A 71,221-nucleotide genomic window follows, 5' to 3' on the forward strand; every position below is an offset into this window, starting at 1 on the left:
GAGCGCCAGTTCCATCCCCGGCCACCAGGAGAGGGTCCCACATGGTGCACAGACCTCTCCTGACGGGCCCACTGCTCCCCTGAGCAGTGTACGTCGTCACTCTGCCTGTTCTACTCTCGGCTCTGGCCCTGGTGAATTCTCTCACCCTCCTGAGCCTCTGACTGTACCCAGTGCTTGTATAAATAAATAAATAAATAAATATCTTTAAAAAATAAATAAATCTTAAAGAAAACCAAAACAACTTGTCATTTGGTAAGGTTAAAGTAAATAATTCTAAATCTTTTAGTTACAGCAATATTTGTACAATACATAGAAAAACTATCAAATAGCTTCCGAGAATTATGTGCAAGTGGTTTATAAAATGTAAGGAACTCTACAAATTTAGACTGATCTAGTTTCTTAAAATCTATGTTTTGAATTACCCTATAGTAATTTTCATTTCCCCAACTACAGACTAGTTTGAAATTTAGTTGGATAGTGGGAAGAAACAGAATAAGTTTCCTTCATTTATAGCATCCATATATTTTTTTCATTTCATATACAATATCTTTCCCTAATAAATATAATCATGTACAAATACAATACAAGAAAGTCTCCCTCTCCCTCTCAAAAAAGTTTGTTTTCATTGATGATTTACTTATATTTATGAGAAAGTCAGTTAGGGAAGTTACCTGGGAAGCCATAGCAGACACAGATATGTTCTGCTTTCTCCAATAAGAATTTAGGAATAAGGAGATTTCCTAACACATGCCCTCATAGAGGTTTACATGTAAATATCTTTTTCAAAGGTAACCTCCATTCAGCCTTCAGAGTTCCTATTATGAAATCAACCTTTTGCAAAGAAAGACATATATTGGCATGGCAGATTTTTGCTCCTACAGCTCCAATAATAAACATTCCTTTCATAAAAATTCTGTTTGTGGAACTCTATCCTGAATAGCCCTAAATGAGGTAAAATACATAAAGCCTATTACAGAATTCCTTTTAATAGAGAAAAAATAGAAAAAGTCTAACAATCAGAAAACAAGGTATGTACACTCTGGGGGACAATAGTTAATATGCTGTCATTAAAATTGTGATTACAAAAATTATGATTATAAAGACTGTCATTTCAGAGGAAAATACTAACATCAAGTTTGAAAAAATACACACGAAATGTTCAAATGAACAAAGAATATGGTCATACATTATGGGAAGGGGGAGCATGGAAGAGAAATCTCTGTTAAAAATTTGTCTGCAGGTGCGAACACTTTCTTTTCTCTTTATCCTTCCGTGTATCTTTCACAATTACTTCTCTCACTCGCCAAATATTGATTGACAGCCCTCTATGAATTCTACATACTGGGGCATACAGAAGTGCATAAAACACACACCCATAGGAAATTTTTGGTAGGTAGTAGGAGGCAGCCCATCAAGATAAATCAATAGGGCCTCCCTGGTAGCTCAAGGTGTTAAGACGCTATGAAGCTACCCGCAGCCACTGCAGCACAAGTTCCATCCCCGGCCAGGGAGCTACCCACATGGCACAGCCGACCTCTCCTGACTCACCCGCTGCTCCCCTCAGCAGTGTATTTCAGTAGATCTGCCTGTTCTGTTCCCCACTCTGTGGTGAATCCTCCCACATCCCCCCCGCCCCCCACCTCTGGCCTGTACTCCAGTTCTTGTATGCATAAGTAAAAATTACAATATATACTTTAAAAATTACAATATATACTTTAAAAAAAAGATAAATCAATGATATGGCATAGTAAATAATTTGTACTGGGCGACACACAAGGCATGGAAAGGGTCTAAAATTGGTACTACATTTATTGATACTTTTTGATTTACAGGGGAAAGGTGTTCTTCCTGGTAAAGGGCCGAATTCGCGGCTTGTCCCTCGGGTGAGGACGCCACAGCGCCGGGCCTGCAGGTGACACAGCAGCGGCGCGGGCGGGCAGGTTGCGGCCGCGCGCGGAAGGACTGGGCGAGGCGCATCACGTGACCCGAGGGGCGCGGGGGCGGGGGGCGAGGACTGAGAAAATACCGAATTTAGCTCCGCACTTTCTCCTCCGAAAGGCGGGCGGAGCCGAAAACCAAACAAACGTCTTCCGACCGACTGGGGGCGGGGCAGCCAGGAGCTGATTAATCCTCCGGAGCGGAGGCCTTGGGCCTAGTTGGTTTTTCGGTTCTCGGCGCGTTCGCCGCGCAGTCTGCGGTCGGGCCGAGGCGTGGCGCGCAATGGCGACCTTTGTGAGCGAGCTGGAGGCGGCGAAGAAGAACTTGAGCGAGGCCCTGGGGGACAACGTGAAACAGTAAGAGCGGTCTGGGCGCAGCCTTCGGGCCTCCGCGCGGGTACTCTCCGGCCCCGGGCTGCCGACCCGCCTCCGAGACGCCTCTTTCGCCCCGGGGCCTGCGCAGCCTCAAGTCCGGGCCTCGGGGTTTTCGGTCCCGGGCCTGGCGGGCAGCCTCGACTTCCCACGCCGGGGTGGGGGCCGGAGTTCCCTGGACCAGGACGGGACAGGTGCCCGGGACGCTGCCTACTGCGCGCCCTAAGGCCTGTTGAGGGGCGCAGGCCCCGGCGCGGGAGTCGGGAGGTGTTAGGCCGATCCCGGGTCGTATGAACCCGGAGCCCTAGTCGTTGGTCGGAGCCGGCACCACACAGGGCGATGCGCCCCAGGAGGGCTTCCTGGAGGCGGAGGCTTCTTGGCTTGGTGTAGTAAAGGCACTGTGGTTGAGCGTGGACACCAATTTCGGAACGCAGACCGGACACTGCTAAGGTTATAGTGATGTACCAGTAGCTGTTTATTTATGGAACATCTTTTAAGCAGTCTGTATGTACTGTCTCATCTAATACTCACAACAGAGATGTGAGGTATAGTTATTATTATTCCATTGGATAGATGAGAAGACTGAGGCTAGAGAGGTAAAGTAACTCTTCGGGGCCTCCCTGGTGGGGCAAGAGGTTAAGCACCACACAGTGAAGCAATTTGCAGCCTCTGCAGCACGAGTTCGAGCCCCAGCCAGGGAGCTACCCACATGGCGCAGCAGACCTCTCCTGTCTCGCCCGTTGCTCCCCTCAGCAGTGTATTCAGTAGATCTGCCTGTTCTGCTCCCCACTCTGTCTCTGGTGAATCGTCTCACCCCCTCACATCTCTGGCCTGTACTCTAGCTATTGTATGCATAAATAAATATTTAAAAAAAAAAAAAGTAACTCTTCAGAAGACACAGCGGGATTGGGATTCCTCGTTTCTGATTCCTGGATCTGATGCCTTACAGAACGTGGCCCCCAGTCAGATCTTCAGCCACTGTGTGTAGTGGAGGACCAGGTACTCAGTCAAGTCATGCTAAATCAATTGAAGCCTGTTGTCTTAGAAGGAATCTCTGGGATACAAGGGCGAATTTGGAATTTTCAAAGCATTGTTATTACAGTTTTGTTTTTCCAGAGTCTAGGAAGCACGTTTTAAACATTGGAAAGTATAACTCCTGTGTTGGTGGCGGCTTCTGTGATAGTCTACCCATTTTCGTTATCTCATAGATGCTCATTTTCAAATGATGATGCCAGAGTAAGGTGTTTGGTGAATATTGCGGTTTTTCTCAACGACTCTGTTCTCATCTTTCTCTTACGTGGTTTACTATGACCAGCTTGGAGTTACTTAGCTTGGATATCTTACGTGATTTTTCAAGTTTTTACTTGTGAATTTTTTTAAAAAAGATTTATTTATGTATATAAGAATGGGGGTACAGGCCAGAAGTGTGGGAGGGTACAGGCCAAAGGAGTCACCAGCAACAGAGTGGGGAGCAGAACAAGCAGACTGACTGAAATACACTGCTGAGGGGAGCAGAAGATGAGAGAGAAGAGGTCTGTTGCCCCATGTGGATTGCTTCCTAGCCAGGGATCGAACTCGTGCTGCAATGGTTGTGGATAGCTTCATAGGTTGCACCTTAACCCCTTGCACCACCAGGGAGGTCCCTTCCTTGTGAATTTTTGAGGTGGCAGAGTTCTCTCCCTTCATCCTAACAGGAGCTGCAGAATTCCTGTTTAAGATTTCCTGAAGCATTTAATTCTTAAACATAGAATTCTTAAAGATTATTTTAATATTACGAATATTAATAAATTGAACATTACTTTGGGCATGGTTTTAATTTTTGTAAGCATTTGTTTACTCCAAAGATAAAATGTTCTGCCTAAAGTTATCTTCTAATATTCATATTTACTGTCGGTTACTTCTTTGTTTACTTGATTAAAAAATCCTCAATCAGGGCCTCCCCGGTGGCGCAGCGGTTGAGAGCTGGGTTGCGAAGCTGCCCTCGGCCTCTGCAGCGCCGGTTCGATACCCGGCTGCTCCCCGGCCACCGGAGGAGGGTCCCACATGGCGCGCAGACCTCTCCTGCTGCCCGCTGCTCCCCTCAGCAGTGTACTTCGGTTCTTCTGCCTGCTCTGCTCTCCGCTCTGGCTCTGGTGAATTCTCTCACCCTCCCGCGCTTCTGACTGTACCAGTGCATGTATAAACAAAACAAACAAACAAACAAATAAATAAATAAAACGTGCCTCTATTAAAAAAAAATTTAAAAAAAAATCCTCAATCATTTAAATAGGTAAAATGACAATTTTCACCTTCATTAGAGTGTGTGACTTTTATAATACCTGCTGTTAAAATTAAAAATTTTCTTTTGCACAACAGACTTCATTTTTTCCATCTAGGATGCTTACAAATGCTTGAAAGTGAATGTTTCCAAACTAAATAAATCTGAAGCACCTGACTATGTGTGTAATTGATAGATGAGCAGCATTGGTGACCTCCCATCCCACCGCCATCACGCAGGTTCACTGTTACCAGACAGGTTGAAGTTAGTATTTTTTCTTTAGTGTGTAAATGAAAACACTGCCTATCAGATGCTGGTCAAATACAGATGGTAAAGCTTAATTTGGTGCATCTGCACTGCTCACAATACCATCAAAATATGCCCTTCTGTCAAAAACAGTTCCCTGGTACTGTATTGTTTTTATTTGCTTTTTTTCTGTCCTCATTGCCTTTTCCATTTACATTCCTTAAAAGTGCCTCATTGAGCAGTTTGTAATATCACTTAACTATCTCCCATATTTTCCATGAGTAGTTTGCATTGGCTGTACTACCTCACCAATTAAATTAAATGTAGACCTGGATAGTAGGTAAAACATGCAAGGTGTATAAGGCACTAGAATGTCGGTTGTTTTCGATTTTTCCAATGGTCCAGATGTCCTTTATGTGAGGTTTTGTGCTCACATCAGGTTCTACAGAGACATGGGCTTTGCTACCTGACATGCTTTGTTTGGTGCCCAATAGTGTATTGTGTTCAAACAGGTGCTCTATTTTTTTGAAGATAATAGCTTCTTTTCTTTTCTTTTTTTTTTTTTAACAGATTTATTTATTTATTTATTTATTTATTTATACAAGCACTGGGTACAGTCAGAAGTGCGGGAGGGTGAGAGAATTCACCAGAGCCAGAGCAGGGAGCAGAACAGACAGACTGACGAAATACACTGCTGAGGGGAGCAGCAGGTGGCAGGAGAGGTCTGCGCGCCATGTGGGACCCTCGCCGGTGGCCGGGGATCGAACCAGCACTGCAGAGGCTGCGGGCAGCTTCGCAACCCAGCGCTCAATCGCTGCGCCACCGGGGAGGCCTTCTATTTTATTTTTTGATGACTTGGTCATAGGTTATTTCATTTCTTTGGGTATCTCCAGCTTTCTAATCTGGTCTGTTTATTCTTGCCACCCATCACCCTCCCTAACTTTGGGGGAGGGGGGAGGCAGGGGAGAATTGTCATTTGTTTGCAGGCATAGAGCAGCAAATTAACACAAGGACCAGAATTGGAGAGCAAGTCTGGCCTAATTCTTGATAGTGGCTTAGGGCTTTTTAGGCTAGAAAGTTTGTCATTGGAGAAGAGAGTGCCTTGTCAGTTCCCTGGTAGAGCCTTGTCTTAGTTTTAGAGCAGGTACACTCCAAATACGGATATTTGCATGCTTCTTGTAGAACAGTGATGCTGTCTTTTAATTGATGAAGTTTCTCTTGTTACTGTCCTCTTGTTGGATAGAATGGAACAGGAAAAGACTTGTTTTTCTGAGGAGCTTCATTTCATTTCAGAATCGTTCCTGTCCTTAAAAAAAAAAAAAGCCTTTAAGTGTTCACTCTTGGAAAGTTACTATTGACTGATGACTGTGTTAGTATCAAGTGAAAAGTGGCCCCAACCCTAGAGCTCAACATGTGTTTCTGCTTAACGCCTTTAAAGCAAAAAAAAAAAAAAAAAAAAAAAAAAGGCATGGCATCCAACGACATAAATACCCAATCAATTAAATATAGAGATACATACTAAGAGAATTTGAAATAATCGACGTACAGGAGACTATGTCTTGTTATAAAAAGTCAGGGTGAGCATTAAAGCACCTCATTTAGGAACCTCAGATGAGCAAGAGAGAATAGTTAAAAGTGAATTGAAAGTGATTGTAACACCTGTACTGGGTAATTTTTAATCTTGTTTCATGAACAAGGCACATCTTCCTTAAACATTGAAACAAAGAGTATGGAAATGAAAAATATATTTTACTCCTATTTCTAAAATTGTTAAGGTATACAAAATTGAATTTTTTCAATCAGTTAACTGGTAATTTTTATTTTTAGTAGCTGGTTTTTACTTTAAAAACCACTAAGTTTCTCATATCCATGGTTATTTTCTTTGTGGTGTGGTGTTTTAGAAACTAATTATTCCAATCAGATTAAAATTAGAAAGAGGTCACCTAGAATCAGTGTTAATGACCACCTGTAAAAAATACTTATTTAGGGCCTCCCCGGTGGCGCAGTGGTTGAGCGCTGGGTTGCGAAGCTGCCTGCAGCCTCTGCGGCGCCAGTTCGATCCCCGGCTGCTCCCCAGCCACCGAAGGAGGGTCCCACATGGCGCGCAGACCTCTCCTGCCGCCCGCTGCTCCCCTCAGCAGTGTACTTCGGTCCTTCTGCCTGCTCTGCTCCCCGCTCTGGCTCTGGTGAATTCTCTCACCCTCCTGCGCTTCTGACTGTACCCAGTGCATGTATAAACAAAACAAACAAACAAATAAAATAAATAAATAAAACATGCCTCTATTTAAAAAAAAAAAAAAAAAAAAATACTTATTTAAAAAACAAAATTTAAATGTAGATATCTGGAGAGTAGTCTTTTAGAGAAGCTGTTACAATGAAGAAGAAAAAATAAAGTTGTGGCTTTGCTGATGGACTGAGTCCCTGTAGGGTAGGGTAAAAGGTATCAGGCTTTTCTGCCCTCCCGCCATCAGGATAGATGAGGGAACCCTGTGATCCTGAATGCATGCCTGATGGCGGCCACCTGAAGTTGGTACACCTGGGCTGAGAGACTGGACTTTTAAGGGCAGCGTCATGGGGATGCCAGCAGCAGCAGAAGCTGAAAGAGAAGCCGAGAAAGAAGTAGCAGAAGCCAAGAGAGAAGCAGAGAACGCCGGAGAGCCCAGATAGAGTGAAGACTTGCTGGGGGCTGGGAGGCCTGCCAGCCTCCCAGCCCCCCAGCCAGCACCCCTGCCTGCCATATGCCTGGTGAACCCCAATAAAAGACCTGCAAAACCACTGAGGACTCTGACTCCTCCTTTACCCGGTCTGCATGGGATCAGAAAACCTGCACTGTGCCCATGTCCGGCCTTTACAATTGGCGTAAGTCGGCAAGATCCATGCAGACGGGTATTGGAGCCCTCCGAAGATCTGGAAGGGACTAAGGAGTAAGTGTTTGCCTGTGACGACGCTGGAGGCGCCATGGCAGTATAGAAGATGGATACGTCCACGAGCTACAGGATGAGACCTGGCGTGAAGGAGACGCCCGAAAGGACCAGCCAACGACACCAGAAAGGACCAGCCAATGCCACCGGATAGGACCAGCCAACGACACCGGAAAGGACCAGCCAATGACCCCTGAGGCAGCAGGCCGTTGCTGAAGCAGGGAGAGGCCAATGGACTTGGACTGATAGACTGATGAACTGATGATCTTGGACTGACAATCCCGCCAAAAGGCGGAGGACCTTGGCAGGTTATGTTTTTTTTTTTGAGAATCTGGGGGTGACCAGTGGGCCTTGATGGCCAAAAGCAGCCTGTGCATGCCCAGCAGCCAGGTGGAGGAGAAAAGCCAACTAAGGCAGCAAAAGCTGGTACTGATGCTAAGTTGAGAAGCCCTAAGTGGCTGTTAAGCAGCCTGGGTATGCTGAAGAACTGTGAGTCTCGTAAAATCACCTGTGGGTGATGCCCTGCTCATTCTTGAGTGAGGGTGAGGAGCTGAGGAAATTGTCCTTGGGGGACAGGTGGGGAACGTGGCTTGGGGTGGAGCCCAAGCCGAATGCAGAGTTTGGATCCCCGACCCATGTGCTCGTGCAGTGGGTTGGCTTGAGTGCAGGGGTCTGCAAGTCGCATGGGTGGCTGTGAAGGCCGAGTGTTGGAGCGACTGCAGACAGAAACCCTGAGGGTTGGCGATTACCCCCAACAGAATAAAATTGCCAATCCCAGAGCTAGTGCATCCTGGGGGTGGATGCTTTGTATGCCTTGTAGCCGAGACTACAGCCAGAGATGGCCAGGAAGCCTGACGGCTCCTGGTGTGATATAGTAGATGCCGTGAGTGATTCCCCTCCCTCGTATGAGCAGTGCCTTCGGCAGCAGATTTGGTGGCTTATCTGCTGGTACCAATATTGTCTTTTGCACTAGGTTGGTGCCCTGCCTGGACTTATTTGTGTTCTGTTGTATTTTGTTATATTGTATTTTGTTATATTTGATGTATTTGCTTTTGTGGGCCATGGCTGCATTGTTTGTTTGCTTAGAAAATTGTATACATATGTATAGACTGTATGGCAGAAAACCCTGAGGGGGTGGACTGTAGGGTAAAGAAAATAACAGGCTTTTCTGCCCTTCCGCCATCAGGATAGATGATGGATCCTTGTCCTGAATGCATGCCTGATGGCGGGAACCTGGAATAGGGTGTGGGCATAGATAGATGGGATTCAGCTGAGTTAAGACTGTGCTTTTAAGGGCGGCGTCACGGGGGGACGCCAGCAGCCCCAGCCAGCAGCAGCAGAACCTGAAGGAGAAGCCGAAGCAGAAGCAGAGAACGCCAGAGAGCCCAGATAGAGTAAAGACTTGCTGGGGGCTGGGAGGCCTGCCAGCCTCCCAGCCCCGCAGCCAGCACCCCTGCCTGCCATATGCCTGGTGAACCCCAATAAAAGACCTGCAAAACCACTGAGGACTCTGACTCCTCCTATACCCGGTCTGCATGGGATCAGAAAACCTGCACTGTGCCCAGTCCTGCCCTTACACTAGGTATATTAGTTTGCTGGGGCTGCCATAGCAGATACCACAGACAGGATGACTTAAACAATCTTCTCAATGTCCAGGAGGCTAGAAACCTGAGGTCAAGGTGTCAGCAGGCTTGTCCCCTGGGCATGTAACTACCATTGTGTCCATGTGCGTGCAAGTGTCTATTCTAATCTCTTACAAGGACAGTAGTCACATTGGATTAGGACCTATGTTCATTAAAGTGCCTTTTTAGATTTCCTGTCTTCAAATTGTTACATTCTGAGGTATTGGGAGTTACAGCTTCAACATAAGAATTTTGGGGAGCCACAGCTCAACCCATGACACTAGGGAATGCAAAACCTTCCCTGGGAATTGGAGTGGGTAAGGTGAACTTGGAAAAGAAGCAAAACGTTTCTTAATTCTTTCCACCCTTGCAGATATTGGGCTAACTTAAAGTTGTGGTTCAAACAGAAGATCAGCAAAGAAGAGTTTGACCTTGAAGCTCATCGACTTCTCACACAGGATAATGGTATAACAGTTAATTGGGATGGAGGGTATACAGGGAATATGGTGATGGACTATGGGTGCTTTGATGTTGGGAGAACTACAGTGACCGCACCTGAGGGAGAAATCAAATATGTCCAAAAATTTACAATGATATAAGAAAAAAAATTAATTAAATTTAAAAAATTAATTTAAAAATTCATTGTAAAGAATGGCAGGATGGGGGTATGCAGAATCCTTAAAAGCTAGTTTCAAATAGTTTGTATTTGACTTGTGATAATCTTCCTTTTTTCAGTCCATTCTCACAACGATTTCCTTCTGGCTATTCTCACTCGCTGTCAGATTTTGGTGTCTACACCAGGTAAGGGAATGGAAATACTTCCAGCAAAGCTGTGGGGCACTAGACTTGACCTTCCTTAAACAGACACGTCTGTTATTTGCAAAAGAAATGTGTTCTTTGAAATGCTCAGAAGAAAAAAATTACTATGTAGGTATAGAGTCTTTTATAGCGCCTTACAAAAGCAAGTGATTTTCCTGTACTTACATTGACTTTTGTTCTTTACTCCTTACTCACCTGGATTTCAGATTACTAAAGGGAATTAAGGAAAAAGGTGGGCAATCTAGATGACGAAGCTGAGGAGAACGTATGGAAGGCAGCTGGTGTGGGGGTTCCATAGATAGAGGAAAGGTGAAGTATATGGAGAGTAAACCACAATATTCGTGGGGAACCTGGACTTCCACTCATATTCTTAAGTAAGATATGAGAGCTGGAAGGTTAGAGCTTCAGCACATGACTTTGGCAGATTATTGGTGGAGAACAAACTGCAGACAGCAGATTGCTGGGGAGGTGGTTAGAAGATAAATCTGTTACTTCAACCCAAGAAGGTGTGGATACAAATACTGACCTCTTTGCCCCTAATTCTCGGGAACTTTGCTGGTATAAGTCACCTCTTTCACCTGTCTTCTATTTTAACCAACTAGTACATTGAAAATTTGCCTCATGATAAAATCCATCCTGGGCTCTTGTTAATTACTTGTATTCGTAGATAACTCTTGCAACTCTTGCTGTACATTAAGTAGAATTTTGTTTTTAAAGGGTGTATAGTGATTCTGATGATCTTATATACCTAGAAATGGCTAGTGTTTTGTGTCATCTCTCTCTCTGCTAAGATCTCCTAAAGTCTAATTTCTCTACATTCAACTCTTTGGTGTGAAAAGTAGTGGACAGTGAGTATTTATTTACGGAGCTTGGAAATGGTGGGTAGTGACTGCTTCCCACAGCTTCCTGTGACCTTCACTGCAGTCTCACATTCTGTCAGATTTCTGATGTTCTAGTTAATTCTAGTGGCAGTTGACTTTAGCCCATATTATAATATCATAAAGATAATCCACTTACTTCTTATAGCAGGAGTGCCACACATCCAAAAGATAAAGTGGAATGGTCAGAAATAAAAAAACCTCAAGAAACTTGGATTCAAATTTAGGTTTTGCTACTAGCTTAGGAATACAGGTAATTATTGGATGTTCTTAGCTTTCACATTTAAAAATAGATACAGTAGTATTTCTCCCCTACGGGCTTATGAAACAGCAGATGAATGTGCTTTTAAAAGCAAAAAAGCCAAACTAAATACAAAGTGGTATTAGTAAGTATAAGTGACTAATTTTAATTAAATAATGACATTTGATATTACTGAATGTTGGTTATTGGCATTTTAAACTAAATTAAGAAATATTTGGAATTGAGAGTATTTCTCCATCAGACACCCAAAATATATTTCTTCAAAATGAAATTCATGTTTGTTGGCAATAAAGAGATGATTCCTATTGAACGTAAAATATACAAGTATGACTCTTTGTACTTACAATAAAAACTTTTTTTTCCAAGCTAAGCAGAAAAGATGATGTTAATATTATTTACTGAGCAACTGTAATGTGTTAGATACTTAATGTGCATTATCTTAAGTCCTTAAATCCTTATGTTAAATCAGCAACTCTTCAAGGTGGGTATTAGCTTTTTTTTTTTTAGAGATTGGGATACAAACTTCAGAGAAGAGAAAACAAAACAAAAACTTAACCTGAGGCCTATTCCATGTCTAAGTTGTTGATCAAGACCCAACTAATTGCCATGGTAAAGCCCTCTTATTTGTCAGGTCAGCCTTCACCATACTGTGCCTCCTCCCCCTAAGCATTTGGCTGCATCTGATGTTCAGGACTACGTATCAGGAATAAATTTCTTTGGGCACACCTGTAAGATTTGTTGACCTCATCAGATACTGTGCCACAGACCATCAGTGTGATAGAAAAGAGCACCTTGACTTCTCATTTTTGTTTTGTTTTTGTTTTTTAACTGAGAAACTTGACGTATTTTTTTTGCCCAAAGTTTTAAGAAACTAGTCCTTCAGAGTCTTTCTGCGACTGGAAAGTTGGAGAGATCCCCCCCAGTCTGAGGATGTTGTATCTGGTTCCCCATCCGTTCTTCCCTCCCTTAAAGCCCCCCCCCCAAAAAAAAAGAAAAAGCCCAGTCCAAAAATATCAAAATGAAAATAATGGTTTGTTAGGATGATAGGTGAATTTTTTTCCTGAAAAAAAAATTTTTGGAGTTTTTTTTTTTTAAGTATACTCAATGAACTTTGCTTTTTTTTTTTTTTTTTTAAGATTTATTTTTATACAAGAGCCGGGGTATAGGCCAGAGGTGGGGGAAGGCAAGAGGATTCACCAGAGACAGAGTGGGGAGCAGAACAGGCAGATGACTGAAATACACTGCTGAGGGGAGCAGCAGGCGCGACAGGAAAGGTCTAATGCACCATGTGGAAATCTCCCCGGCTGGCCAAGAATCGAACCCGCGGAGCAGAGGCTGCAGACAGCTTCACAGCACTGCACTCCACCTGCTGCGTCATCAGGGTGGCTCTACTCAATGAGCTTTTATTACTTGGATTTTTTTAACATTAAGCTATATATGTTTATGGCTAAAAAAAAAAATACGAAAGATCTCAATGAAACACTTTCCACTCCTAGATCTGTTTCTAAAGGCAACTACTTATGTTCTTTGTTCTTTTCATGGGACCTCAATTAGCCACTCATCACATGCTTAAATTTCTTTCTGGATGTACTTAATGACTTTAGACATCTGTCTTTGCTGTCTTCTTGCTCTGTTTTTTATTTCCTCAGTTCCTACAGCCTTTCCAATACATTCTTTAATTCAGCAATTTTTATAACATCTTGTTTTATGGCTACTTATCTTCTCAAATTTCTGAGGATACCAGTTAGAAGTTATTCAGAGTCCTTTTGCATTGCCTGAAAATTTGTATCTCTAGGACGTCTATTTTTGCGTTTATGTAGCTTGGTTTTTCTTATGTTAGAGAACACTGTCAAGTGTCTGATGATTCATATGTAAGAAGGAATCATAAAATTGCCTGGAGATTCTGCTTTAGAGTGAGTTAATGGGAATCTGGCTGTTAAACTGGGGTTCCTCGAACACCAGCATGCTCCAGCAGAAAGCTACGTGCCAACATTCATACCAGATGCTTTAGTAAATCTGACATTCTGTTCTTTTTTAAAAAATTATTTATGCATACAAGAGCTGGGGTACAGGCCAGAGGTATGGGAGGTAAGAGGATTCACCAGAGACAGTGGGGAACAGAACAGTTAATGGACTGAAATACACTTTTGAGGGGAGCAGCGGGCGAGACAGAAGAGGTCTGCTGCGCCATCTGGGTAGCTCCCTGGCCATCTTGAACTCATCTGCAGAGGCTGCAGGTAGCTTCACAGTGCTGTGCTTATCCCCTTGTGCCACAAGGGTGGCCCATAATCTCCATGCTTTGGGTAAGAGTGAGCAGGGCTAGCTTTATGGGTTTAGTGCTCTACTGTGTTTGTCTTGAAACTCTTAACCTCTGAACAGGGAACCCTGAATTTTTTGTTTGTTTTTTACTAAGTCCTGGGAATTGAGGGGAAAGAGTTTGTATGGATAACTTTTGAATATAGACCTTCCATTTATCTTGTTACTAGCTTTACTGATTCCTCCTGCTTTCCATTGACTCACTTTCTCCAAATCCAAATTCTTTGTGGATTTGTACCAGGGAGGTTGACTTGGTTTTACTCCATTTGCCCACTTTGCCTTTCCTGGGTTATGTTCCATGTCTACTTTTCCAGGCTTCCTTTTATCCATTCTTTAAAATTCAATGAGCTTTCATCCTGTCTGCCACTCATTTGTTTTTTTTTATCTGTTGTGGATCCATGACATTTACTTTCCTCCACTTTCATTTTTATTAGGGTCTCAGAAAAGAGGAAGTTGATATATACATACATATATTCAAGTTTACCTTCTTGAAATAGAAAATTCTGTTCAATTTTACAGTACTAACAATAAATAATACCCATTAAACACTAAAAATATATAAAGCAAATTTGTTTCCCCCCAAATAATTTTGGTTACAGGTAGAAAAAAATGTGATATGAAAAATCTCTAGAGAAGTAGTAAGATTTAAATTGAATCATTTATCACTTAAGCCCCAAATGAAAACAAACTTAGGAGTTATTACTTATCATCATTTTCACTTACAGTTGTTATTTTTCTGTCTCATAGAGGGTGCTGGATCTTTGCCCTGGGCAGGAGGTTCGGCAGCCAAACCTGGAAAACCTAAGGGAAAGAAAAAACTTTCTTCTGTTCGTCAGAAATTTGATGTAGGTTGTTCTTCAATAGATCTTAGTAGCAACTGATTTAAGTACTGGATTGATAGAACTGGCTTTAGTTTTTTAATGAACAGTAAAGCATTGGTAGTTGAGTTGGAAGGAAAAGGGAGAGAGAGCATGATTTGGGGCAAAAGGTCTGACTGTATTTGACGTTGGAGAGGGTTTCAAGGATTTTGAGTCTCGGGTGTCTGAATTTTTGTAATCCGTTTGTTACTGCATACAAACTAATTTGTTTAGTACCTAAGACTTTTTCAATAATCCAAAAACTATAGTTGTGTTCTTTCTCCTCTTAAATGTTTTCCTGGAGTGAATGATTTTTCTCAGATTGAAGACTTCTTCCAAGGGTTTCTGATAGGGGCCTGGTAATGCTCACCTAGCACCTGAGCCTTCTTGGCATCAGCAGAAACATCACAAAGGCATCCAGCTTTAAAATTTGTAAGCATTTTAGAATAACTTGCTTTTCTCCAGTTTATATCTGGGGAACAAAGTTTTCCAAAAGTATTCTTTAATAGGTTTGACTGGTTGCTGGAAGCTTTATTGATTAACAACAAACATTTGTTTATTTCCACCCTTGCTCTATGTTTTTATGTCAGTAATATGCAATGTAGAGAGGCATGCTTGGTTTTAAAAACCATTTTTGATATAAAATCCAATTTTATATTTGGAAAGTAGAAAAGCAATAAGTGTTGCTTTCATAATACATACTCCAACCAGAGTCAAGCCATATTTACTACAAAATCTTGTGTGTTGAGTTTTAGCTCAACTACTGGGAGGATTTAGGCGTGGAAAAACACTGAGAAAAACTATTTTAAATAATTAGTATGACTATGTCTTGGAAAAGCTTCTATGTTGAGGATTGTAAGTAGATGATGATAACTAAATAGTCAGACTACATAGCATTATTTGGAGTACTAGTTATTATATCTGTATGTTGGTTAGCTAGACTTTTTAGAGTTTAATTAAAAGTTAATTATGTATTAATACTTTGAGATCCTGCTTCCTTATGAGGATATTTAAAATGCTCTGACTTGTTTGAAAATAGTTTCATATCTTCTTCTCCCTAATTGTTTTTAGTACCTACCCATATATTCTGTGATGACCAAGGTATTAATTGAATAGAATAAAATGCAGTGCATACTACCATTATTCCCCTTAATTCATGTCTTCATTACCATGTGATGGGTGTGGATCTGGTTATTTGTACTTTTTTTTTTTTTTTAAACCCCTGTGGTATAGTTGTGGTGACATTTGTGGGATGGCGAGTCCAATACATTGGTTTCTCTTGTTTTGTTGTTACTTGTCACTGTAATGAATGATTTTGAAAAGTTTTCTTACCCATAGCATAGATTCCAGCCTCAAAATCCCCTCTCGGGAGCCCAGCAGTTTGTGGCAAAGGATCCCCAAGAGGATGAGGACTTGAGACTTTGTTCCCACACAATGATGCTTCCCACCCGGGGTCAGCTTGAAGGGAGAATGATAGTGACTGCTTACGAGCACGGGCTGGACAACGTCGCCGAGGAGGCTGTCTCAGCTGTTGTCTATGCGGTGGAGGTTGGTGTGCTGGTGGCAGACACTGTTTTGCACATTGAATGTGACCCTCTTATGTGTTTTGTGGAAAGTTGGTCTCGCGAGCAGAGTACCATGCTATCAGTCCGCTCTCACAGAAATGCCATCACTGAAATTGTTTTCTTCTGGGGGAAGAAAATTACCACAACCCAAACAGCTGCCTTCAGTTAACAGACTAAGCTTTTCAGAAAGGTTGCTTATAACGTAACACTCCTTCTTTATCTGATGTTTAACTTGTCAACAAGGAAACCATCTTAAGGAAAGAAAAGAGCTTGGGAATCCTAAAGATTAAAATCACTTGTTTTTGCCGTGGGATGGCATCTGAAGAACATTAGACCAGGAATCTGGATGACAGGGGTACTTGTCTCAGCACATGCTTTCATTCTTCTTCATGTAGTTACTTGACATAGTACACTTTGGGGTCTGGAGTGCACAGGTCCTGTCAGGTGATGTTGGGTAATTTCTTTTTAATTCTCTGGGCCTATGTTTCCTCACCTGTGTCTCAGAGATTGTAACCGTCTCATGAAGTTACAGATACTGATTTAATTCTGTGTGCAAATTATAAACTATGCCATGAAGTTCTGACATGAGATGACCTTATTGGTAAAATTGAAACCCCATGCCCATTCCTGGCTCCCCGTTAATAACAGTAGCCAATGCTAGTTCTCTTTTTTTTTTTCACGTTGTCCAGACCCCTCCTTTGTTCTTGGCTTTTGAAAAGGTGAAGGGAAATTAAATGCCCAATTTTTTGTTCATTTCCTGTGTATCTGTTGTTTAAGTTGCTTTTGAGAGAGCCAAGAATTTTTGAGGGAGATGCAAGAATTTTAGTATACTATTAGGCACTATAACCTAAATCTCAGATCTTGAATTTTTTGGCCAATTTTTTTTTGGGGGGGGCCCATTTTTAAAACAACTTTCACTATAGTTTGCCTCTTTTAAAATACATGGCTATGTACTTTTTTTCTTAAAGCTAGCTGAAAGTCATTTGAGAAAGAGAGGGGCCAATTTAGAGATAAAAACACTTCTTTAATTAATTTCATGTGAGCAAGCCCCTCTAAATAGAACTAAACAAAAACAAGCATGTCTCCCTTACCCTGTCCCCACCAACTGGTGGCCTGCGGCTCTTCAGTACGCATGAGTTTGCTTCCAGCACGTGCTAACCTGTCTGCATCTCCATTCACTAATGCCAACAGACCTTTTTCTGGCTAATGGAAAACTTATGATTTGCTTTTAAAGAGTTCATACTATTTTTCCTCTCTTGTTTTTACAGAGTCACCTTAAAGATATATTGACATCAGTTGTGTCAAGAAGGAAGGCGTATCGGTTACGAGATGGTCATTTTAAATATGCCTTTGGCAGCAATGTCACCCCTCAGCCGTATCTGAAGAACAGTGTAGTAGCTTACAACAACTTAATAGAAAGGTATGTGAAGATCCTTGCCACTGGACGTCATCCTCCAGTGCATTACAGGACACTGATGTAATGGACCTCTGCTAAATAATTGGCTATTGTGTTTCTGTATGTAAAGTCCCTTTGAGAACAGTGTCTTATTTTAATGTCTTACATGATAGCTAGTGGATTATTTTGCTACTCTTCATATCAGAAGAGAAGTTGTAGTTTGGCAGCTGCTGGTGGTTTAATGTGAGCTTGCCCCACTCTTGAGGTAGAAAGGAGTAGTTCCCTGGGGCAGTGATCCCAGGGCTCCTGTGGTGGTAGAAGTGGGGCCACTTAGTCAGAAGTGTGGACTCTGATTGTCGGATGAGGTAGAAAGAAGAGGTTCCTCATCTGGCTTTTGTAGTCGTCACTCGAGAGGGAGGCCTGTGCCCAGGGCTCATCACATTATCTTGGCACCCTGTGCTGCAGATCTGGCCTCTCAGCTCCCACCTCTGGAATTCTCTGTCCTCCTTCCACTGAGGGCTCCCAGGACCTCTGTAAGATCTGGATGCGTTCCTTTATGAGATGACCTAGACTACCTTCATCCATGTGTTAATCTGTCTCTGTCCCTCCACCTCGTGCTCTACCCCCACCCCCAAAAATATTTAGTTTATTTTCAGCCTTTGAGAAAGAAAAGACAATAATTTGCCTCTTGGTAACTAAAATAACTGAGTTTCTCTGAGTGTACTTGATTACCTGGTTAATTAGGGAAAGAGGTAAAGTGATAACAAGAAAATAGAAAAGTTCAAAGCAAAGAGTGATTGGGAGGGCTGGCAGAGTGCTGAAAAGTAGCAGGCAGAGGAGGTAGGAGATGAGATAATAAAGGTTCGGTGGGGAGGCAGAGGTGAGAGTTGTGCAGAGTAAAAGCATGACAGCACATGCTGAGCATTGTACCCCAGTGTCTGTCTCGTGATACTGAGGACTGGGACTCAACTCACGGGCCCATTTTTAAGAACACCAACTTAAATTGGGTCCACTGTTTAGGTTGTCACGTGTGAAGATTTAATTTCTAAATTTCACATGGGCATATTTGTTTGGGATTACTTGTTCTCATTTACAAAGCATTCTTGTCTAGAGAGAGCAAAGAAAGTGGCTCCTTATAGTGGGTGAATGCCAGGAGCGAGCATCCGACCCTGCCCAACCCCAGAGCCACCCTCTGCCTTGCTGGCCAGTCCTGGGAGCACTTCTGCCTCACTGTTGGCTGCTTGTTTCTTCAACAGGGCTCCTTTGTCTACTGCCCAAATCCACACTCATGCGCCACTGTGCTTTCCTCCGAGTTACCTCACTGTTGTTGTGCCTCCTGTGTGTGTTCTTCATAACTGTGTAGGTTATATCCTCCTATAGTGTGATGCAAAACTTATGCCTGACTGGCCAGCTGATGGATTCTATTTCGGGAAATGGGCGAGATCAGATGAATTTTCTCCACCCCCCATTTGCACGTTGCTTCTCTGTTCCTGTGTTTTTTCTTGCTTGTTATTTTCGGCCCTGTATCTTTTTTTTTTTCCTTTTTTCTTTTTTTTTAAAGATTTATTTATTTATTTATTTATTTATTTATACAAGCACTGGGTACAGTCAGAAGCATGGGAGGGTGAGAGAATTCACCAGAGCCAGAGCGGGGAGCAGAGCAGGCAGAAGGACCGAAGCACACTGCTGAGGGGAGCAGCGGGCGGCAGGAGAGGTCTGCGCGCCATGCGGGACCCTCCTCTGGTGGCCGGGGAGCAGCCGGGGATCGAACCGGCCCTGCAGAGGCTGCGGGCAGCTTCGCAACCCAGCGCTCAACCGCTGCGCCACCGGGGAGGACCTCGGCCCTGTGTCTCTAACACGGTTTAACTTCCTCTCCAAGTCAGTTGTTTTCAGTTTTATTTTCCTTTAATTAGGTGTGCCATCACCTTCTTCCCCAACACCCCTCCCCCAACTGAAAGATCTTTCAAGGGCGGGAAACCATTCCATCCTGAAGTTAGTAAATATTTTAACATTTTGGAGGGAGAAAGCTAAGTGTAGGTGCGCTACTTTATGTTTCCAGCCTGATAGCTCGGCTAACACGTATTCACTAACTAAGAAGTAAGTGGGTTTCTAATTTGTTTGAAGATATTTTTAATAAGATGTATTCTGATGGCCCCTTCCTACTCTGGTCGTTCAGTTGTGCCTATCTTCATTACTGGGAATATTTCTGAATGTCTTCCAGCCCTCCAGCCTTTTCTGCTCCGTGTGCTGGTCAGAATCCAGCCTCTCACCCGCCCCCTGACGATGCTGAGCAGCAGGCTGCGCTCCTGCTGGCATGCTCTGGAGACACTCTACCTGCATCTCTGCCTCCGGTGAACATGTACGACCTTTTTGAAGCTTTGCAGGTAACTCTTGGCTCTTTAAGGTTTACCTTGGTTTTTGGACAGATTCAGAGTTTCTTCAAGTCTATAAAGACATTCACTAGCTCTTCATTCTCCTGCCTTTTAGTTCTTCAGTTTTTGTTACTCACACCATTAATACTAGACTTGTTCAAATCCTGGGCCCAGGAGTCCTTCCTAATTTATCCCTTATCCCCCATCTCTTCAGTGAAAGAAAGAAAAGGCTCTTGTTCCCTTCTTCCTACTTCATTACCTGGTTCTTTTCTTGTTACCTGGTTTGGTATTCCTTGATTCTGTCTTAAAGTTTATGAGCTTATTTGTCCTTTTGTGAGTGGTGTTGTTGATGAAAACCTTACTTTTGTGTGTTGGAAAAATAAGTGTATTGAAGTCTAATTGGAAAGATTCTGTTTTAACCCCAGGTGCACAGAGAAGTCATCCCCACACACACTGTGTATGCCCTCAACATTGAAAGGATCATAACGAAACTCTGGCATCCAAACCATGAGGAGCTGCAACAAGACCGAGTTCACCGCCAGCGCCTGGCAGCCAGGGAGGGCCTTCTGCTCTGCTGAATCAGGATTTGAATGGGGGACCCTTGCAAAATTCACTGATAATTGAGAATTGAATGCTTTTTGGGGTGCACATTTCAAGACTGAAGTGTGTAGTGTAAATATAAACTTCCTATGGAAATATGACATTGAGTACATTTTGTGTTGCTACTGTGAAGCCATTAATGTAAATCCAGCTTTCATAATGACCCATATCTCTCTATGTGTATATTTCCAATTCTGGGAGTCGGCACCTCTGATAGAATTCTGTGTCTGGAATGGAGATATTTAGGCATCAGCGGCTTATTAGCCCATGGTCTGCATGTGAGATAGATGACACCCTCCACAAAGAAGCCATTATAATTAGCCCCCATGGTCAGCAGGACTTCTGTGTCTTCAGTGACATCACATGGTCTGTGTCTGGCAAGTCTAAAAATTCTCCTGAGCAAGCCGTGTTCTTGCATTTTGGTTTAACCTACAGTATTAAGAATCAGATACCTCCTTTAGTGACCAGTTCAATTTCTGACATAAAAGTAGCTCCTAACGTCATCACAACTCCATAGAAAATAAGACTTTGGAATGCTGTGCTATTAGACAAAATAAAGTCCTTTCTTTGCATTAAAAACCAAAATCAAAGCCAACAAAATAGTCTTTCCATAGCTTGTTTCTTTTATAGTTATGGTGCCCAGACTTTGATTGGTTGAGCTATTATTCTCAGAGTGTCTTTTAAGAAATCCTTTAAACATTGGATTTATACTTGGTTATTTCCATATTGCTATTAAATTCCAGTTTCTGTTCTTAGAAATGATAAAGTGAACTTACATTTGGCAGTGTTTCTAATAGCGAGGTTGGTTTTTTACTTTTCACTCGAGAGATACTATTGGTAGATGTCTTAGAAGGAACAAAAGGATTAGTGTAGATCAAAGTACAGATGTATAGGTGTGTATGTGGCCCAGTGTCTACATTTGTTTTGGTTTTGTACTTTGAATGTGACAAATAAACTTTTTGGGTGAAGACTTTGTTTGATTCTTCATTCAATATTTCTTAAACATAAGAAATATTGCCTCCTACAGAAATATGAAAAGCCTTGCTTCACGAGATCTTAGCAAAGACTTCAAAAGCATGCACTAGATGAGAAAGATGAAAAAGCAGGTTCCAATTAAGGTATGTCTTTTTTTTTTTCCTTTTTGATACATAGATGAAGACTAAAAAGTAAGCAGCTTAGTTTTACTTCTTGGCACAAATGTGAAAGGCCCTTTAAAGTTTTAGATAATACCCAAGGATTTTTAGGACTTAAAAACCACTATCTTAATGAAGGTAGTGGTTTGGTTTTAGACTACCCATACCCATCTACCTACCTGGGTCTTAATAGTGCTAGGTGTGTTAAATTTCCTGAGTTCTATAGCTGGAAAGGCAGCCAGCAGCAATTGCAATGTCCTGCCTTCCATCACAATAGCATCCATGGAAGTCTATATATCAGAGGGAATGTCAACCAGAAAAATATGCCTCACAACTCTCCAGGACCTGACCTAAATCCCTATGGTGTCCTACTTTGTGGCCATAAAGAGGACTCCTGGCTCTTAAGGAGGCTCTTCAGGTCTGCTGTTCATGCCAGTCTTCCTCAGTCATTTCACAAAAGTGGAAAGATGGGGTTGAAGGCACGGCATGAAGGTAGAAAATTTAAAAAGGATTTTTCAAGAGAACAACTGAAAGAGATTTGAACACCTCTCTTCAAAGACAGGCTCCAACTTGGCACCTCTGCTAACTGGAATCCTGAGTGCAATCTCCATAATTAGGCTTTCAAGAAATCATGATAGCACATACCAAGTATCATTTAGAAAAATAACAATTGCAATCAAAAAGCTGTGAGAAACTGTATTTGAGAGAATATGTAGTATTTTACTAATTGTCTTTTAACTATAGGTATATCCCTGCCAAACATTTGTCGCACAACTTACCTTCTTTACCAACACCCCGAGCGCTGCTAGCACATATGCTTGCCACCTTTGTCGCTGCTGTCACAGGCTCAACACAAAAAATTTCAGTTTTATTCCCCATTGCCTGAAGTGATTGGAATACTCCTGATTGGGTTCAGTTATCTCCTAAAGGATCATATGTCAAACAATTGGCCACAAAGGCCAATGCGCCCTCACATTCTTGACTCTTCGGAGAACTCCATGCTAGAGTAAGGGTAAGGAAGCTAGGTCTTAGGAGTTAGACTTACATTGTTCGGTATTCGATGTCTCACAAGTAGAAATGTCTAGATTATACTTGGGAGAGTAGACAACTATTTAATTATCAGGACTAATTCACAAGCCAAGCGTGAAAAGGCAAATAGGCCCATTACGCTTCCGTTATAAAAGAAATTTATGAAAACAGGATGCCAAGTACTTTTCTGTTCCATTTGCTGACATGCTTTTCACTCATTTAAAATTAATAGCCCTTTACAGATTTACTTCATGTGGTTTTGGTAATGTATCATTCCTGAAAGCACCTAAAACAAGACTGGATTGAGAGAGCTATTCACACCACGGCCTCTCCCCTAACCCCCTTAAAAGCCATTTTTAAACCATACACATTTTTCTTCCCTTTATCTTCTAAGACACCAATACTACAGACTCCATGAACACTTTTTTTTTAAAACTCAAGGGTGTTTAATACATTGGTACCAAACTAGATGGAGAGTCAAGTATCAATGAACTTGAAATGTGACTTCACAAAGCTAGCAAGTGAATAATAAAACCACCAAAGCCTATTGTCTTTATTATCAAAGTTTATTGTCAGTTCCTATCTAGGGGGAGTACAACTATGTCTCAGTATGTGCTATAGTAATTCTAGGGTAATAGCCATTTCTGCAAAACAGTTGTACTGGGGCTCCACTAGGCATAGATCATAAGTCAGTGGAAGAAATGAGCCCAGAAAAACCCTGACAGTAGAGCCATTACTCTAGGAAAGTTCCAGTGCTATGCAACCTGTAAGGCATCATCTATCAGCTGATGATGAGACTCAAGGAGGTGTTGGTGGACAGAAACAGGAGTTGAACCCATTTTCTACTCTTTGCAGGACAGTTAATGGCTCCAACATAGGAAACCAAAATCAGGCCTTATAAAACCCCTTAAGGTCCCAAAGCAAGTGAAACAGGAATTAAAGAGGAAAAGAACAGTGAAGGATAAATAGAAGAATGAATGGAAGCGTTGGAAATGGAAAATAGTTGGGTTTAGATGCCATTTGAGATGACAGTACAGCACAGGTAAAAAGAAAATGGGGCAACAATTCAAATATTTTAAGTTCAGATACTAGAACTTAAAAGTGAAGCTTACCCCCTTGGAGGAAAACTGGTTTGGAAAGATGAGAAAAGTGAATCACTTACAGGAAAATGAGTACCTGAGTAGAAATAGGTGTTTCAAGATGTCTAGGACTGTATACTATAAATCTGAACTGAATTTACAGGGAGGAAAGGTGGTTTTGGTAGCCTGTAATCCAGATGTGACATTGGAATGACATTTCTAGCAATGGCTTGGTCTATAAAGCTCTTGGCTTTTTTTTTTTGTTTTTGTTTTTGTAGCACAGACAGCTTTGGAGGAATGTTTTCATAACACTTGACTTATGTGGGAATGCAAATGACTATAGTGTAAAAATTCAAAGACCTCCCCCCTATTCCTGCAGGGCAGGAGGAGATTAGAAGTCTCAAAACAACTGTGGCTAAAGGCCCAAGCCCTCTCACCCTTGTGGTAAAAATATTAAGGAAATTAACATATAGCAGATGAGTCAGTGAGCCTTGCACCATTGTAGGCAGCAGCTAATTTATGGTGACTCCTTCTGCAGGCAGCCTGAGAAACAGAAGAGCTTGTGTACTAAATGCTGCCCAATGATTAAATAGAATAGTGAAAAATAAGGTCATTAAATGAGACCCTAAAAAAGTCTAGCTGCCAACCAGATTGGGAAGATAAATAAAACAGCAGAGTTTATTTTGACCTCTTACCTTCCACACTAACCTAGTTTGTCTATAGAAAAGCCATCTGCTGGCACGGGGCCAGTATGTCTGAATTTTGTTATCATTAGTGTCTCATTTTTCCAAAAGAGGAAATGTGTAAGTAGCAGGAATATATAAGTGACACATTTCTACAAAGCCTTCTCTTCAGTTTGACCTGTATGGGGACAGGCTCTATCCTTGGAAGCATTTTTAAAGGCAGAAGAAAAATTTACTTGAGGTTTTCTCCACAGAAAGGACACTGGTGGAGCTGTGCCCACAGGATGAATCTCTTGTTGATGTTGGACAAATGGTCTCTTCTCCAGAAAACATCTTTGTTCATTCATATTTACAGGTTTCTTCTGATGGACCCATGAGGTAATCTCTAGAACAAGAAGTAGGGCAGTCATTTCTTTTCCAATCAAGTCTGTGATGAAATCAAGCGTCCCAGACTTTTCTGACCCTCATGGACATGGTGTGCAACGGCTGCGTCCCATGGTGGAATGTAGACATACATCCACGTGTCCGGACATGGGCTGTTCTAAGCCCCTGGCTTCTCCTGCTGTCCCTGTGCGTCCACACTTCCAGGAACCGTCTTGAGGATTTTGCTCCCCAGCTGTTTCCAACACAGTTCCATTAGCTGGAAAACAGAAAGAACCTAAATATGAGTCTATCCTTGGGTTTTACATACCATATACCTTTTAACAAAAATCATCATTTTGTTAACCACATTTCCAAATAGATGAGAAGGCAGTTTCATGCCCACATCACCTCCTCTATACCATGTTCACAGAAATCCCACCTCCCGCTCTAGTTCCTCAGCTGGGTAGCCTGACAGTAAACAGCGGTTGTCCAGATCAGCAGTTCGAGGCTAGTGTTGAAGGGAAGGGCCTATCTTCACAGCCACAGCCCAGCCACGTTTCTCCCCTTTCCTCTTTAGATGTTTCTAAATCAGTCTTTTGGGGTAGCAAATGGCTTAGAAAATGAAAAATGGACCAAACAAGTTATCTAACAAAGAGAGAAAAAATCAAAAGGTAAAATGAGAAAAGCAATGAGGGAACAGGTGGGTGAATTGGGTAAAAGGGGTCAATTATATGGTGAAGATGGAAACTAGACTTGGTGATGAACATGATGCAGTGGACACAGAGCTTGATGTCTAAGGCTGTATACCTGAGACCTGGATCATGTTATAAACCAATGTTACCTCACTAAGAAATTCTTTTAATGAGAAAAAGATTAAAAACTTGCTGTAAATCAACGTGCAATACCCAATGGAGGTCGTAGAATGGTCAAAAAGGGAGGCTGACATTATGGGGTGAAAGTATAAGGAATCTGAGAGGAGATAAAATGCAATTTTTATGATTTTTAAATGTAGCAGTAAGAACTTGACTCCAGCTGGTCAGAGTGTAGTGTGCAGTGGTGTTTACAATTAATTGATCACAGCCAGTTACAGATTTCTTTGTTCCTTCTCCACTCCCACTGCTTCACTTGACTAGCCTTAAAAAAAAAAAAAAAAAAAGAACTTGACTCCACTGTAATTCTAGGGATCCCAGAATGACAGTGGGGTTCAGCGCTATGAGTATGCTCTCATGTAGGGCAAGGAAGGAGATGTAAGTCACTCTTCAACATACACAGCATGAACAGAGGGGAAACACTTCTATTTTCATTTGTAGGCTGGAATCACCTAACTATATTTTAAGAGGGAAAAAAAAATGTCAAGACAGTTTTAATTTATTTTTTAGGTAGTTTCCCTAGGTAAGCAACTATTTTATTAAGTTTTTCTTTTCCTCTATGGAAGTTTCAGGTTGTCTATGAAAGAAATGACCTCTTCATATTAAGCATTGTGTTTGGAGGAACAAATTAATTGACAATAAGAGAAATGAGAAGAGAAAATGAATTGTTTTATCTATTGGTTCCTGCTACTGTCCACAGCCATCCTCTCTTCTCTCAAGGTGTGTGTTTGGGGGGTCGGCGGGGAAGAGACAGGCTCAATCCACTGGTGGTGTCTGTTAGGTAGCCAGTCCCCACTTCATTTTATTTTTTTTTTTAAATCTTTATTTTTTTATTTTTTTTATAGAGGCATGTTTATTTATTTATTTATTTATTTGTTTTGTTTTGTTTGTTTTTTGTTTATACATGCACTGGGTACAGTCAGAAGCGCGGGAGGGTGAGAGAATTCACCAGAGCCAGAGTGGGGAGCAGAGCAGGCAGAAGGACCGAAGTACACTGCTGAGGGGAGCAGCGGGCGGCAGGAAAGGTCTGCGCGCCATGTGGGACCCTCCTCTGGTGGCCGGGGAGCAGCCGGGGATCGAACTGGCGCCGCAGAGGCTGCGGGCAGCCTTGCAACCCAGCGCTCAACCGCTGCGCCACCGGGGAGGCCCCCCCCCCACTTCATTTTAAATCATTTTAAATCTGTTCCCCATCTGTACTCAACTGAAAATTCCAGATCTGTCTTCTTCAACCCTAAGACTTCCCTCACAGAGCCTTACAGAGGCACCCTGTTTAATCTTTTTTTGGCACAATGATTCAATTTAAAAATACCTCCCTACAGGCAGCAGAGGACCATAAGGAATGACTGTAGTTGCTCACTCTATGCGAAGGTCGTCTTGAGAATAAGATGATGTTTTATACGCTTTTGAACTCCTAGGGAGAAGCAAGCACATGCCATTCTTTCCATTTCCCAATGGGCCACTGCAGACCAGCCAGGACAGAGCTGAGGCCCAGGGACATGGTCTGCAGGCACAAGTGCTTTCCCTATATCACAACCCTACTGGCCTGCAAAGGCCAGCACCACTCCAAGGGACCAAGGTCACATATGGGCCCTAAATATTCAGCACAATGTTTAGGCCAAGAAAAAAAGCTGTCTTGGGCAAGAAAAAAATTAACTGAGCAAGATCATGCTCCTTCATATCCAGATCATTTCTTTCAGTATCCTAGTTCTACAAGTAAATGTTCTAGCAGCTCACATCTTGTTCATCTTATGTTTGGTAGAAATACTCCTGGGTCCAAGCCACAGAGCAAAATACACCCCAAGTCAAGCAGTCAAGTTTCGTATGAAGGAGGAAATGCTGCCAGCCTATTATCTAGAGAGGTCAGGAAAACAGAATCTTAACAGCAAGAGAAAAGGCAGTTATGAGATACAAACATGCCCCGCAGACAAGACAGTAGGCGTATGTTCCTGACTCATTACCTCAACTTGCCTCAGTTGCTCTCCGTCATGGCTTCCGGGTCACACTCTTTGTGCGGTTCGCCTCCTCCTGGCAACTCGCTCTCAATTTCCCACAGGACATCATCTTCGTCTTCCAAGTTGCTGGAGATGTGGCACTTCTTGAATCCCTGGACAATGGACTCACTGGAGATGCTGTTCCACGCAACCATGACCCACTCCAGGAAGAGGCCGAGGGGCGGCTTCTTCGCGTTCCCGGTGGGGCTCAGTGCCAGGTTGCCGGCCAGCAGCCAGTTGGAGTACTGGGCCCGCACACTGTCATTCAGCGGCTTATAGACCACCACATCCAGCACCTGGAGCTGCGAGGTCAGGCCCCCAGGAATGATAACCATGTCAGTGTTCATGCTTTCCATGGAGCTCTTCACAGAATCCGTGGCATGACCCCGGAACCCGTTCAGGATCAGCATCCCTCGCTGTTTGGGCACCGCGCCAGTCCTCCGCCTCCACACCACCTCCAACCAGTCCTGCATCAAGTCCTCGGTCATCCATCCATACCGGTGGCAGCGGATCTCCATCCCACTGGGGAACTTCCCGGGGGGGATGTACGTGCCCCTCAAAATGATGTACGGAGGTAATTTCCTCCCATCTGCCAAGACCCCCAGCATGGCTGTGATTTTCAGTTTCTCCCTGCCCGGTGTCTTAACCAAGACGGGCTTTTCACCCTGGTTGTCAACAGTCACCCTTGATGGCACCTCCAAACAAATCGGGGTCTCGTCGGCATTGCCCATCTGGGCCACCTGGTAGTCGTGCGCCCTGCGCAGGGCCAGCACACTCCGCTGGTAAGTGACCAGTTTCTCTGTCAAGTCTTCAGGTAGTTGCTGGGGGACAGGCACTTTATGCCGCAGGGACAGATCGTACCTTCGCATCATTCTCCGACACCAACCCAAGCTTGCCTTGAAGCCTTTCTCTGGAATGTTCATTTCCTGGGCAATTTCGAGCGCTTTCAGCTGCATGGCCTCCCTGGTGATCGGGTCCCCTTTGGCCTGCATGTATCTGACATACTCGGCCACACGCTGGTCCACCAGAGCAAACCGCCCATTCTTGGGGCCTCGGAAGGCCCTCCGCATGGCATGGGCATTCTGCAGCTGCGGCTTCACTTTACGCCAGTCCCGCACGTTTTTTTCCAACACCCCAAACTGCTTGGCAGCCTGGCAGTTGTTAGTGCTCTCGGCATATTCTACCACCATCAACTTGAACCCCGCATCATAGCTGCGGCGCATGCCCCTGCTGAACTGAAACTTCCCAGCCAGGTCTTCAGCCGAGAGGTCATAACCAGGGAAGCCCATGGCCACGTAGAAGGGGTACCCCTCACCCCAGTCAGGCAGCTCAGTGATGTCCCGAGGCAGACGGAAGCCAAAGCTGTCAAAATGCTGAGGCAGAGGTTGCTGCAAGGGGTTGTTCATCGGGCCCGCCCAGTCTGGAGGCTTGACATCAGAGTCCTCATTTTCTGGGAGGCAAGCAAGGAGAGGCAAAAATAATGCAAGTAAGTAAAATGACTTCTGGGGGCCTCCCTGGTGGCGTAGTGGTTAAATCTCAGAGCTATCACCGCTAAGGCCTGAGTTCATTACCAGGCTAGGGGGCTAATCTACATATTGCCCAGCAGACCTCTCCTGTCTGGCCTGCTGCTCCCCTCAGCAGTCTATTTCAGTAAATCTGCTTGTTCTGCTCCCCACTGTCTCTGGTGGATCCTCTCACCCCACCACATCTCTGGCCTATACCCCAGTTCTTGTATGCATAAATAAATAAAATAAACTTTAAAAAAAAAAAAGTAAAATGACTTCTGGCTTATTTCTTGATTTTTTTGGGTATAAATGCCAAGAACACTTTCAACTCTGAGACTGACCAAAAGTAGTAACTTTAATAAAAGATAACACTTCCTTTGTCTTTCCTCATGTGGCAATCCCTGTGGGGTAACATCTAACTCTCACAAGAATTCATTATTCCTTCTTTGCAGATCAGACTACGAAAGTCAAGTCACCAAGATCACAGAGCCAGCAAGGGCAGAGCTGGGAATTGAACACAGGTATTAAGCTGGGGACATAACTAGGGGAGTTGGGGGAACGGGACTGTGTTTGGGTCAAGACTATTTGTATGTGGATGAGAAGCCAAGTATAACCTGAGCCACATACTATCACAAAATTTGATGGCATCATAGACCAAATCACATTCCTTGAACCAACAAATCTATAGCAGAAGTCACTCTTAGCTTACAAGGCAGATAACTGGTTCCTGCACAGCAATGTTAGAACTGGTTTCATTTGTCAGTTTAGATTTAGAAAGTGGTCATAGAAATTGAGTATGATTTGGAAAAATTTGTGTATCTCACCAAAACTAACATGTCATCAGCTAGAAGATGCATTTTATATACCATTAAAAAAAGAAAGAATATGCCACTAATTAAACTAAACATGTGGGGCCTCCCTGGTGGTACAAGGGGTTAAGTCTCAATGCTATCAAGCTATCGCCAGCCTCTGTGGCCTGAGTTCAATCCCCAGCCAGGGAGCTAACCCATATTAGCTTTCCTGTCTCATCTGCTGCTCCCCTCAGCAGTGTATTTCAGTAGATCCGCCTGTTCTGCTCCCCACTTTGTCTCTGGTGGATCCTCTCACCCTCCCCCACCCCCATACCTCTGGCCTAGACCCCAGCTCTTGTATGCATAAATAAATTAAAATAAATCTTTAAAAAAACTCAAAAAACTAAACATGCCATCCATTTTTAAAGGCACTCTCAGTTCCAGAGACATTAAAGTGGCAGCGGAGAAACACGTCTTAGAACCAAAGAAATATGGCATCTTAAGCTCTTACCTTTAGAGAGAAAGCAAATAAAATTATTCTGGCCATTTGGAAACTATATTTATCCAACTGTTACACTTCTTTTTTTTTTTTTAAGATTTATTTACTTATGCATACAACAGCTGGGGTACAGGCCAGAGAGGTGGGGGGTGAGAGGAGTCACCAGAGACAGAGCGGGGAACAGAACAGGCAGACTGACTGAAATACACTGCGGAGGGATACGAGTGAGACAGGAGAGGTCTGCTGCACCATGTGAGCTGCTCCCCAGCCGGCTGGGGATAGAACTCATGCTGCAGAGGCTACAGATAGCTTCATAGTGTGGTGCTTAATCCCGTGCACCACCAGGGAGGCCCCCAACTGTTACACTTCTAACCACATCCCTACACTGAACAGCAATATGCTCAAGTGCTTTTCCTCTCCGGTATGAAATGGACAGAAAGTCAGGGTAAATAACCCAGGATGTGAGCTTCAGCACACTTTTCTCCTTAGTTGCCAGAGTGGTGTGGTATGGTATACTACTGTGGTGCCCTCAACTACCCAGGATGTATAAAATGCTGTACAAGCTTCAATAAGTTTAATCCCCATACACTGCTGAACACTGAGACTCATAACCCACAGTTGACTGATGAAGAAATGGAGGCTCAGAGAGGCAAAGTTAGTTGTCCAGGGTCACACAGCACTAGAGAGATTTTTAAACTTCAAAGCTTATGATCTTTCTGCCTTCTAACTTTGCCTTACTATTAAATCCCCTCCCACCCCCACCCAGAATGTACACACAAACTGAAATCCAGCTTTTTATTTCTCCCACTGGATGCACTTGGCTTAGTATAGTCTTGTACCTGCTAAGGATCCTCCTTGGAGCTGCCACTCATCCGAATTCTGAGACTCCTCCCCTTCCAACCGAGTGATCATGTCTGGCTTAGGGAATGGGAATTCTGTTTACAGGAGACAAAACAGGTAGGCTTTGTGTTACTGTCTTGATGCATTGCCGGAAGAACTTGATAATACTTACGGTATCCTTTCCCCGTCCACCTCCCCCCACCACAGTGCTCTCAACATCGAGATTTATGAAAGACCAGGAAGAGGTTGGGGGACACTGAGAGAAGAAATATGATGCGAAATAGGTCTGTCCAAGGGAACTGATGGGTCTCTGCTAATGAGGTCAGGAACAAGCACAACAAAGAATTGCATTTAGCAGGGAAGTGGGTGGATACAGTGACTGATCTAAACTAACACTGTGGTACCTGTATGACCAAACTGCGAAATTCTCCAGTTACAATTCTGATAACATAGGTGACATTAATGACAGAGGGGAGCAAGGATTTTTGGGGAGGTTTCATTCCCAAACTTCTGAGGCTGAGAGGTTAACAACGAGGCCTGCCTTCCCTCCTAAGGAACAAATGAAACACAGGCCCAGACCTGTGGTGACATTTCTTAAGTCACAGCTTATTCCTTATTTAATTTTGATGTGAATGCCTGCATTGAATGGGGGTGGTTCTGTAAGCTGTCTCAGGTTGCTGAGTAGGATACAGTATTTATCTCTTGCCTAAACTGGAAATAGGAAGTTAAATATGCACAGGCACTGAGAGGCCAGAGTCTAAGTTCAGGAGGGAGGGATGTTAGGTACACTAGAAAAGAGAGACACAGATCTCTGGGCTCAGAGCTTCTAGGAGACGAAGGAAAACAAAGCTTTTACCCAGGGACAGGACAGTCTCATAATTCATCCTCATGACTTCCCGGTACAGGGCCTTTTGTTGCTCCGTCAACACTTCCCACTCCTCATCGGAAAAATATATGGCCACCTCATCAAATAGGGCCGGCACCTGGAATAGCAAACAGGCCTTTCTCAACGACTAATAGGCACATGCAGACACAGACTCATATCCCTCCATCTCGCAGGGGCAGGCCTGGACCGGGGATATGGCTACTAAAGACACAGCAGGGACACAGGCACAGGTCTCCTGGGCAGCCATCAAGTGCTTACTATCCTCCAACCCTCCACCCCGGGTTCACAGATCAGTAAAGCAGCCCCTGGAAGAAGAACCCACCCACCCCATCACCAGGCAGGACACTGTCGTCCCTCATACCCTCACACTTCAGGGGACGCGATCGTGGCTCACCCCAAACACAACATGCTCACGACCGCCCGGCTCTCCTTCAGTCAGTCTCACTGTTCTCCCTGGAATCTCAGTGGCTTTCTCGGGTACTCTTCTCCATACCCAGGGGCACCAGCCCTGGGATTGGACTAAGCACCCAAAGCCGCCCAGGATAGAGTCAGTAAGAGAAGTGGTCTCATCTGGTCTTTTCCGACCCTCAGAGCTTGAGTAGGAGGAAAGAAGGCTAATTAGAGCTTAAATTTATGTAATGAGATACCAGAGCAGACTAGTTTGCTTTGATGCCTAGACCTGGCAGAAAGCCCCAAGGACTTAGAAGCCCCCTCTACTCTCTCATCGCTACCCCTGGTAGAGGGTGGCGCCTCATAACTAAAGGCCACCTCGCCGCCCAAACCAACCTTCTTTGTTTTTCCAACTATCTGCTTTTCTTTACACTATCTTTTTTCTTTCCATTATTAAAAATCCTACTCCTAAGAACATCAGATTTAGTGGTAAGAAATCACTGGGCCATTTTCTTCCAGGTTAATTGCTTTGAATCCCTGCTTCCAAAGAAAGGAAATGCTTGGAACCCCCAAAGCTGAAGCAAGGGCCTGGTGGGTTACATTTGTCACCAGCTTAAGAAATCCATCTGTGTCCCCCTTCAGTTTCTTCAGGTGTCTGTCCAGCACTCATTCAGATACACTGGCCTTTTCTTTTTATTCCCTCCTCACCTTGCCAGCACCTTCCACATGGGGAACACTTCCCCTAACACATGGGCACATTTCTAGTCCAAACTCAGAGCCCATAAACAGCAGGCTTGAGATATGGACCTAGTAGCACCATCTGACTTAAAGGCTCCAGCACTTAGGCCAAAAGCAAGGAGCAGGTCCCTGCACCAAGCCTCCTCCAACTTCCCTCTCTCCCTTCTGGCATGGCTATCACCCACCCATCTTTTAAGACTTCTAAGCCCAGACATCTAGTTTCCCGCAAGCCCACCCACCCTGGGCTGTGTGCCATCTACACCCCCATCGTGCTCTGGTTCAACCCTGTGGGGACACTCAGCACACAGCAGAATCCTGTCCGTTTGCCTGCTGCTTCCCCCAGAACACAGGCTTGGTGAGGGCAGAACCTGTGCCCATCCCACTTTTTCCCTAAGCCTAGGACACTTCCTGTAGAGAGCAGTTATTTACAAATATATTTCTGAATGAAAGATTTAAACAAATAATCTCTGGATTTCCCTTCTCCTGTTTCACTTGGAATCCCTTCAAATAATCATTCGATTTTATTTGTCACAAAGCTGAGTCTCCTCTTGGAGAAAGAATGGACAAAGACCCCTAAGTGTGAAATACTAAGAGGGTCTCTAGGGTGGCTAGACTCTCCTCAGACTTCATCAATCTGGAAAGTCAGCCAGGCAGGGATTTTCCACCCTGCCCCTTCCCAGGCTCTTAAACAACTCTCCCCTTTGCCTTTTCTCTCCCTAGGAAATTCCAGATCTAGGCCATACCTATTTATAGTCCCTTTCTCTTTGCTGATAAAACAGACACAGGACAGGCTATGCCTATCATTTCAGAGGGATTATCAATACTCCCAGAAGGTAATGTGTCCTAGCCCACATATAAATAACATGAGTGATAAAGTCATGAGGTGTGTGTAGCCTGATGGCCTCGTATTTGGGGTTGAGACACAGAGGCTCTTCAAACAAGCCCACATTATGTTCCAGAGGCCCACAGTGAAGTGGCTTAAAATTCTCTCCACAGCAACCCTCTGTGAGAATTGAGCAAGTCTTTAGCCAGGCCCTGCTGTGCAGAACAGCCCTCTCTCCACAGAGGTCTTTTATCTGGCCGAGCACAGCAGAAGGTAAACAGGGCCAGCCCTGGGCAAAACTCTGGAGTCAGGCAGCCTGTATTCACCCCCCCCACACACACACCCCTTCTTGACCTTGCAGGTAGGGACTCCCAATCCCTGTCCCCTCCCTTCCCTCGGAAGATCAAGGCCTCCTCGGGTAGGTGTTCTTCCTTCAGCTTGAGTGCACAGCCTCACCCTGCCTGGGGAAGCTAACATTCTAATTCTTTTCAAGAGTAAACATGGCTTCATGGATGAGGCTGCACAGCCACCCGACACAGATGGCAGGGGTCTTAGGGCAGAGGGCTGGCACCAGTGCACTGGCAGAGCACCCATTGTATGCAGGAACTGTGTAGGGCACCCCCTCTTACACATTTAAATATATTTTCCTATTGAACCCTTTCAATAACATCAAGATAGGGGTCACTACCTCACTTTTATGGGTGAGGAAACAGAGCTGTGAAGTAACTTCCCTGAGCTACAAAGTCTGACTCCAAAGCCGGTGGTTTCCCATACACCACATCCCTCAGAAATGCTAAGGACAGTCAAACAGCAGCACACACAACGCGTCCTTCAGGTGGGCCCTGACCCACCCTCCTTTTCTCTTCCATTTCTTGACATGCATTCAGATGCCAGCTCCTGGCCCTGGACCTTTTACTCCGCCTTCCTTGTGCCCAGAGACCTAACCCCCTTCCTTGCTTCCCTCAGTTGCTGCCATTCCACTCACAAGTAATACTCGATTCAAAGTATATTTTTTTCCTTTTTTCTACTTGAAATTTTATTTTGGCTCCCATACAATGTTATCCTAATATATAAAATGCCTGTTGTGTCTGAAAGGCTTTTATTAATCTCCCTAACATAATTCTTTATGACCAAAAGACAGATTTAAGAAACAGATCCAGTTCTTTTTTCCCCCTAGTTTAATGCTCGCACAGGGATTCTCAAGCTCAGCACTACTGACGCTGGTGCTGAGAGGCTGCCCTGCACCCGGCAACATCCCTGGCTTCCACAGATGCCAACAGGACTTCCCACATGCCAACCACTCCAAGATGTGAGAACCCCAAATGCTCTATATATTGTCAAATGTCCCAGGCAGTGGGGGGAGGGGGGGCAAAATCACCAGGTCCACACTTGCCTTCTCCAGAAACCTCTAAAAGCCTGAAAGAGGGGCCTCCCCTCGAGCTGATTTCCACTGCTGCACTCCCACACTGTACTGGTAATTATATTCACTTCCCTGGCTGCCTCAGGACTCAGCCACTCCGGGAGGGTAGAAATCTTGACATAACACCTGGCACCCCGCTCAGTAACTGGCCGTAACTGCCCGGGGGCCACAGATGCCTCTCCCTTTATCCCTCCCTTTATTCCCCTCCCTTCCCCACACTTCCCTTCTTTCCCAGTCAAGCAGGGCCTTTACCTTGCTCTTTTCTCTGATCCCAACACGCTCAAATGTCTACTTTGCCAGCATCCGTTTCCCCCTATATATTGTAGATGTTCTGGTTCAGCCAATTTAGCCTCAAAGCCAGGCTTTCTTACAGCCTTGAGGTTGCTAGACAGGGACTGACTTGCCCTGCAAGGACTTCCCCAGTGGTGGAGTCAGAACTGGGGTTAGAGGGAGGGGTGATGAAGAACATGGAAGAGACAAGGCAGAGCAGCCTCCAAGGCTAAGCCCAAACCCAGAGCCTGGTGTTGCACTGGCTTTTATTTTTTGGTAATTGAGGTTTAACATACATACAGCAAAAGGCGCTGCTTATAGAACACAGCTAAGGAGGTAGCTTTAAGAACAAATGTCGGTGATGTTTATTGTAAAAATCAACAGATATTGACTAAAGAAATAAAAGACTAGGGGTAAAATTATATAAAGATTTAATTATAATCACTAGATCAAAAATATTACTTCCTCTAGATGCCATTACCAAAAAAACAAACAAACAAAAAAATGTCAGCATACATGTGTATTCTAGCAACAAAGCAGATAACCTCTGACCTCCATTCCCTCATGTGGGAAGCAAGCTGGAGGGGTGATTTGCAAGTACCAGGATTCTGTAAAGACAGAACTCTCAACAATGGATATTATGTATACTGATAATGTTCAGCACAATGGAAAACTAAGCAAAGAAATACCAATCTGTTGCTTATTTTAAATGTTTACCATTTCATGCTCAATTATCCTGAACTCCAGTTAAGAACTGTGAATAACTACGCAAAACTATAAATATCTGTTGCAGTTGCATTTTGGTAGATTTACTCTAATTCTACCACACTGTTCTGTTTGGATATGTTCCCATGTTCCCTGCTGCCTAGCACCCCAATCCATCACCAAGGCCAGCTGGAAATGCAGCGCTGCTGTGAAAACTGTTGTAAGAGATATTCACCCAAAACCAACTGGTCCAGTCTCCTCATTTAAGCTCAGTGCCCTATCTTAGAGGGCTCCCTTCAACCAGCGGTAGGTGACAAAGACCCTCCCCTTACCCAAACATTAGCCAAACTCCCCTCCCGTCCATAGCTGGTCCAGGCCAATTTTAGCAAGAATCCAGCTAAGTCTGTTCAGGGAATATCCCCCCTCCTTGATTTCTGATCACCCCAGCCTGCCTTCAGCAAGAAAGAATTCTATTCAATTTACCAAGAACCCTTCCCACCCCCCAAATCTTGTGTCTCCTCTTAGAAATTTCTCATCCACCCTTGCCCTCTGCTCATGGGCTCATTCTCCAGCTTGTCTTTGCTGTATTCAGAGTTCAGCCTGATTTTCTCTCCTCTCTTGCAACAGTCCTATCTTAACAGCTCTGGATAGTCTTTCTTACCATTTTAACAAACATCAGGATAATTTTTTCTTGAACCAAAGTCAGCATATATTTCGTTGTCTGCATCGTGCCTGGCACCAAGCAGGGGCTAAGGGACCCAGGGCCACGGGACAGAGACAAGGCCTGAGCCTTCCAATCTTGATGATAAGCAACATGGCTGAGGGACTGCTCCATAACCAACTCCTCCAATCTTCAGTGCCTTTTAAAGCTACAGGACTGTTTTCTCAGGAATGCAAACACACCGGCAGGCTGGGCTATTTTTACTTTCTGTATCAGCCTGAGGAGTCCAACCGCCTGGCTCCCAGGCCTGCTCCTCATGGCATGTGCAAGACCCCACACCTTCTTACCCAGCCGCCCTCTGAGCAGATCCGGACTTTCTGCATATCTGTGGGGCCATCCTCCAGTTCCCGGCTCTGAATCTCTTCTTCCTCTTCCTCTTCCTTCAGGGTCAGATTGAGAGGGTAGGCTGTAGGCTCCATCTCTGCAAGGAAGATTCAGTGCAGAAAAATGAGGCACTAGTGCAAGCTCTTCAGCACCTGTGACTGTGGCTCAGCCTACATAGACCTCTTTAGCCTGGAGCCCTGTGGGGCTGGATGGAAGGAGAGGAAGTCTCAGGTCTGGGAGGAAGGGGTGCAGGGCAAGCACCAGAAAACTGCAAGATGACATGTTTGACTATGATAAAAGGGGCTGCCTTCAAACATTTATAAAGCTATCTGTGGAAGAGAGGCCAGACTGGTTCTGTAGAGACCCAAGGGCAGAACAGGCTGGTGGGTAAACATTCCGGGAAGAGCTTTTAAAGTGTGCATTGAAAGGCAGAACTTTCTCACAGCTAGTGCCACCCAAACATGGAATCAGCAGCCAGAGAGGGGTGTTGGCTTCATGTCAGAAGTGTGTGAACACAATAGGACACCTGCTCAACAGAGTGGTTTCTAGAGGCCAGTTAAGCATCAGGTTAGTTGGCCCAGGACATCCACCACCTGGATTTTCCAGGGACCGGTTCAGAAAATAAAGTCAATTCTGCCTAAAGGGACTTCCCAAGACAGGGAGTCAGCGAAGGGTGATACCTGGTCAGCCAAGAAGGGGCAGAAATCTGCCTGAGCTAAACCCCAGGGCCCACCCCACCGGTAAATGGCTCCTAGCCTCTGGTCTGCAAATTCCCCCTCCTGCCGAGCTGGTCGCCAGTACAAAGGGCCGCGCTCTGCCCTCTAGAGGGGCGTCCAAGCCTTAGGTGTGCAGAGTGCGTGCATCCGCGGCCGCATCCTCCCGGCTTTCCAAAGACAAGACCCCTCTCGAGTTCAAAGTCGGCTTTTTCCACCTTTCCTAAAAGGTCTGGCCAAAGCAGCGGGGATGGGTCTGGGCGGGCGAAGCAGGTTTGGGAACCCAGCCGCTGGGGCCCGAACTTGGCCGCCGCCGCCTTCCCCAGCCGCTCCGGGGCAGGAGGTGTGGGGGCGCCGCCCGCTGGCCAAGGTGCCCGCGGCGAGGTGCCCGCAGCCGCGCCGCCCTCCTCGCGCGCCCGCGCCCCGCCCGCCACCCCCGACGCGCTTGGATGTCTCCAGCCATCTTGTCCCAGTTCCCTTTCTCCCCCGGCCCGCGCCCGAGAGCCCCGTCACTCCGGCCCCGCCGCCCCGCCTCCGCGCCAGGCCCCGCCGGCCCCGGCGCACCTGCCGGACCACCGGACCCAGCGCCACCGCCTCCCGAGCGGGCCCGCAACAAAGGCGGAGGCGCGGCGCTGGCAGCTGCAGCCTCTGCGCACCCGCCCCGCGGCCATCGAGCCGCCCCCGGGCCCCGCCGCCGGCCGGCCGGCCCGCCCGATCGCCCACCGCCCGCGCGCGCTCACCGCCGGGGCGCGGTGGAGACGCCGAGGGCTCCGGCCCGGCTGTCACAGCGCCATCGCCTCCGCCTCTCCGGCTTCCCGTGCGCGCGGCCCCTCGGGAGGGAGCGGGAGGACACGTGGTGGGAGGAGGGAGGGTCCGGCCGGAGCAGAGGGGGCTGGGAGGCGAGGGGAGGAGCGGCTGATGTCAGCAGGCCCCGGCGGCGCCCGCGCGGCCCGACCCTCCCGCGCAGCTTCCGGCGGGTCGGCGGGGCGCCTCCTACGGCGCCCGGGACTCTGCACCAGGCCTGGGCCGCCCTGCCGCTGCGCCCACCCCCGGCCCGGCCCCTGCCGGGTGTGCTCCGCTCGCCCCTGCGCTCTGCGGGCGACCCGGGCGGGGACGATGCAGAAAGAGCCCGGGTTCGTGTTTTAACTGAGAGTAGCCCGGGCGCACACAGCCAAGCGCTCATTTGCATTCAGCAGTGGTTTGCACTGGCTCGGATGATCACTCCAGGCGCTCTCGCCGTGCTCCCAGGAATGCATTGTGAAGACTAGACCAGCAAAGGGGTGGAGGGCGTGTAGGGGGGCGCAGGATCGCTGAGGAAGCATGCATGCTCCTGTGTTCTGGCAGGCATGCGTCCAGAACTTCGTGATAGACATGGAGAGGGGACTTCCTGATTTTTGTAGTCCCAAGCCTGGAAGCTCGTGGATGAAGTAAGTGTATAGAAGATTCTTCTCCCAAATGTTCAAAGGAGTTGTTCGTTTGCAGCTCTGTGGACAGTGCAACAGAAGTGAGAAGTGAGCAGAGAAACCCTGAAACCTTTCTCATTTCTGAAATGATTTTTTTGGGCAACTTGTTAAAAAATTATTCTGACACTTGTTAAAAGGATAAGAAAAACTTCATTCGGGATTATTGAAATAGATTTCAAAACAGTCGAATAGGGGAGAGAGATGTGACTCAACTCTGAATACAGCAAAAGACAAGTTGGGCAATTAGTCCAGAAACAGAAGGGAAGTGTCGGTGGATGGGAAACTCATAAGAGGAGACAAAAGGGAGGAGGGGGGTCTTGCTAAACTGACTAAATCGAATTCTTTCTTGCTGAAGGCAGTCTGGGGTGACTGATAGCAAGGATGGAGACATTCTCTCTAAATTGAGCGGGATTGTTGCTGAAACTGCCCTGAGTAGTAGTGATTGAAATAAAAATCTCAATGATAGTTAGACAACGAGTTTATTAAATAATCCAAGTGAGGATTTGAACCTGAGAAACACTCTGACCGATTTTAGCCTGTGAGAACTGGTTCCTTCAATCGCAAATTTGAGTCCAGTTTATGTATCTAGGTACAAAGTAGCATACTTGCAGAAAAAAAGGAGCAATGAGTACATCTTTATTGCTTTTTAGGTTTAGATGTTTCAGTGTCCTAAGTTGTCTTGATGCACAGAGGCAGCAAATGCCTGGTCCTGAAGAATCACTGTAGAAACACAAAAGCCTGGTACCATCGTTAATCTTTAGCTGGCTCCATGGTCATTAGTGAAGGCTGCGTGCACTATAGGTAGCTGATTCTTGTGTGACCACTTGACAAGCAGGACATAACCTGTTCTGACTTGAAGTCTATATAGGTGACTTTCTTGCCTGCTAGACCAGGGAGGAGGTCCCAGAACTTTCACAATATGTTCATACCCGAGGGGTATGTGTGTCCCAGAGAGAGGCATCTGGTGGAGAAGAGGGCTGTGAGGAACCCAACTAAAATTTGGTCAGAGTTTTGTCAAACTTTCAGACTGTCCCTGAGTACTTGCTGGAAAAGATCTCTTTCTCTCCAATTTTTTATGGCCATTTCTATTTATTTTATGTGAATTTAACTTCTCTCTGCAATGGGAGAGGCATTGTGTTGTGTATTTTTGAATCCATTAAAATATAACAAACACACCATCGAAGCATAATTACGTAGACAACCTAAGACCAGACAAATCTACTGGATGGAGACTGAGGATAATTCAAATGTTGGAAGAGAAAAGGATATTATAGTTTTTTTTTGTTTTGTTTTGATAAACAGTTCTTTTGATGATTTTTTTTTTTTTTTTAATAGAGGCATGCTTTTATTTATTTATTTATTTGTTTGTTTGTTCTTGTTTATACATGCACTGGGTACAGTCAGAAGCGCGGGAGGGTGAGAGAATTCACCAGAGCCAGATCAGGGAGCAGAGCAGGCAGAAGGACCGAAGTACACTGCTGAGGGGAGCAGCGGGCGGCAGGAGAGGTCTGCGCGCCATGTGGGACCCTCCTCCAGTGGCCGGGGAGCAGCCGGGGATCGAACCGGCGCCGCAGAGGCTGCGGGCAGCTTCGCAACCCAGCGCTCAACCGCTGCGCCACCGGGGAGGCCCGATAAACAGTTCTTTTGTAAGTAAAGTTAGCGTTTTTTTAGAGCAGGACCACATCTTAAATTAATTGACCTTCTATTTTAACTTTTGTGAAGAAATGGCTCATTGAAATGGAAAAGTTAGGTTAGTGTCAGGAAGGGGAGAATATTAGCATTGCTGGCATTTCTGCTTCTTACAAAAATTATTAATACAGGTTATGAGATAACCAAAGAGGTTATTTTGTTAGGGTTTTAGCCCCTGAGAACCCTAATGCCTCACGCAGCTTTAAAGGTTAGTTTTTCCCAGGGAAGAGACTGACAAACAGTGATCCACTGAATTCTTGACATTGAAGCCACAGCTCCATCCTCTTAATTATTTTCAAAAGACCCAAGTCCTTAATTGCTTACAAGATTCACTCTAGATTTACCTTTATGTGGCTTTGTAAGTCACATCCTGTTTCTATAATGCTTGCATTCCCTCACCTTTAAAAAGAGAAGATTAAACCAGATAATGACCCAGCTCTATCATACAGCAATTCCACTGTCTTTTAAGACTTCATCTTATTCTGGACCTCCCTGGTGGCACAGGGGTTAAAGTTGTCTTAGCAATACCAAGCTATTCCCAGCCACTGCGGCACAAGTTCGATCCCTGGCTAGGGAGCTAACCCACATGGCACAGCAGACCTCTCCTGTCTCACCTGCTGCTCCCCTCAGCAGTGTATTTTAGTCAATCTGCCTGTTCTGTTCCCCACTCTGTCTCTGGTGAATCTTCTCACCCCTTGTAACTCTGGCCTACACCCCAGTTCTTGTATGCATGAATAAATCAGCACATAGCTTTGGTGAATGAGTAGGATGGATTAGTAGGGGTTAATAAATATTAGTAGAACACCTATAGAAGCTACATGTTAATTCCTTAGTGAAGCTACTGCTTTCACCTCATCACTCCTCCTGTCATTGTGGTACACAGACATAGAGGTTTTAAAGAGCCCAAATCCTAGAAAATACTCATTTTAAACTGTAGTACCTCCTGGTGAATATACATTTCTAACCGTAAGCAGACACAGTGGCAGAACAGCCCCTGGCCACCTGCTCCCTTACTCAGGGATGTGCTAGATTGAAGTAAGTGCCTTGCTTTGTTGTGTCCACATGGTAGTGTTATATAGCAGAGCCTGCCCAGGTTTCATTTGTACAGCATGTACTCAAGCAGCCCGTCCCTTGGTCTGCCCTAGTGACATGCTTTGGCCAGTGGAAACTGGGTGGCATTACTGTGTCCTGAGGAAAGGACTTCAGAGGTCTCACATGTTTCTGCTATACCTCTGAGAATTTTTGGTAGCCTCTGAGCTTCCTATACCTGTGGTTTGGTGTCAGTCATTCCTTTGGGGGAAATTCTCAGCTATTGTTACTTCAAATAGTTTTTCTATTCCTTTTTCTATTCTCTTGGTACTTTTTTTTAAAGATTTGTTTTTATTTATTTATGCATACAAGAACTGGGTGTAGTCAAGAGGGGCAGTGGTGTGGTGGTGAGAGGATTTACCAGAGACAGAGTGGGGAACAGAACAGGCAGATTGACTGAAATACACTGCTGAGGGGAGCAGCAGGAAAGTCAGGAGAAGTCTGCTGTAACATGTGGATAGCTCCCTGGTGGGCCAGGGGATCAAACTCATTCTGCAGAGGCTGGTGATAGCCTGATAGCAACTGAGACTTTAAGCCCTGTGCCACCATGGAGGCCCTTCTCCTGGTATTTCTGTAATATATACAAATATATTATACCTTTTGTAATTTTTTCATTCTGCTTTTTTCCTTCTTTTTGTTTCTTTTTGTCTTTCAATTTGGGAAGTTTCTATTGATATCTTCACACTCACATTTTTTTTTTCCCTTGGCTGTATCCAGTCTACTGATGAGCCCACCCAGTGTTTTTGATTTCTAGAAATTCCTTTTGATTCTTAGAGTTTCCATCTCTCTGTTGACATTACCCATCTGTTCTTGCACATTGAACATTTTTCCATTCAAGCCCTATTAATCATAGTTATTTTAAATTCCCAGTTGGATAATTCCAAAATCTGTCATATCTGAGTCTAGTTCTCATGCTTACTGTGTATCTTCAAGCTGTGTTTTTTGCTTTTTAGCATATCTTGTAGGTTTTTGTCAAAAGCCAGACTTGAGCTATTGCAAAAAAGGAACTTTTGACTAAAAAGTCTCAGTGACTGTTAGACAAAGTTTATTAGCTGATTGAAATGACCATTCCAACTCAGCAAGCATTCTGATAGATTTTACTCTGTGACAACTCTTCCAACACCACAAATTTCAGTCTAATTTATATAGAGAAGAATAGTTGTTACAGAGCAGCCCCTATATAAAACGGGTTGCCTGGCTGTGAGTCCTCACCCGTGTGCTCAAAAGGGACTTATTAGTACTCCACTGCAGACACACACAAAAAGTTAATAAAAGGTTTATTTACAAGGAAGGGGAAATGAGGAAATGTACAACTCAGGGAGAAAATAGGGAAATAAAATCGTAAATGCGTCCTACCCGATCCACCGACCTGGAAACCCAATGGCACTCAGAGCTGGCTGCGAGCTGCGAGCTGGCGGAGAGCCAAAAGGCACCCCCAAAGCCCACGTGTCTGGCTTTATACCAAACCTGGCTGTTTCACCCCACCCTCAGGTCCCAGCCACCTTCCCTTTGGTGGTGATGGGATTTGGAGTTCCCAGTGTCTTTGGCTTTGGCCTGGGGTGGGGGTGGAGTCCACAAAGCCTGTATGGAATTAGCTTTAGGAGATCCTTTTCCCTCTAACATAGTGAGTTACTGATTCAAAAAATATATAATTTTTCTTCTTGCAGGAACTTCTGGTTCTCATCTACACAACTTCAATTTCTCATTTCCTAACTTACCTTGACCTAAAGAATGTTAATGTGCATTTTCGTCCTCATTTCTCACCACTCATTGTGCCAGTTGTGCACTGCCCTATAAGACTTGTACCCGTGCCTTGCAAATTTGAGGAAATCACAAGCTTTCTGCTCACAGCCAGGTGAAAGGATGCCAACACCATCAAGATCAAGGAAAACAAGGGTAATGTGATGTTCAAATTTGATGCAGCAGATGCGTTTATAGATAAAGAGAAGACCTTAGAGTGCACACTGAGAAGTGCCTTAGAACCCCTAAATTTGCACAGTCTAATTGGGTTCTGCCATCCATGTCATAAAGACAAAGCATCCTGGGACCTCCCTGGTTGCACAAGGGGTTAAGACTCACCACTATGAAGCTATCCACAGCCACTGCAACATGAGTTTGATCCCTGGCCAGGGAGGTGACCCATATGGCACAGCTGGCCTCTCCTGTCTCGCCTGCTGCTCCCCTCAGCAGTGTACTTCAGTCAATCTGCCCGTTCTGTTCCCCACTCTATCTCTGGTGAATCCTCACACACAAGCCCCCCCACCCACACGCACACACCTCTGGCCTGTACCACAGTTCTGGTGTGCATAAATAAATAAATCTTAAAAAAAAAAGACAAAACATCCTTTTAGTGTTAGCAGGCAAGGGGATTACCCTGTTATATTAGTGCATAAGATCTTCAATAGAAAAGAACTTTAATAGAATTAGTGTGCATAGAAAAAGAAAAAATGATAATAGTCCTCCAACAAAACACCCAAAGGTATCTATCCCCTCATGGGTACACCCCCAGCCAAACAGGTTGGCTCAGAGTGGGGCCACTGAGGCCTGAAAGATTGCAAAAGTCTAATGCACCTTGTGGAAGGAACCACAAAAAGGGGCAGTATGTTACAGGGCAGGGAGAGGGACAGCCCAAACCCCGCAAACCTGCCTATTCTATATAGGGTTCTGCCATCCGCTGCATTAACACAAAACATGAGACTTTAATGGGAAGGAACTTTAATACAATTAGGAAACAATACAGGAAAGGCAAAGAATCTAGTTTCTAAATCAAGCACCCACAGTTACCCGTCCACTCGTGGGTAAAACTCCATCCAAATGGGATTGGCCCAGAGCAAGGCCCCAAAGCCTGCCACAAGTCCAAAGCATCTTCCAGTGGGGACCCACAGAAAAGGGTCAGAAACAAGCAGATAAGCCTGGAAAGAAAAGAGCAAAATCAAAATCAAGATAAAAGCTGCCATTGTCACCTCCCCACGGGTCTTACCCACATCTGTGTCACCCAGTCCACGACCAAAAGGCAAGCACGGTTTCTTCACGTGTCTCTAGGCTCCATGCGCCTCCTCCAGGTCTCCTTCTGGCTCCATCCTGCTTCCTTCCTCAGTCTCCTCTGCAGCTCCTTCTCTCCCTGCTCAGCTCCACCCTCCCTTGGGTGGGGCAGGAAACCTGGAACCTCCCCCTTTCCTGGGGACCACCCTGTTACAATCCCCCTTTTTAATTTTTATTCCTCCATATCTATGGTGGCACAGATCTCAGGGTGTAGTCTTAGGAGACAGTCTTTTTTCAGGGTTACAATGTGTGTAAGAGAAACAACAATTAGTCAGCAGCATTGTCCATGAATGTCCAGTATGACAGTTTTCCATTACTGGAAAATAATCCATTATTCAAGCCAAAAGAAAAAAAAAACCTGGAACAATAGCTAAAACAAGACAGTAAATATATCAAAATCACAGGGGAAAAAAATCTTAAAATTGAACTTATGTAAAAAAAAAAACAAGTTCTCTCAACTTTGATCCCAAATTGTTTCAACAGCATAGCAAAAGTTCGCAAACTAAATAGTCTGGGACAAAAAGAACAAAATCAGAGTACAAATCAAGTTAACAGCTGCCATTGTCAGGCTCCATGTCTCTTCCAAGTGTCCACATGTCTCTACTCCACATGTCTCCTTCCATGTACCCCAAGACCCTGGTGCAAGTCCCAAACTGAGAAGCAAGTGGGACGTCTTTACATGTCTCCTGCTCCTCGTGCCTCCTCCATGTCTTCTTCCCAGTCTCTGTCTCCAAGTCTTCTCTGCAAAGTCTTTTCTAGCTTTTCCTCACTGCTTAGTTCCACCTTTATTACATAGGACAGGGAACCTGGAACCCCCCATTTTCATGGGGATTGTACTGTTACAAAGGCAGAGAAACTGACTCAATTCCTCACCCTGTGTAGGCGGTATGGATGCTGAACTGAACTGGGGGTGCTAATTTGAAATGTATTAAAAATGTTTCATTCTGAAAAAGGAAAAAGAAGTGTTGATGCTGTCTGTGCAGAGAAGGGCTAATGCTGAGTTTTAATCACTTTCTTGATTTCTGAAGACTGTCCTGTGGAGATGCAAAGGTTCTCACTGTTAAAATCTTTATCTGGCTCTTTGATTATTATTGGAGGCTGAAAGGCTAGTTTACCTGCAGTCAGCAGATTCCTGCATATTCAGCTTCACCAAACAGGAAGTGAGCAATTCTGTCTGAAAAGCCAATGCAGGTGGCTTTGCTGTCTTGCTTGGTGGGCCAGAGGTGGGATCCCCAGAAAATTTACAATATATTCACAATCACTCCACCCCCTTTAAGTCACAGCCAACCTTTGTTGCATTTGTGTCCAATTTTGCACTTTCCATCTAGTGTCAGGGGAACCTCTGGAATCTTCCATCTATACTCCACCTAAAGAGGTGTCTCAGATAATGTTACCTATGCAGCTGTTAGGATCCAAGCCCTTAACCCCTTGCTGCCCTCCTTAGCATTTAACACTACATCTAGAAAACATAAACTTACATTTTATCTGTTGTGTTGTATAATTTTATGTGTTAGACTCTCATCAAGCTAGTGTCTAGGACCTCCCTCGTGGTGGAAGGGGTTAAGCATAGCACTGTGAAGCTGTCTGCAGCCACTGCAGCACAAGTTCAATCCCCGGCCAGTCAGGGAGCTACCCACATGGCGCAGCAGAGTTCTCCTGGCTTGCCCATTGCACCCCTCAGCAGTGTATTTCAGTCAGTTTGCCTGTTCTGTTCCCTGCTCTTGTTATAGGACAGGGAGAGGGGCAGCCCAAACCCCGCAAACCTGCTTATTCTAAATGGGTTCTGCCATCCGCCGCATCAACACAAAACATATGAGACTTTAATGGGAAGGAACTTTAATAAAAACTAGGAAACAATATAGGTAAGGCAAAGAGTCTAGTTTCTAAATGAAGCACCCAAAGTTACCCGTCCCCTCGTGGGTAAAACTCCATCCATATGGGATTGGCCCAGAACAAGGCCCCAAAGCCTGCTACAAGTCTAAAGCATCTTCCAGTGGGGACCCACAGAAAAGGGTCACAAACAACCGGACAAGCCCGGAAGGAAAAGAGCAAAATCAACATCAAGATAAAAGCTGCCATTGTCACCTCCCCACAGGTCTCACCCACATCTGTGTCACCTAGTCCACGACCAAAAGACAAGCGCAGTTTCTTTACGTGTCTCTAGGCTCCATGTGCCTCCTCCAGGTCTCCTTCTCCATCCTGCTTCCTTCCTCCGTCTCTTCTGCAGCTTCTCCTCTTCCTGCTCAGCTCCACCCTCCCTTGGGTGGGGCAGGGAACCTCCCCCTTTCCTGGGGACCACCCTGTTGCACTCTGTCTCTGGTGAATCCTTTCACACACACCCCACCCCGCACCTCTGGCCTGTATCCCAGTTCTTGTATGCATAAATAAATAAATCTTTAAAAAAATTTTTAAAATAAAGCTAGTGTCTAACTATTTGTTATTGTTAGGCTGACATCACTCACTTATAACCTAGGAAAATATATAGCAACACTAGCACAGTATAAATGCAGAATCACTTTTCCCATAGTATTGTAACAGTGTGGTTCCCAGGAAAGGGGGAGGTTCCAGGTTTCCTACCCCACCCAAAAGGAGGGAGGAGCTAAGTAGAGAGAGAAGTTGCAGAGGAGACTGAGGAAGGAAGGAAGCAGGATGGAGCCAGAAGGAGACCTGGAGGAGGCACATGGAGCAGAGAGACCCGTGAAGAAACTGCGCTTGCCTTTTGGTCGTGGACTGGGTGACATAGATGTGGTAGAGAGACCTGTGGGGAGGTGACAATGGCGGTTTTTGTCTTGATTTTGATTTTGTTCCTTTCCTTCCAGACTTGTCTGGTTATTTTTCTAATCCTTTTCTGTGGGTCCCCACTGGAAGATGCTTAAGGCTTGTGGCAGACTTTGGGGCCTTGCTCTGGGCCAATCCTGCTTGGGTGGACTTTTACCCACGGGTAACTTTGGGTGCTTGATTTAGAAACTAGATTCTTTGCCTTTCCTGTATTGTTTCCTAATTGTATTAAAGTTCCTTCCCATTAAAGTCTCATATGTTTTGTGTTGATGCGGCAGATGGCAGAACCCATTTAGAGTAGGCAGGTTTGCGGGGTTTGGGCTGCCCCTCTCCCTGCCCTATAACAGCATGAGAGGTAGGTAGAAAGTTTAAAAGACAAGCAGTCCAACAACAACAACAACAACAAAAATACAGCATGAACTTATCATATTCCATAACAAGTTGGCTTATCTGATTTTCTCCTTTTCAGTTAGATTAGGAATTTATGGTAAGTTTTTGCTGCTTTGCCAAGAACATCAGTGAGTTCATTTTCCAAAAAGTGCAGTTTCTCCTCAGGTTATTTTGTCTCCATGGAAACAATTTTATCAGGAGATTTTTAATTCAAGCTCCCAGTCAATTATAGTGATTTCAGTCATTGTATCTGTGTTAGATAGTTCTGAGTCCAATTAAATTGCTGTGTCCAATTCCTGGAGACCATCCTGTGTAAGCTACAGTGATAGGCTTTTTTTGGGAAACAAGGGGAAAAACAAAGGTTAAAGATTGAAGTCAACTACCAAACAGGTCAGGAGTCCTGCGGGCAGCCAGTGGAGAAGTTTTCTAGGTGTCGGGAGTTGAAGCATCTTCAGATGACACTTTTTTCCAAGGTTGTGGTGTCTCTGATATCATCAGGTATTTAGAAAACAGTGTTCAGTTCATGAAAATAGTTGTACACAGCTATCTACCCTGGTGATTGCCCTGAAGCGGGTATCAAGTTCTCTATTTACAGTGTGTATGGTTTCAGAAAAAAAAAAGTCTAAGTTTTCAATAGTCCAAGCCAAAAAAGATTGTGAGAAAAACTGGAAATGTTAGTTTGCAAAATCACAGCCGCATATTAGAAAAATTCAGAATCTAGCCCCAGTTCACAGGGAAACAAAGTGAAAACATTAAAAAGATTAAGAGGAGGGCCTCCCCGGTAGCGCAGTGGTTGAGCTCTGGGTTGTGAAACTGCCCGCGGCACTCTTCAGTGCCGGTTTGATCCCCAGCTGCTCCCCAGCCACTGGAGGAGGGTCCCACATGGCTCAGACCTCTCCTGCTGCCCGCTGCTCCCCTCAGCAGTGTACCTTGGTTCCTCTGCCTGCTCTTCTCCCCGCTCTGGTGAATTCGCTCACCCTCCAGTGCTTGGATAAATAAATAAATAAATCTTTAAAAAAAAAAAAAGATTAAGAGGACTAGAGTCTGATGTCCACAAAAGCCTGTTACCCAAATGTTTTTTCCTCTACCTTCACTTCAAGTCTAACAAATAATTACAATAAAATTAATTCATTTGCAAATTAAGTCTAGTTCCAGTTAGCCTATGTTTTGTTTTAAATGCATATAAAGTCATTTGACTTGAATCAGATTCAACACATAAAACTTTTAGTCTAAGACTTCCCTTAGACAAACTTTCACTTTCCTTTTACTTTCACTTTTTTTCAAAGATTTATTTATTTATGCATACAAGAACTGGGTTATAGGCCAGAGGTGTGGGGGGTGAGAGGATTCACCTGAGACAGAGTGAGGAACAGAACAAGCAGATTGACTGAGATACACTGCTGAGGGGAGCAGCATGCCAGTCAAGAGAGGTCTGCTGCGCCATGTGGGTTGCTCCCTGGCCAGCCGGGGATTGAACTTGTGCTGCAGTGGCTGCTGATAGCTTCATAGGTTGTGTCTTAACTCTTTGCGCCACCAGGGAGGCCCTACTTTCACATTTTCTTATGTCATTCCATTTCAAAAATAATCAGTTTCATTTTGAGACTAGATCTTTCTTTTACAAAAGAAAGATTTCCATTCCTTATACCTTTTTTACCAAACACATTTTACTTCAGTTCTATACAGTTACTGCCCTTATTATTTCCACTAGCTTTAATTTCATACTTTAATTATAACCCTTAGCCCTTAAAATCTTAATTTCCTAATTTCTAAGTTGGAAGCATATATAAAAATTACACCATTATCCCTTTAGATTAGAAGACTGACAAAAAACTTCATAACTTCTAGAACATGTACTGCAGTTTTTCCTAGGTGACACAAAACATTTCATTCATAAATCTGAATTTCTTTAGCTCCCTTGCAATAAGGAGCTAAAACTAGACCTAAGTCTAGTAATTTCAGTAGAACAACCTAGATATGAAATGAATTCTTATTATTAAACTTAGTAAAACCTTTAATTTTAGAAAAGAGGTTTGAGATATTACTTAAGTGGTGTTAAAAGAAGGATTCGAAACAGTTATCTGTGTTAAATTATCATCAAGACTTAATATCCAGTGATTATAGTTTCAGTTTATATCAAGTGGAATCCCCAATGTAGTTAATCTGGAATTAAAATGGTAAATTTGTTTCAACCAATATAATCCTCTCTTAAGTTTCCTGCTGAAAGATTTATCTCACTTATATCCATTTACTATTTTCAAACAGGTCTACATGGCCAGGAAAGTCCATATTAATATTCCTAAGTCAGAACTAAATTTAGTGACTTGGGCTTAATACAAATGATACCAATCTTAGGAAAGATAGTTGTTCATATTCGTCACAAAACCTCGTGAAACCAACTCAGTTATTGTCTTGCTAGACACCATGACTTAATTCTGATTAATAAACACAGGTAGAATGAAAGTATTACATCTAATATTATAAATCTAAATGTTACAGAGCAACCCGATATAAAACGGGTGGCCTGGCTGTGGGTCCTCACCCGCGCGCTTAAAAGGGACTTATTAATACTCCACTATAGGCACACACAAAAGGTTAATAAAAGGTTTATTTACAAGGGAAAGGGAAATGAGGAAATGTACAACTCAGGGAGAAAATAGGGAAATAAAGTCTTTAATGCGTCCTACCGGATCCGAAGACCTGGAAACCCCAAAGTCACTCGGAGAGCTGCCCAGCTGCAAGCTGGCGGCGAGCCAAAAAGGAAATTCCCCCCAAAGCCCACGTGTCTGGTTTTATACCACAGCTGGCTGCTTAACTCCACCCTCAGGTTCCAGCAACCTTCCCTTTGGTGGTGATGGGATTTGTAGTTCCCAGTGTCTTGATGGCTTTGGTCTGGAGTGGGGGTGGAGTCCACAAAGCCTGTATGGAATTAGCTTTAGGACATCCTTTTTCCCCTAACATAAAAATATGATATTCCAAATTAAACTACTAAATTTCAAACTAGTTTCTATTATATTTCTAATTTTAGAAATAATTTATATAGATATCTTTGTAGGTCCACCCCTCCATACCTCTGCCTACACCAGTTATTCTAATAAAAATAAAATAAAAATAAAAAAACACAACAAAGGGCCTCCCTGGTGGTGCAAGGGGTTAAGCACAGCACTATGAAGCTACCCAAACTCACTGTAGTACGAGTTCAAACCCTGGCCTGCCAGGGAGCTACCCACATGGTGCAGCAGACCTCACCTGTCTCGCCCACTGCTCCCCTCAGCAGTGTATTTCCGTCAGCCTGCCTGTTCTATTCCCCACTCTGTCTCTGGTGAATCCTCTCACATACACCCCTCCCCACTCCGTATCTCTGGCCTGTACCCCAGTTCCTGTATGCATAAATAAATAAATCTTAAAAACAACAAAGACAACAAAATGAAAAGACTCAGTACAAATAAACAGTTTCCAGCTAAGCCTTCGATATCTTGGAGACAGAACTCTAATCTAGGAAGGATATGCTGCAGGATTTGGGGTGGGTTATGATTTACAGTATACTTTTGGAGATGCATGGACATTTTCTTGTGTCAGCCTATTAGCTGGCAGACTGACGGGGACCTGAAGACCTCCAAATTTGAACACTCCAAATGGGTTCTGCCATCCACAACATAAAGACAAAACATACTAACCTTCAACAGAAAAGAAATTTTTTTTTTAAAGATTTATTTATTTACGCATACCAGAACCATGGTATAGGCCAAAGGTACAGGGGGTGAGAGGATTCACCAGAGACAGAGTGGGGAACAGAACAGGCAGATTGACCGAAGTACACTGCTAAGGGGAGCAGTGGGTGAAACAGGAGAGGTCTGCTGCGCCACGTGGGTGAGCTCCCTGGCTGTGGATTGAACTCAGGCTGCAGTGGCTGCAGATAGCTTCATAGTGCTGAGACTTAACAACTTGTGCCACCAGGGAGGCCCTAGAAAAGAACTTTAATAGAATTAGTGTGCACAGAGACAGAGAAGAGAGTTAAGTTAATAGTTTCCCAATGAAACACCCAAAGTTACCCTTCTCCTCATGGGTAAATGCCCAGCCAAACAGGGCTGTCCCAAAGCGGGGCCCCAGAGACCTGTAAGGCAAGTCTAAGGCACCCTGTGGTGGGGAGCAGAACAGGCAGATCTACTAAAATACACTGCTGAAGGGAGCAGCAGGCAAGACAGGAGAAGTCTACTGTGCCAGGTGTGGGTTAGCTCCCTGGCTGGGGATCGAACTTAGGCCTTAGGGTTGATAGCTCTGAGAATTAACCTCTATACCAGGGAGGCCCTCCTATCCATTCTTTTAGCTTTAATTTATTATTTTTTAAAGAATTATTTATTTATGCATATAAGAACTGGGATACAGGCCAGAGGTGTGGCAGGGGAGGAGTGAGATGACTCACCTGAGACAGAGTGGGGAACAGAACAGGCAGACTGACTGAAATACACTGCTGAGGGGAACAGCGGGTGAGTTAGGAGAGGTCTGCAGCACCATGTGGATATCTCCCTGGCCAGAGATTGAACTCATGCTGCAGTGGCTGTGCATCACTTTGTAGGCTACATCTTAACTCCTTGCACCACCAGGGAGGCCCTCTTTAGCTTTAATTTAGAAATAAGTTTGTGAATCAATTGGTAAATATCTGAGAAGCCAGGATACAGTCCCTAATTAGTTAATTTGAATTTTTTTAAAATTATTATTTATACAAGCACTGGGTACAGTCAGAAGTGTGGGAGGGTGAGAGAATTCACCAGAGCCAGAACAGGGAGCGGAACAGGCAGACTGACCAAATACACTGCTGAGGGGAGCAGTGGGCGCGGCAGGAGAAGTCTGTCTGTCGCGCCGTATGGGACCCTCACCGGCAGCCGGGATCAAACCGGTGCTGCAGAGGCTGTGGGCAGCTTCTCAGCCTAGAGCTCAACCGCTGCGCTACCAGGGAAAATTTGAATTTTTTAGTGAAACCTTCTTAATATTTTTTTTTTTTTTTAAAGTGACAGTCTTTTATTTATTTATTTATTTGTTTGTTTTGTTTATACAAGCACTGGGTACAGTCAGAAGCGCGGGAGGGTGAGAGAATCCACCAGAGCCAGAGCGGGGAGCAGAACAGGCAGAAGGACCGAAGTACACTGCTGAGGGGAGCAGCGGGCGGCAGGAGAGGTCTGCGCGCCATGTGGGACCCTCCTCCGGTGGCCGGGAAGCAGCCGGGGATCGAACTGGCGCCGCAGAGGCCGCGGGCAGCTTCGCAACCCAGCGCTCAACCGCTGCGCCACTGGGGAGGCCAGTGAAACCTTCTTAATCCTGAAATGGATCTGGGAATTCCTTAGTTATGGCTCTAGGTTCTGATGTTGCTCATGATCAAAGCTGAGGAAACAAAGAAGCTATGACTTCTTCCCTGGGTGTGATCTTTCCTTGAAAGGGGGCTACAAAAAACAGTTTCATCACAGAGCCACTTGGGTTTTGGTTTGATGAGGGAGGAGGAAGCAGTGAGATAGTATCAGGGTCTGACAGTTCTAAAAGAATTGTCAGAGTTGTATTGTCTTATGTATTGTTGGGGGAGGTACCATGTTCCCCACCCCACTGAACAGTGAGTGGAGCCAAGCGGCCAGAAAAGCTATGTAACAGAGGGCAGGCGGGCAGGGGGGAGAGAACTCTTGCTTCTGTGGCCCCTGTTGGCACCTTGGTATTGCTGGGAAGGAGACATATGAGGAGAGACATGTAGAGACATGGGTGAGAGACACATGGGTGAGAATTGCCCAGTCCTTTATGCCTCTTCCTGTGCTTTTTTACGACAAGGTGCTTAGATGTGGGGCAAGATTTTAGGCCTCAGTGATCTGCTTTGGCTGGATCCTGTTTGGCTAAACATTTACCCACAGGGGATGGGTAACTTGGGATGTTTTATGAAGAAATTAATGTCCTTTTTTCTCCTCTCTATGCACACTAATTCTATTAAAGTTCTTTTTCACTGAATCTATCTTTGTCTTTGTGCATGTGGATGCCAGACCCTCCCTTTTTTAAAAAGATTTATTTATGCATGCAAGAACTGTATGTAAGCCAGAGGGGCAGGGGTGAGAGGATTCACCAGAGACAGAGTAGGGAAGCAGAACAGGCAGATCTACTGAAATACACTGCTGAAGGGAGCAGTGGGCGAATCAGAAGAGGTCTGTTGCGCTGTGTGGGTCACCTCCCTGGCCTGGGATCAAACTTATGCCACAGTGGTTGGTGACAGCTTGGTAATGCTGAGACTTAACCCCTGCACCACCAGGGAGGCCCATAGACCCCTTTAGAAAGTGCAAGTTTGGGGGTGTTGGAGTAACAGTGTGTCCTGAATGAATTCCACTCACTGATATTTTTGGGACTCCACCCCACCTTCTAGCCAAAGAGACCTCAGGCACTGAGGACTACAACTCCCATTGTGTTATGAATCTGCCAGGACTCTTGACTTCCAGAAAGGGGGGCAGTGACTGGGAACTAGGGGTGGAGTTAAGCAGCCATGCTTGGTATAAAATCGAACACCTGCGGACGGCAGAGGCTCGGTTCTGCCTGCCTTCAGCGTACATCCTGCATCCCAGCTCAGACAGCATTATAGGTAGGACTATTGACCAATTAATCTCTCTGTGTTCTCCCTCTTCTCACTTCCCTTGAAAACAAACCTTTTATTGACGTTTCCCTGTGTGCTGGCCCTTTAGTCTTGTCCTGAGTTTTTAAGCACAAGGATGAGGACTCCTCACATCCAGATCATCCCTTTCCCCTAGGCGTTGCCCTATAACAGCTGTCCCTGGAAACCCTTTGGTCGCGTGCTGACAGTGTTAAGCTAGCTTGTGAAGTTATTATTTTCTTTTCTTTTGGTTCTGACATAATCTCAAGGAGGGTTTTGTTAGTTTCCTGCAGGGAAACTATTCTGTGATTTCCACACTTGGATACTATTAACACCGCTCCTTTTTTGTTCATTTGTTTGAGCCAGATTTTTATTTTTTAATTAATTTTATGCATGCAAGAGCTGGGGTACAGGCCAGAGGTGTGGGGGGAGGTGAAAGGATCCACCAGAGACAGAGTAGGGAGCAGAACAGGCAGACTGACTGAAACACACTGCTGAGGGGAGCAGCGGCTGAGACTGGAGAGGTCTGCTGCACCATGTGGGCTGCTCCCTGGCCGGTGGGGGATTGAACTCGTGCTGCAGAGGCTGCGGATTGCTTCATAGTGTGGTGCTTAACCCCCTGCACCACCAGGGAGGCCCTGAGCCAGCTTTTTAAATTACATATGCAAATACATTAATTTTAGCTATATATATGTGCTCCATCTTGGCCACCTTAGAATGAGATCTCATCTAGTAATAATCCTGCCATTCAGGGGGCCACTCGCAAGTGTGTGCTCTGTAAGTATTACCCTGGTGGTGTGCCAGTATGCAGCATGTCACTGGATGTAAAATGCTGGTTTGAACCACAGACTCACTCTCTTTAGCCCACTGATTTTATGTTAGGAAAACCTGAGCATCTTGGTCTGGAACTCTCTTCCCTCTGTAACAGGGTGGTCCCCAGGAAAGGGGGAGGTTCCAGGTTCCCTGCCCCACCCAAGGGAGGGTGGAGCTGAGCAGGGAGAGAAGACACTGCAGAGACTGAGGAAGGAAGGAAGCAGGATAGAGCCAGAAGGAGACCTGGAGGAGGCACATGGAGCCTAGAGGCATGTGAAGAAACTGCACTTGTCTTTTGGTCGTGGATGGGATGACACAGATGTGGGTGAGACCCGTGGGGAGGTGACAGTGGCAGCTTTTATCTTGATTTTGATTTTGCTCTTTTCCTTCCGGACTTGTCTGGTTGTTTCTAACCCTTTTCTGTGGTCCCCACTGGAAGATGCCTTAGACTTGTGGCAGGCTTTGGGGCCTTGATCTGGGCCGATCCCATATGGATGGACTTTTACCCACAAGGGGACAGGTAACTTAGGGTGCTTCATTTAGGAACTAGATTCTTTGCCTTTCCTGTATTATTTCCTAGTTTTATTAAATTTCCTTCCCATTAAGGTCCCATATGTTTTTGTGTTGATGTGGCGGATGGCAGAACCCATTTAGAACAGGCAGGTTTGCAGGGTTTGGGCTGCCCTCTCCCTGTCCTGTAACAGACTCAGGAAGGACTCAACCATGCTGCAGCTGCAGCTCTGGGGAGCTGGAGGGACTCAATGGGCCCTGCTGATTCAAAGGTGCCAGGTGCTCTCAATGCTGGGGGGAGGGGGGACGGGCTCATGTGGCTCTTTTTTTAAGATTTATTTATGCATACAAGAACTGGGGTACAGGCCAGAGGTGCAGGGGGTGAGAGGATTCACCAGAGACAGAGTGGGGAACAGAACAGGCAGACTGACTGAAATACACTGCTGAACGGAGCAGCGGGAGAGTCAGGAGAGGTCTTCTGTGCCATGTGGGTAGCTCCCTGGCGGGGGATGGGGATTGAGCTCATGCTGCAGTGGCTGTGGATTGCTTCACAGTGCTGATGCTTGACCTCTTGCACCACCAGGGAGGCCCCTGAGGTGGTTTTTCAAGGCTGCTTCTACGAGATTGCCAACTATTGACTCAACTAAAAGTATCAAATGGGCCTCCCTGGTGGCGCAGCGGTTGAGTGCTGGGTTGTGAAGTTGCCCGCAGCCTCTGCAGCACCGGCTCAATCCCCGGCTGCTCCCCGGCCACCGGAGGAGGGTCCCACATGGCGCGCAGACCTCTCCTGCCGCCCGCTGCTCCCCTCAGCAATGAACTTCGGTCCTTCTGCCTGCTCTGCTCCCCACTCTGGCTCTGGTGAATTCTCTCACCCTCCCGCGCTTCTGACTGTACCCAGTGCATGTATAAATAAATGGATAAATCTTAAAAAAAAAAAAAAATTAAAAAAAATAAATAAAAGTATCAATGATAGTAGACAAAGTTTATTAGATAATCAAAATGAGGATTTGAACCAAGGAGACAGTTTGACATTTTACTCTGAACCCTGTTCCAACAACCACAAGTTTGAGTTTAATTTAGATAGCATATAGCTAGGAACAGCAAGACTGGTTGTCACCTATAGGCTTAGCTCTCTGATTCCCTAGATATCCTGATCTAAAGAAATGTTAATGCTATCTATGCTCTGAGAAAGACAAATGCAGGGGTTTAATCCCCCCCCCCCATTTCTAAAGAACTTCTGTAGAGATGCAAAGACTAGATACCCATTGTTAAATCTTTATCTGGCTCCCTGATCATTAGTGGGGGTTAAAAGGTTGTTTTACCCACAGGCAGCAGATTCTTGTTTGGCTGCTTTACAGAGCAGGAAATGGATCAATCCTGACTTAAAATCCTATGCAGAGGACTGTGCTTTCTTGTCTGATAAGCTGGTAGTGGGGGAAGAGGCTTCCCACAACATTACAGCGTATTCACAGAACTGAGATAGATCGACCTCAGGTGATGTCTTGAATGTGAGGTTTTATGTTTGTCTGAGTGAGGTTGTTTACTCACTGTTTGCTCTAGCTAGGTGGTAGAGGTTAAAATTTTCTCCTGTCTTTGTTTTTGTCTCCCTTGTTACCTTTGGATTTCTCCACAGACTCTTCAATAAGATCTTAGGCTACAGTTATTACAAACTGTTACTCCCTTTTATTACACAGAAGTCCTATTGATAGGTGGGTAAACTGCTGGGAACACCCTAGAATGTATGCTTTTGTCTCAGTATTTTGGCTGTAATGGCAGGAAGGACACAGAAGGATCTCCGTGACCCAAGCAGACAGCAGACGGGGTAAAGGAAGAGAGAGTCCTAGAGAGTCCTGGAACCCTCAGTGGCTTTTGCAGGCTTTTTTTGGGATTTACCAGGTACACAGCCACAGGCGGTAAGGAGGCCGGGAGGCTGGCAGGCCTCCCAGCCCCCAGCAAGTCTTCACTCTTTCTGGGCTCTCCAGCATTCTCTGATGGTCTCTGCGTCTCTGCTCTGCTGGTTCTGCTAGCATCCACATGACTCCGCCCTTATAAGCTCAGTCTCTCAGCCCAGGTGTACCCACCTACTTATGCCCACACCCCACTCCAGGTGCCTGCCATCAGGCATGCATTCAGGACCGCAGGGATCCATCATCAATCTGTTATAGGACAGGGAGAGGGGCAGCCCAAGCCCCACAAACCTGCCTATTCTAAATGGGTTCTGCCATCCGCCGCATCAACACAAAACATAGGAGACTTTAATGGGAAGGAACTTTAATTAAACTAGGAAACAACACAGGTAAGGCAAAGAGTCTAGTTTCTAAATGAAGCACCCAAAGTTACCCATCCCCTCGTGGGTAAAAGTCCATCCATATGGGATTGGCCCAGAGCAAGGCCCCAAGGCCTGCCACAAGTCTAAAGCATCTTCCAGTGGAGACCCACAGAAAAGGGTCACAAACAACCGGACAAGCCCGGAAGGAAAAGAGCAAAATCAACATCAAGATAAAAGCTGCCATTGTCACCTCCCCACGGGTCTCACCCACATCTGTGTCACCCAGTCCACGACCAAAAGACAAGCGCAGTTTCTTTACGTGTTTCTAGGCTCCATGCCCCTCCTCCAGGTCTCTTTGCTCCATCCTGCTTCCTTCCTCAGTCTCTTCTGCAGCTTCTCCTCTTCCTGCTCAGCTCCACCCTCCCTTGGGTGGGGCAGGGAACCTCCCCCTTTCCTGGGGACCACCCTGTTACAAATCCTAATGTGGGAGGGCAGAAAAGCCTGATAATTTTTCACTTACCCTACAATGACCTTCACAGGGGCTTCTCAAGAGAATTTCCTCCTCCTCCCGTAAGTGACAAAGGACGTGGGGACCGGGGTTGAGCATTCTCCTTCCCCCAGGTCAGTTAGTCTCTAGGAAAGGTTTCACTTAAAGGAAAGTCTTTGTTAAGGGGATCAGAGGTTTCTGGACTTAATAAGATGGTTAAGGCAGCTCTTCTGCCCACCTGTATCTGCGGGTGTCTCCTAATAAGTTTGTCCTTTTAAAATGTGGGGAAAAAAAAAAGATTAAATTTCCCCCTTGCCGTGCAGGATGTAAAAGGGGATTTTTCTCCCATGTTCATCCTGAAAACCTGGTATGGCTCCTAGAGGTAAAACTCAGGGAAGCTGGGGTTCCCCCCAGGATGATTAACCTCTCAAGCTTGCCCTGGCTTTGTTTCCAGTAATGAGTCAGTTGCTCTGCGTATGTTTCTACCAGGCTCCAGCTGTGCCTTTGCTCCTGGTCAGTTACAATTACGTGTATCTGCTTATCTCTCCAGTTTAGGATGGCAGCATGTCCTGTATCCTCAATCCCTTTGTTATAGGGCAGCCCCATACAAAAGGGGGTGCCTGACTGTGGGTCCTCACCTGCGCACTTAAAAGGACTTATCAATGCTCTACTGCAGGCACACACGAAAGGTTAATAAAAGGTTTATTTACAAGGGAAGGGGAAATGAGGAAATGTACAGCTCAGGGAGAAAAGTGGGAAACAAAGTTTTAAATGCGTCCTACCCGATCTGCTGATCTGGAATCCCAAATGGCACTCTGAGAGCTGGCTGCAAGCCAGGAGCCGTGAAGCCAGGAGGTGAGCGACAGCGAGCCAGCCCAAGGCCCACATGTTTGATTTTTATACCCAACCTGGCTGCTTACCTCCACCCTCAGGTCCCAGCCACCTTCCCTTTGGTGGTGATGGGATTTGTCTTTCCCAATGTCTTGATGGCTTTAGTCTGGAGTGGGGGTGAAGTCCACAAAGCCTGTATGGGATTAGCTCAGGACATCCTTTCCCCCAACACCTTGACATAACTAAGACTGTTGATTTCTAGTTTGTTCAACGTTTTTCACTTTGTGCATGTAAATGTGATGACTTCCAAGCTCTTTTAATGTGAGACTGGTCAGAGATGTTTTAAATGGGGAAGTTACTTGAACAGAGATGGAACCAAGTCTTTACCTTTCTTCTCAGGGCTGGCCCACGTGAAGAGTCCATTTTCCTCTACCCCTTGGGGTGGAGCTCAATACAGCACAACCACACCACACTGGCTCTTGCAGCTTCTGAGTTTATATGTCATGTCTGCAACCCAGTCCCACTCCTTTCCATAATATTCACTTCCTGCAGGGCCTCCCTGGTGGTGGAAAGGGTTAAGACACAGCACTATGAAGCTATCTGCAGCCACTGTGTGACCCACATGGTGCAGCAGACCTCTCCTGTCTCGCCTGCTGCTCCCCTCAGCAGTGTACTACAGTCAATCTGCCTGTTCTGTTCCCTGCTCTGTCTCTGGTGGATCTTCTCACCCCCCCAACATCTCTGGCCTGTACCCCAGTTCTTGTATGCATAAATAAATAAATCTTCAAAAAAAATTCACTCACTGCACCTATTCTCAGCATCTGAGATGACATAAAACAATTCTGACAATAATCTTGTCAATATTTAAAATTTTCTGTTCTGTTCCTTTAAGTTCCTCTAATAATCCATTTTTCTTCAATAGTTCTGCATTGGGCATGGTTTCAAGGGTCTTTTCATTGAGATGACTTGTGATCTATTGTTGATCAGGTTTTACTTGAGATCTTAATAATACCATAGTCCCCAAAAGTAATTTTTCCATATATATTTTTATTTTCTAACATTGTGGTAGGAAAAAAATTTTTTTAAAGATTTGTTTATTTTTTTATACAAGCACAGGGTACAGTCAGAAGCGCAGGAGGGTGAGAGAATTCACCAGAGCCAAAGCAGGGAACAGAACAGGCAGACTGACGAAATACACTGCTCAGGGGAGCAGCGGGCACGGCAGGAGAGGTCTGTTGCGCCATGTTGGACCCTTGCCGGCAGCCGGGGATCGAACCTGCGCTGCAGAGGCTGTGGGCATCTTCGCAGTCCAGCGCTCAACCACTGCACCACCAGGGGAGGCCCAGAAAATAAATTTTTGTACAATATTTGTAGAAAAAAATTTGTACAAAATTTGTACAATCATCTTTGTACAATATTTGATTTCTCCCCTCAGGTCCCCATAATTCTCCCACCACCATAGCATGCATGACCTGTCACCATAGTCCCTTGTGCGCTTTTCTCCCCTGTTTTGACCTCTCTCACTCCCTCTCTCCTGTATGCCTCATATTTGGTTTGCCTGCAAGTTTTGTCTTTTGCTTGATCCTTTGCTCAGTTTCCCTATATTAACACTATAAGTGAGGCCATCCAATAATTTTCTTTTTCTTTCTGACTTATTTTGTTTAGTTTAATCCCTTCCAGCTCCATCCATGTTGCTGCCATTGGCATGAGTTTCCCATATATATATATATATATATATATATATATATATATATATATATATATTTTAAAGATTTATTTATTTATGAATACAAGAGCTGGGGTACAGGCCGGAGATGCAAGGGGTGAGAGGACTTACAGAGACAGAGTGGGGAACAGAACAGGCAGACTGGCTGAAATACACTGCTGAGGGGAGCAGCGGGCAAGACAGGTGAGGTCTGCCTCGCCATGTGGGTTGCTCCCTGGCTGGCCGGGGATCGAACTTGTGTAGCAGAGGCTGTGGATTGCTTCATAGGGCAGTGCTTAAACCCTTGCACCACCAAGGAGGCCCCCATATTTTTTTTTGTATGTGTTTATTCCTCTCTTTCTATAGACAAAGGAGTCTCTTTAGTGGAAAGGAAATACCAATCTGGTTCTTCAGCATAAAACAACATCTCTAACAACTGATGTGAGATGAAATTTTTCATGTCTTTTATAAGGAAGCCTGAATGACAGTATTATTTGTGAAATTGTAGTCTCAAAATACAAAGAGTGTAGTGGCCAGCTTTTGCTGTACAACAATGCAGTGTTAGTGGAATGTCAGTGATATGATGTGAACAGAGAATTGACCTGTGCTTGCACTTTGCCCCAGTGAAGTTTCCCCTGGGTAGTTGCGCCTTCAGCCTAGTCTCCAGACAAGAGCATGTGAAGCAGAACTTAACCTATCCTGCTGCCTGGAACCAAGCCAGCCCAATCTGCTGCCTGATATAGAGTTGCCGGTGGAGTCCAGGCTAGTGCAGCTGATTCACTGTTCACTTAAGATCATGAACATGATAATAAATGTTTGATATTATAAACTACTGGGGCTTGGGGAATTAGGACAGACTGAAGAATTTATTTCCCAGAGAAAATTCTGTTGCAGTTCACTGGAGCATAAGTATTCACACACCCACTGTGTGAATATCTGTCAATCTTCTGTGCTTTTTTTTTTTTTTTTTTTTAAGATTTATCCATTTTTTATTTATACACGCACTGGGTACAGTCAGAAGCGGGGGAGGGTGAGAGAATCCACCAGAGCGGGGAACAGAATAGGCAGATCGATGAAGTACACTGCTGAGGGGAGCAGCAGGCGCGGCAGGAGAGGTCTGTGTGCCATGTGGGACCCTCGCCGTTGGCCAGTGATCGAACTGGCACTGCAGAGGCTGCGGGCAGCTTCGCATCCCAGCGCTCAACCTCTGCGCGACTGGGGAGCCTCTATCTTCTGTGTTTGTTATGTTTGCTAACATCCCATCAGTCCAAGCAGGTTTCATAACCAAACCCAAAGTCCAGAGCTGAAGAAAAATACCCTCTGTCTACCATGAGGCTGTGTAAGGGTGTTGTCTTAGTCTACTTGGGGTGCCATAGCAAAATACCTTGGACTTGGTGTTTTAAATAACAGACATCTCCCACAGTTCTTGAGGTTGGAAAGTCCAAGGTTGAGGTTGGAAAGTCCAAGGTTGAGGTAGGTTTCATTCAGAGGCCTCTTCTCTTGGCTTCCAGGTCACCACCATCTCCATGCTCACATGCCTTTTGTAAAGCATCTCTCTCTTCCTCTTCTTACAAGGTCACCAATCTTACTGGACTAGGGACCCACTTCTTTGACCTCATTTAACCTTAATTACCTCCTAAATACCCTATTTCCAAATACAGTCACAATGGCAGTCAGGGATTCAATGTGAATTTTGAGAGGACACAATTTGGTCCATAGTAGGTGTCAGTGTATAGCACTACAAGGGAAGAAATAATCAGAACCACTATTTAAATCAATAAAATTATTCATGGCCCATTGAGATAGGCAGTAAGATAAGCACTGGGTAGGTTTCTGCTGTCCGGAGACCCCGGACCAAATCTGATATCAGAGGAAAACATCTGCTGACCAAGGAGAAAGACAATAATGAGACAAAACAACAGTTGGGAATGAAGCAAGAGACTTTAGCAGTGCCTCCTGCACTTGAAGCCCATCTAGAAGGTATATACAAAGTAGCCTAAGAAACCACCTTATAGGAGCCTCCCCTGGCGGTACAATGCTTGAGTGCTGGGTTGCGAGGCTGCCGGCAGCCTCTGCAGCGCCAGTTCGATCCCTGCAGCTCCAGTTTGATCCCCGGTCACCTGCGAGGGTCCCAAAGGAAAAAAAAAAAGAAATTGCCTTACAGGCCTCTCACTGGAGGCCTCCTCCCCTGTGGAAGCTGTACTCCATTCTCTTTCCCTTAATAAATTCCTAACTTTTTTTTTTTTTTAAGATTTATTTATTTATGCATGCAAGAACTGGAATACAGGCCAGAGGTGCAGGGTGGGTGAGAGGATTCACCAGAGATAGAGTGGGGATTGCCTGAAATACACTGCTAAGAGGAGGGCCTCCCCGGTGGCGCAGTGGTTGAGCGCTGGGTTGCGAAGCTGCCTGCGGCCTCTGCGGCCTCTGCGGCGCCGGTTCGATCCCCGGCTGCTCCCCGGCCACCGGAGGAGGGTTCCACATGGCGCGCAGATCTCTCCTGCCGCCCTCTGCTCCCCTCAGCAGTGTACTTCAGTCCTTCTGCCTGCTCTGCTCCCCGCTCTGGCTCTGGTGAATCCTCTCACCCTCCCGCGCTTCTGACTGTACCCAGTGCATGTATAAATGAAACAAACAAACAAATAAATAAATAAAACATACCTCTATTAAAAATAAAAAAAAAAATACGCTGCTAAGAGGAGTAGCAGGTGAGACAGGAGAGGTCTACCGCACCATGTGGGTAACTCCCTGGCTGGGGATCGAACTCATGCTGCAGTGGCTGTGGATAACTTCATAGGCTGAGTCTTAACCCCTTGCGCCACCAGGGAGGCCTAAATTCCTAACTTCTTTACATCACTGAGTTTGTCCTTCCTTACTGATGGCTGTGGGAGCTCACTTCATTCTTTGAAGTTCAAGCTTCCAGGAACTAGTTTGTGCAGGTTTATAAACCTTCTCCTTCCACCACCCTTATGCAAAATACACTCACGCATTCCAAGTATCATCTAATCACGACTTCAGCTCAAACCACAGATTTTCATGATTTACATCAGGTCTGCTTGATCAGACCTATAAACTAAGAAGGTGACTCATCACCCCCTCCTCCAGCATACCCCATAGCATGGTGGCACAAAAGCACTTTCTTTTTTTTTTCTTTTTTAAAAGATTGATTTATGTATACAAGAACTGGGGTACAGGCCAGAGGTGTGGGGAGTGAGAGGATTCACCAGAGACAGAGTGGGGAGCAGAACAGGCAGATTACTGATATTCACTGCTGAGGGGAGCAGCGGGCAAGATAAGAGAGGTCTGCCGCACCATGTGGGAATTTCCTTGGCTGGCCTGGAATCGAATTGGCACTGCAGAGGCTAAGGACAGCTTCATAGCCCTACCCTCAACCTGTTGTGCCCCCGGGGAGGCCCCCAAAAGCACTTTCATTTGAAAAGGGAAATGAATGGGAGGATGAGTGGGCAATTCACAATTTTGAGAGCCCACAGGGCAACTGTTGTAAGGTCCTCCATCATTAGAATAGGAAATGTCCCTTGGGTAGGCCCGGGGTCTGCTCCTGGGGTTGATTCCGAAGGGCATCGTTGTTGTTTTTTTTTTTGAACATTTATTTATTTATATGTACAAGAGCTGAGGTGCAGGCCGGAGGTGCTGGGGTTGAGAGGATTCACCAGAGACAGAGTGGGGAGCAGAACAGGCAGATCTACTAAATACACTGCTGAGGGGAGCAGCGGGTGAGTCAGGAGAGGTCTGCTGCGCCATGTGGGTAGCTCCCTGGCTGGGGATGGAACTCATCTGCAGTGGCTGGTGACAACTTCATAGTGCTGTGTCTTAACCCCTTGGGCCATCAGGGAGGCCCCATAATCTACTTCAACACTATATCCCTCAACCTTTTCATTAGGCACATTATTATCTTTGGATAGCTCCAGGTAACAGTTTTGTTTTTTTTTTTTCCAAAAAGACTGATTTATTTATGCGTATCAGAACTGTGGTACAGGCCAGAGGTGTGGGGGGTGAGAGGATTCACCAGAGACAGAGTGGGGAACACAGCAGGCAGATTGACTGAAATACACTACTGAGGGGAGCAGCAGGCAATATAGGAGAGGTCTGCTGTGCCATGTGGGTTAACTCTCTGGCCAGGGATGGAACTTGTGCTGCAGTGGCTGCAGATAGCTTCATAGTGCTGCGACTTAACTCCTTGCACCACCAGAGAGGCCCTCCAAGTGACAGTTTTACTAAGCATTTACCAATCTGTAACAGAGTCTCATTTCTAGCATCTCATAACAGTTTCTGGACCAAGTGCTTCCTAGTCCTGAACATACCTTTTCATTTTTGTCCTGGCAGCAACCCATTTCTTGTTACAAACTTCTATATTAGTCAGTTTTGGTCATATAACTCCAAAGCTTAATGTCTTTAAAATAAGCACTTCTCTTTATGCTCACAAGCTGACTTATCACTATTGCTAGCTGATCTCAGCTGGGCTTACCTGGCAGGCAGGTTTTAGTTCTGGATGGACATGTGAGGTTCCAGCTGTGGACTGGGCTGAGGTGTGCCTATGAGTGTTCGTTTGGGCGCCAGATTGAATTGGCAAGTTACTGGAAGGAAACTCTTCTCGGTGTGGATTACTGGAACACAAGGTGGCAAGCCCCTCTGTACAAACACATTTCTAGGCTTGGCTTATTTACTAATGTCCCATTGATCAAAGCATGTCAAGTGGCCAAGCCCAAAGTCAAGGGCCAGAGAAACACAGCCTACTCAGAGTACAGCAAGTATGTGTTGTTACTGCTACCACAGGAGCAGGCAGAGCATTGGGGTCCATAACTCCTAATAACTTATCACAGATTGCTGTTTTCTGCTGATTCCCTGTTATTAAGACCTGAATAAAAAAAAAAAAAGAACCTGAATGATTTGATATTAGGATCTTGGAGGAGGACCTACCTGGTGGTGCAAGGGGTTAAGAAGCAACTTATGAAGGTATCCGCAGCCACTGCAGCACGAGTTCCATCCCTGGCCACGGAGCTACCTACATGGCACAGCAGACCTCTCCTGACTCACCTGCTGCTCCCCTCAGCAGTGTATTTCAGTCAGTCTGCCTGTTCTGTTCCCCACTCTGTCTCTGGTGAGTCCTCTTACCCCTACACCTCTGGCCTGTACTGTATCTCAGTTCTTATATGCATAAATAAACAAATCTTAAAAAAAAAGATATTGGGGGAGTAGAAATATTCTATAATTCTATGACTGGGTCTCAGTATTTTTATGAACCTGTATTCTTGGACTATGACCTTCACTATTGCTTCTTCGCTTGCCCTATCTTTTTTCTCCCCACTGCTAGGTGAGACAGAAAGGGGACCTAAGTTAGACATTGCCCTTCCTCAAGCCAGCTGGGGGTGCTGGTTAATCCTGAGTTGGTTTAGGTTGTGGTAAAAGTAGTTCCCTTGAAGGCAGGCTTTTGTTCAGAACAGAATGAAATGGTGTGATTTATTTCGAAGTGCCTACTTATTTCCTCCTCTTGCTAGGGGGGAAAAAAAAAAGGAATTTTCTCTGATCTTCATCTTGAGAACCTGGTAAAACTCTTAAAGGTAAAATTTACAAATGTTTATGGGCCCTGCTAAGACTGGGACCCTGCAGTTTTTAACTTGCAACCTAGTCCACACTTAGCCTCCAGGAAGCGTTTTCTCCCACACTGGTTTTGGCAGTGGGCTTCAGCTTCCAGAGGCTTATTCTCAGTATTCAATTGTCTCTCCTATTTGTGGGGTGGCAGGTTGCTCAGTTTTCTTTTCTTTTTTTTGAAGATTTATTTATTTATGCATACAAGAACTGGGGTACAGGCCAGAGGTGCAGGAGGGTGAGAGGATTCACCAGAGAGAGTGGGGAGCAGAACAGACAGATGTACTGAAATACACTGCTGAGGAGCAGCGGGCAAGGGACGAGAGGTCTGCTTGCCATATGGGGCTGGCACATGTGCACATGTGCCATGTGCTGGCTGGCAGGGGATCGAACTTGTGCTGCAGAGGCTGGCAATAGCTTGATAGCGCTGTCTTCAACCCCTGCACCGCCAGGGAGGCCCAAGCTCAGTTTTCTGATGGATATAAGACAGTTGTTGATTTTAACTTTGTTCAGCTTTTTTTATTTTTTCTTATGAGGATGGGAATAACTACTTTCCAGCTCTTTACAAGTCAAACAGGAAAATGCTAATTAGGAATTAAAAAGCCTTTTATTCATGGAAAATAACAAAAATCACTCTTAATTCTCCTTACACATCTAACTGATGAGTATGATTGTTTTGTAGGTAAAGCACAGGGAGTAACATCAAAATGTAGCTTAGTGAAGATGTGCAATAAGGTGATAAGTGGGTGAGGGCTAATATTTTTCCTTTAGGTGTTTTTTTCCCTAATGTTCTCCTGTAACGGAACTGGTCAAGGTCATTAGTAAATGCCATATTGCTAATTTGAATGACCAATCTCAATCTGCATTATACTTGACTATGGTAGATTGTTACATGCTGTCCCCCATAGAGGGGGTCACCTTTATGTGATCCCCATTCACATCCACTCTGGACTTGACCACAGGACTTGTTTTGGTCAATGGAACACCAGCAAATCTGAAGCAAGCAGAGTCTTAAAAAGTATGTCTGTTTCAATGAAATATTATTCAGCAATCAAAAAAGATAAGTTCATGCCATTCGCAGCAACATGGATGGAACTAGAAGGAATTATGCTCAGTGAAATAAGGCAGAAGGAAAAAGAAAAATATCAGATGGCTTCAATTATAGCAGGAATATAGGGGAACCAAATAAGACATCAGTGTAAAAAAATTAACAGTACAAAACACAACAAAGCAAAAACAGACAATTATAAATCAGAAACACACTGCAGGGGAGGAGGAGGGAGAGGGATGAGAGGGAGGGAGGGAGGAGCTCAGGGGACTGAGGTGATGGTGCATGGGTGGGTGTACTGGGGAAAGAAATTCTATGGGGACTATACCTGAGGGGGTAGGGGGAAGCACATATCGCTTAAAAATGAGCAATGAGGGCCTCCCTGGTGGCACAAGGGGTTAAGCACTGCACTATGAAGCAGTCCGCAGCTTCTGCGGCATGAGTTAGATCCCTGGCTGGCCAGGGAGAAGCCTCTATGGCGAGGCAGACCTCTCCTGTCTCGCCGCTTCTCCCCTCAGCAGTGTATTTCAGCCAGTCTGTCTGTTCTGCTCCCCACCCTGGCTCTGGTGGATCCTCTCACCCTCTGCGTCTCTGGCCTGTACCCCAGCTCTTGTATGCATAAATAAATAAATCTTTTTTTAAAAAATGAACAATGATGTAAAAAATTAAAAAAAAAAAAGTATGTGTGTTTTGGTACTTGCTCTCTTAGAGATCAGTTGCCAAGAAAACAGTATGTGCTGTTCAGGCTTCCATGTGAGATGATGAGAGAACTGGGGTAGGTCCAGAAAACAGGCCACTATTTGTGAGCAATGGAGAAACCATACACTTTAACCATAGCACCGTCTTCTGGAAAACAAGGGAGGTTTCCAAAACCCAGCAGGTTTTGGAAGAACCAGACATAAAAACTAAAGAATCCTGCCACAAGAGGGAGCAAAAAGAGTGGGACAGATGTACCAATACAAAGACAGATTAAAACCGCAGAATATAAAAACACCACTGAACAGAGTATTTCAACGGAAAGCAGCTCTCAGCGACTGAAAGATGTGTCCGCTACTTCAAGCATGAAAGCAACAAAGCAAAACTACAAGGAAATAGGAGGTCAAGGAATAAACTATCACAAAAAGAAAATAATAATTCTCTAATATCCAAGCTCAAAGACACAGAATTTTGTGATCTTGCTGATAAAGAACTCAAATTGTTGTTTGGAAGAAACTCAATAAACTGTGAGAAAACTCAGAAAGATAATTCAATCAAAACATGAAAATGATCAAAGTGAAAATTTTCCAAGAGATAGAAATCATAAAAAAGAATCCAACAGGGTGCCTCCTTGGTGGTGCAGGGGTTAAAGTCTCAGCACTATCAAGCTATCGCCAGCATGAGTTCCATCTTGGCCAGGGAGGTGACCCACATGGCGCAGCAGATCTCTCCTGTCTCATCCGCTGCTCCCCACAGCAGTTTACTTCAGTCAGTCTGCCTGTTCTGTTCCTCACTCTGTCTCTGGTGAATCTTCTCACCCCAACCCCTGCACTCTGGCCTACACCCCAGTTCTTGTATGCATACATCTTTTTTCTTTTTTTCAAGATTTATTTATGCATACAAGAACTGGGGTACAGGCCAGAGCTGTGGGGGGGTAAGAGGATTCACCAGAGACAGATTAGGGAGCAGAACAGGCAGATTGACTGAAATACACTGCTGAGGGGAGCACTGGGCAAATCAAGAGAGGTCTGCTGCACCATGTGGGTCGCTTCCTAGCTGGCTGGGGACTGAATTCGTGCTGCAGAGGCTGCAAAAATCTTCACAGCACTGTGCTTAATCCCTTGCACCATCAGGGAGGCCCACATAAATAAATAAATCTTAAAAACAAAAGAAATACATTCTGGAGTTGAGGAACTCAATGAATGAAATGGAAATTTTAATAGAGAGCCTCTGCTGTAGAACAGAGCTAAATAAATAAATAATATACTACCCAAAGTGACCTTATAGGAACAGAACTGTTCCACCACTTACTATCATTAGTTTGAATGACACTATACAACTTAGAAAAGGGAATAAGCATTTTTTAAAAAACACTAATCATCATTACTGTACAGTAATTAAAGCATTAATTTTTTTTTAAATTTTTTTTTAATAGAGGCATGTTTTATTTATTTATTTATTTATTTATTTATTTATGTATGTATGTATGTATGTATGTATGTATGTGTTTTGTTTATACATGCACTGGGTACAGTCAGAAGCACGGGAGGGTGAGAGAATTCACCAGAGCCAGAGCAGGGAGCAGAGCAGGCAGAAGGACCGAAGTACACTGCTGAGGGGAGCAGCGGGCAGCAGGAGAGGTCTGTGCACCATGTGGGACCCTCCTCTGGTGGCCGGGGAGCAGCTGGGGATCGAACCGGCGCCACAGAGGCCGCAGGCAGCTTCACAACCCAGCGCTCAACTGCTGCGCCACCGGGGAGGCCCTAAAGCATTAATTTTTTAAAGATTTATTTATGCATATAAGAACTGGGGTACAGACCAGAGGCGTGGGGAGTGGGAGAATCCACCAGAGACAGAGTGGGAAACAGAACAGGCAGGTTGACTGAAATACACTGCTGAGGGGAGCAGTGGACGAGTCAGCAGAGGTCTGCTGCACCATGTGGGTTGCTTCCTGGCCTGGGATCCAACTCGTGCTGCAGTGGCTGCAGATTACTTCATAGGTTTG

General features: G+C 45.0%; 2 protein-coding genes across 2 annotated transcripts; one reads left to right on the forward strand and one right to left on the reverse strand.

Annotated features, from left to right (window-relative positions):
* Positions 1-2,035: 2,035 nt before the first annotated feature.
* TADA1 (transcriptional adaptor 1) lies at positions 2,036-21,539 on the forward strand. The gene is made up of 8 exons (XM_037506572.2): positions 2,036-2,294; positions 9,729-9,820; positions 10,091-10,156; positions 14,378-14,475; positions 15,826-16,035; positions 17,321-17,472; positions 19,670-19,832; positions 20,246-21,539. The coding sequence occupies exons 1-8, from the start codon at positions 2,221-2,223 to the stop codon at positions 20,396-20,398; spliced, it is 1,008 nt and encodes a 335-aa protein (XP_037362469.1). The 5' UTR covers positions 2,036-2,220; the 3' UTR covers positions 20,399-21,539.
* A 1,400-nt stretch (positions 21,540-22,939) lies between these two features.
* On the reverse strand, positions 22,940-39,047 carry POGK (pogo transposable element derived with KRAB domain). The gene is made up of 6 exons (XM_037506561.2): positions 38,933-39,047; positions 37,443-37,576; positions 32,059-32,185; positions 31,202-31,297; positions 27,535-29,017; positions 22,940-24,984 (listed from the first exon to the last, which is right to left on the reverse strand). The coding sequence occupies exons 2-5, from the start codon at positions 37,572-37,574 to the stop codon at positions 27,546-27,548; spliced, it is 1,827 nt and encodes a 608-aa protein (XP_037362458.1). The 5' UTR covers positions 37,575-37,576; positions 38,933-39,047; the 3' UTR covers positions 22,940-24,984; positions 27,535-27,545.
* Positions 39,048-71,221: the final 32,174 nt, after the last annotated feature.

Source organism: Talpa occidentalis, unplaced genomic scaffold (genome assembly GCF_014898055.3).
Source record: "Talpa occidentalis isolate TD23 unplaced genomic scaffold, MPIMG_talOcc4v2.1 talOcc4.12, whole genome shotgun sequence".
Classification (NCBI taxonomy): Eukaryota; Metazoa; Chordata; class Mammalia; order Eulipotyphla; family Talpidae; genus Talpa; species Talpa occidentalis.

Excerpts from the sequence above, each read along its gene's own strand:
- TADA1 (XM_037506572.2), top strand. The coding sequence starts at position 2,221 with ATGGCGACCTTTGTGAGCGAGCTGGAGGCGGCGAAGAAGAACTTGAGC. Across the intron at positions 10,157-14,377 it reads GATTTTGGTGTCTACACCAG|AGGGTGCTGGATCTTTGCCC; the intron begins GTAAGGGAATGG and ends TCTGTCTCATAG. Across the intron at positions 19,833-20,245 it reads ACCTTTTTGAAGCTTTGCAG|GTGCACAGAGAAGTCATCCC; the intron begins GTAACTCTTGGC and ends TTTTAACCCCAG.
- POGK (XM_037506561.2), bottom strand. The coding sequence starts at position 37,574 with ATGGAGCCTACAGCCTACCCTCTCAATCTGACCCTGAAGGAAGAGGAA. Across the intron at positions 32,186-37,442 it reads TCTGCTCAGAGGGCGGCTGG|GTGCCGGCCCTATTTGATGA; the intron begins GTAAGAAGGTGT and ends TTGCTATTCCAG. Across the intron at positions 29,018-31,201 it reads CCAAGGAGGATCCTTAGCAG|AAAATGAGGACTCTGATGTC; the intron begins GTACAAGACTAT and ends CTTGCCTCCCAG.